The following is a 72,089-nucleotide window of genomic DNA, read 5'->3' on the forward strand; positions in this document are numbered from 1 at the left end:
GTAATAGGAGAGATATGTGTAACCATACTGAAGATGAAGAAGTGCTCTTAGCTCTGAAGATGTTCATTGTAGATCCCAAGTTTACTTGACGTTTTTGCTTAGAATTACAGCTCATGTCATGCCCATGGAGTTTGATCATTCCTCCTGCGCCACTCAGTATACTGATAAACCTATTGTAGGCCTACGATTTTTAATATAATGCAATTATTACCTCACTGAAAGTATTCATGTTTTTCTGTTTCAGTTTAATTGTTCATATAGCCTTTTTTGATTATCTTTCAAATGCATGCATTTTTCTGGCCCTTTTTAAATATTTGCATACCTTTTCTACGCCGTATGCATATAAATCACGAACTGATTATTTCAACGTGATGGAGAGCAGCATTGAGTCGTTTCCTTCCTAGGTTTATCAAGGCAAAACCAGATTTTGGCTAGGAACTAGTCTTTATAAAGATAAATAAACATGAAGTAAATAACATAAAAACTACAACTCGTGACTTAGCCTGTATCGCTTGTATTTTAGATTACCTACCAGTATTTCAGAGTTTTACTATGTGCACTAATATGTCAACCCTGTTATTTGGGCTCTGGTTCCCGTTCATTCAAGACTACTGTATGTTGCCTGTGTTGTCCCTTCTGTATGAATGACGTGAATTGTAACATTTATGATAAGCAGTTACAGCTTCTAAAAAACTTTAAATTATCATAGGAATAGTAGAAAATAAAATACAAAAACAATTATTGACGTTTCTGTCACAGTACTTCCACATTTAACAGTTAGCATTATAAGACAGAAAAAATGCTGGATTCACTCCTCGTGACCCCAAAAATATGTATAGATGTCAAGATACATGTGTATAGGTGTCAAGATACATACAGTCACAGATCAGCAACAAGAATACAAACGGTCGAATGACATGATGTAGGCGGAAATATGAATTGGTCATAATGAAAAATGAGATTAAAGCTCTGTTTGTGAAAGAACAAATAATCAGTGATAGTTTCTATGGGCTACATTTTAAACTGGCCAATTTACTTTTGCTTTTAAAGTGTTGTTAGAAACATAGTAGACAAAGTAGTGTATAATGTAAAGCAAAGACATCATAATAAGATTACATGGTTAGAAAATAAAGCAACAGTAAAACATTCTTATCAAACAAAGTCTGACTTCTTCCCATAAGTGTTAAATTTGACTAACATTGCTTTTCATCAAAGTGGAAAATTGTTAGTAATGGTACGAAGTATAATATAAATAGGAAAGAGAATCGCAGTGCTATAAAAGACAACATAGTCCATGCTACATATGCTACTGGTGCACTCAAAGTTTCAAAACTTGATCAGAATAAGATTTGTCTAGCGAGTAATAATGTTATTGGAAACAAAAAGAAACCTGCCCCCAGTTCTGTAAAGGAGAACAGGGTCATGGGAACTATTAATTTTAAGCTTCCTGAACGCGACGCTATCGTCCCAAGGGTGGACAAAAGGGGTAACTATTGTATTCTTTGCAAAAGATGACTTTACTGCTAAAACTTTAAAGTTCTTTGAAGAGAATAGTATTAAGAAAATCGGTAAGGATTTTAAGGTCTGAAGGTCAGAAGAAATTACTTTATCAGTTGAAAACCAGCAGTGAGATAATATCTCCAAGGGGGTACAAATGTTGACAGTTATGAATCTCCTATCACCCACACTTATGACACAAATAAAGGTACATAAAGATGGCTATTCAATATACTTGGTGGTGGATGGTAGGAGCAGTACTGTCCGTAGAATGGCGGCAAAATGCTTACATTTTCTTAAAAATCATCATTAGTTCTACATCCAAATTTCCGGTAAATGTAGATTTGAATTTGTCAATAAAATTATAAAAACACCAATAACAGCTGAAAATTTGTTTCTCTTTGTATCTTCAACTTATATTCAAACATACCAATTGACAAAACTGTGCAGGTTATTCTGGGTAATTTAACGGAACTAAATAAACTTTTAAGAGACAAACAGATGAATTTACTGGGCACTTAAAAAAATTTTGAAATTTAACTACTTTAAATTAAATTCAGGCACTTCTTCCCAACAAGACGATCTAAGTATGGGGAGCTCAATATTCATATAGGTCGCTGATACATCTATTAATTAACTAGTAAACAGATTCATTTCTTACAATCCATCATGGGTAGATAGAAATGTATAGAATTTAAGGTACATGGACAATATGCTGCTGTTAATACACTACTATAACAACCATTTTAATAACTTGCGTCAAATGATTAAATTAGATGGAATAATTTTGTAGATCTGTCACTTGAGAATGAAAACTGCAAGCACACATTTGATATCTTTCGCAAATAATCTTGTATCAACCGTGCTGTGGATTTTACATCATACAACCTAATTCAAAATACAAAGGCTTTTTTCAATTTTGCTAACAACATGGCTAATAAATACAAAAGTAAGATCGCTTCAAAAGAAAATTCCAAGTTTGCTAACTTGTTTTACTAGAGAAAAATGAGTGCAAGGATTGCAACAGTCTTTAGGAAGTATCATTCGACATTATCTTTTGGAATCACAAATAACTGATGATGTATTTTGCAACATACTGTAGATAGGAAGGATCTATTTCATGCTTCTGTAGCTTATAAAACTGACTGCCTGGGCTGTGGGACCTGTTACGTTGGCCAAATGGGATGGATGCTGTAACTTAGGTTTGGGAGCACACTGCGTTGGAATGAAAAGATACCACTGAGAAATCGTGTATGGCCGCTCATTCATTTACAACAAAACATTAATTGACGACTTTGACATATATTGTGAGGTTGCTGCACAAGATCGAAGTTACTCGACCTCATAGAAAATGTTTTGAGACTTATTGTCATGAAAAAAATATTGGCTGTTGGCTACAACCATGATAATGATCAGGTGACTATGCAAAATGCGCAATTTTGGGAATCATTTGAAAACTGCATGCTAGAACGCACTGTAGGATACAACCCAGGGAGTATGGAATATGTTCTGCCTTTCTGCCAATATGCAGCAGCCATTAATATAATACTCTACAAGTATGATGATCATAATATTGAACATACTGAATTTTTACCATTTTATATTGGTTTAGGTGCATGTATGTTGTTAATAAGAGCAATTCAGTTTATTATTTTTATGATACTTATGGTCAAAAGATCTCTTTGAAGTGGCACAGAGGTCAGTACTCTCTGCATACATTATGGAATGGGAGATCACACGAACTATCTGTCTTGCTGATATCTGACGTCATCAGTGAACCGTTCAGTAGGTAAGAGGAACCACATATCTCGCCCAGACGAGTAAAGAGAAAAATAGTACAAAAGAAAAAAATATTTAAATCAAACAAATCCTAATAGTAGCAGCATACATCATGTGCCTCCTAGTGTTTTCTGAATATTTTAGGAAAATTTTTTTTACTGTAACTTTACTTATGTGTTTTGAGGAATAACAAAGCCACTGACCCACGAGTAGTGAATCAGGCGTTTCTTAGATCTTCTAATAATAACTGTTAAATGTGGCAGTAAGTCAGACTGCAATAGCAATAACATTACTTATATTCTTTTATTCATATGCAAATTTTAAATATTATGGCAAACTGTAACTGCTTTACTATTAATTTTATGTAATACATAGTTCATATAGAGGGCGCCAACAGCCAACTGATACGTTCTCAGCAAAGCCTGGCCTCATTATATAGTAGTACTGAAGGTACTGTGATAGGATCCTGAACAACAAGGGTTGATACACTAAGGAATCTATTAAAACTCTGAAATATTGGTATGTAATCTAATCACAAATCATGTAGTTTATGCCACGAGTCATAATTTTCTAAACTGTCATCTGACTGTGTACTTGTATGTATGTATCATTAAAACTGATAATGGTTAGTTCCTGGCCGAAGTCTGGATTTGTCTTAATAAAGTTAGAAAGGAAACGATTGATTGCTGCTATCCATCATTTTGAAAGTCATATCACGGTTGTTGAGTGCATTCCACATTCCAAATGGAAGGTAATTTGGTGAACTCAATATTGGGTGTTAGAATTTTTGACATCATAAATGAACTCACTACTGCAATAATTTTCTGTTAAAAAGAAGCAGTCGACATAATAAATTTATTCTATCTTAAACTGTAACCGATTTCGTTTATTACAACCTTCTTCAGTCAATCCCACACAGTATCCTGGAGCCACTGTGTGATACATGTGGTTTCTGTTTCCAACTATGAAATTCACTTATAAGTACAAGTGTGCTTAAGCGCACTCTTGCAATGCCATAATTCTCATACATTGTTAGAAATATTCAGAGTGTTTCTGCATCTGTTAATCTGATATATAGGTTGTGAGTTAAGCTCTATGGAGCTGTAATGGAAATCTTTGGTTAGTACATTTCTGGTGTTTTGTGGAAGGAGTGTAGTCATGCATATATTGTGCGGCTAGGTTATCAATACTTTTGTTTAGTCTACATGCTAAACACCTAGTGAGTAGCACTGAACTGTAAGTAAATGACAAGATAAGTAGTGACAGCCCCAACCATGGAGAGCACTATCGTCAGATCGATTGTGAAGAAACCCCATGCTGTGAAGCACAGGCGCTGGTGCATCACCTGCTGCGAGAACAGCTGCAGCTGTTCACGCAGCTGTGCGTCGCTGGTGCCGACGTCTGTGATTGGCAGCAGTGCCTTGTGTACGAGTCGAGGAATTTGGCGAGTCTCGGCAGCTGCAGCGCTGGACACCCCTGTCACGGCCAACACACAAATGACGTGAAGCAGCGCCCAGCAGCTGCTTATCAGAATCAGGAGATCCGCATGGCCATGAGATATCACCTAAAGGGAAAAAATTAAGCGTCAGACATTGAAACTACTACGTTTATAAGCTGTACCACATGCCAAATATCCATTAGTATTATTTTACACATTTTGGGTATTATGTATGTTAATTATTATGTAAATATTTTGGCTTTATATTTGTTACTGCTTCACGTGGTGTCTGTGTAAGGAGGGTGTGAAAACGATATTCACAAGCGACTGGTTACAATGTGTGGAGAGTGTACACTGTCACGAAATGTGCTCTTGCAACACGAAAACACTCGTCCTCATATTAGTAGAAAATCACGGTTGCCGCCGCTGAAATACGGTTCCAGCTGCCCTCGCGCACTGTGGGCCCTTTTGATCACCAGGCTCCCATGTAACCTCCTCGCTGACCTTATTTCTCAGACTTCCAGGAACTGCAGCTAACAGTCAAGTGGTGGGTGCGACAGACACCAGAAAATTAGTTCGAGAAGAGCCTACAAAAATTACAGGGGCCGAGTGAGCAGAAAATGGTGGGTGTGGAAGTATCTGAAATCCTATTGCAGCGATGACAGTAGTAGTTTTCCGACGCGCATAGGGATAAATGGTTCAAATGGCTCTGAGCACTATGGGACTCAACTGCTGAGGTCATTAGTCCCCTAGAACTTAGAACTAGTTAAACCTAACTAACCTAAGGACATCACAAACATCCATGCCCGAGGCAGGATTCGAACCTGCGACCGTAGCGGTCTTGCGGTTCCGGACTGCAGCGCCTTTAACCGCACGGCCACTTCGGCCGGCGCATAGGGATAAGATTTGCTGTGTTTCAGGAGGTCTTTTGTGACGGTGCACGCGCTGAGCACCCGAAGAAGTATCACGTGTCAATATCTGGAGTGTTTATACCCTCCTTCTGGGGGAAACCATGCCGTCCAGCGCTGTCGTTGATGATCACACTTCATGTTGTTCGCTCATGCAATGTCAGCAGTAGCAAAAATGAGCTGTCCTATGTAGGGATTACACTTCTAGCGATTTACCTGCCACCTGCGGTTAAGCCTCAGTACTACACAGTTGCAGATGCTATGATAAGTCATATGGCGTACCGTGAATCATGGGAAAAAGCAATAGTGTAAATCAATATGGAATGCCCCTTGTAATTATCTTATTACTAATGAAATCTGTTTTACCACTCATCATTTACCCGTATTCCGTGTGTACCATTTCCCTCTCATGATGTCACCGAAGGGAAACTCAGAGGAAACGCAGGATGAGGAAGAAGAAGAATTAAACATCTATACGACATGAAAGATGGAAGGAGAATCAACAGACTGAAGGAAGAAGCTGAAGACAGGGAACAGTGGAATCAGAAATTCTCCGTACGAAGACATGGACCTGCCACTAGGCAGAATACTACATAATAATAATATAAAAATACCGTTTCCCTAACATAGAACCATACTTCCAAATGTCATACGTCTACGTAATGGAAGTGGTGTAAAACTAATGACTCTCCTATTTTCCTATGCTGTGGTGTGTATTCACATGTTACTCAGTGTATCTGAGTAGAATATTTATGTCACTCTTGGTAACTTACAATATTAAGTTTAAGTGATTTTGTAATTCCGAAGTAGGGGCTTGCATGTGTTTTCCACATCACCTTGGCCGTACCAATCCACCTAGCTTGCGCTCCTGCCTCACCGCACTACGATGGGAAGTACTCACTAATCTGCAGCTGGGTATTCTTGTTTCCATTTGTGCTACTACAGGCAACATTACCGAGGCCTTTCTTACATGTAACCTGCTTTACTCACCTTGCTATGCTACTTCATAATGGGTGGGCGCTCATACCTCTGTGATACTGAAATAACATTTGTGTACATCTTCTCTTGCCGGAATTTCACAGAACACAACGCAGGCGGTCGCTCCGGTAAATCCTCTCACAGGCTAAACTCTTGACAGATGGATACAGTATTACTGAGAAGTTAGATTTCAGTTGGGGAGAACCTCCCATCACTCAGACTAATTTCAATTGCACTACTATAGTCTCGCAATACGCATCAGCCAGACAAATCATGCAGATGTCAGACCTCTTCAGCATCACAATCAAAATTGTCTCGTAACGAACTTAAACATTAAACGAAACCTAAAAGCTGTCTCATGTGAACTATATACGATAGTCTTATAACAATCACTCAACAAACAAACCAAAGTTGATATCAAACCTCTTCAGCATCAGGAGCAAAACTGTGTTGCAATGAATCGCAGTGGTATTAGGTAACCAAGCTGATTCTTAAGATAGCTTTGGACGACTTTTATTGTTTTCATTTTTTCATAGATTGGTGTACATACTTATTTCTAATAGTTCTTCACATGGTCACTCCAGTCTTCCTCAGAGGATGGCTAATACTTGTGTAGGGATACCCTACACCAGCTTTAATTCCTTTTCAGAGCAATAATACACGCTGGACATTAAGTCCCAATCCCTCTCCAAGAAAAAATGGATGCATTTTTTTATCATCAGTTTTCTGACTGGTTTGTTGCGCCTCCCTAACCGCTTCATCTCAGAGTAGCACTTGCAATTATTTTCTGGTTGTATTCCGATCTCTGGCTTCCTCTACAGTTTTTGTCCTCTACAGCTCACTCTAGTATCAAGGAAGTCATTCACTCATATCTTGACTGATGTCCTATCATCCTGTCCCTTCTCTGTATCAGTGTTTTCCACGTATTCCTTTCCTCTCCAATTCTGCACAGAACCTCCTCATTCCTCACCTTATCAGTCCACCTAATTTTCAACATTCACCTGTAGCACCACATCTCAAATGCTTCGATTCTCTTCTGTTTTAGTTTTCCCACAGCCCATGTTTCACTGCCATACAATGCTGTACTCCAGACGTACATTCTCAGAATTTTCTTCCTCAAATTAAAGCTGATATTTGATATTAGTAGATTTCTCTTGGCCATGAATGCCTTTTTTGCCCTTGGTAGTCTGCTTTTGATGTCCTCCTTGTTCGGTCCGTGGTTGGTTATTTTACTGCCTACGTAGCAGAATTCCTTAACTTCATCTACTTCGTGATCATCGATACTGATGTTAAGTTTCTCGCTGTTTTCATTTCTAATACTTCTCATTACATTCGTCTTTCTTTGATTTAATCTCAATCCATCCTCTGTATCTATCTATCTACATCCATACTACACACGCCACCTGACGGTGTGTGGCGGAGGGTACCTTGAGTACCTCTATCGGTTCTCGCTTCTATTCCAGTCTCGTATTGTTCGTGGAAAGAAGGATTGTCGGTATTTCTCTGCGTGGGATCTAATCTCTCCGATTTTATCCTCATGGTCTCTTCGCGAGATATACATAGGTGGGAGCAACATACTGCTTGACTCCTCGGTGAAGAAATTTTCTCGAAACTTCAATAAAAGCCCGTACCGAGCTACTGAGCGGCTCTCCTGCATTCAACCGTACACATAAGACCTTTCCGTTCAGCAGATCATGTTCAAATGGTTCAAATGGCTCTGAGCACTATGGGACTTAACTTCTGAGGTCATCAGTCCCCTAGAACTTAGAACTACTTAAACCTAACTAAGCTAAGGACATCACACACACATGCCCTAGGCAGGATTAGAACCTGCGACCGTAGCGGTCTCGCGGTTCCAGACTGTAGCACCTAGATACGTTCGGTCACCTAGGCCGCCGCAGATCATGTAATTCTTTTTCACTTTCACTCAGAACAGCAATGTCATCCGCAAATCGTATCATTGAAATCTTTTCACCTTGAATTTTATTTCCTCTCTTGAACCTTTATTTTATTTCCATCATTGCTTCTTCGATGTACAGATTGAACAGCAGGGGCTAAAGGCTGCAGCCTTGTCTTACCCCTTTTTTAATACGAACACTTCGTTCTTGGTCGTCCGCGTTATTAATTTCTCTAGTCTGTTGTACATATTGTACATGACCTTTCGCTCCCTATACGTTACCCTAACTTATCTCAGAATTTTGAACATCTTGCACCATTTTACACCGTCGAACGCTTTTTCCAGGTCGACAAAACCTGTGAACTATCTTGTTTCCATTATTAACCACAGCGCCAGAATTGCCTCTCTCGTGCCTTTACCTTTTCTCAAGCCAAACTGATCGTCATCTATTGTGTCCTCAATCTTCTTTCCCTTTCTTCTGTATATTATTCTTGTCAGCAACTTGGATGCATGAGCTGTTAAGCTGTTTGCGCGGTAATTCTCAGCTCTTGCTGTCTTTGGAATTGGGTGCTTGATGCTTCTCCGAAAGTCAAATGGTATGTCGCCAGAGTCATACATTCTACACGCCAACGTTAATAGTCGTTTTGTTGCCACCTATCCCAATGATTTTAGAAATTCTGATGGGATGTTATCTATCCGTACTTCTTTATTTGATCTTAAGTCTCCCAAACCTCTGTTAAATTCTGATTCTAGTACTGGATCCCCTATCTCTTCTAAACCGTCTTCTATTTCTTCTGCCATCACATCTGACAAATGTATTCTTTGCACCTATCCGCTCTCTCCTCTGCGTTGAAGAGTGGAATTCCCTTTGCCTTCTTGTTACCACCCTTGCTTTTAATTCCACCGAATGTTGTTCTAACTTTCCTATGTACTGAGTCAGTCCTTCTGACAATCATCAATTTTTCTATTTCTTGACATTTTTCATGCAGCCGTTTCGTCTGACCTTCCCTGTACTTCCTAATTATTTCATTCCTCGACGTCTTGTATTTGTGTATTCCTGAATTTCGCGGAACGTTTTTGTACTTCCTCCTTTCATCGATCAGCTGAAGTTTTATTTCTGTTACCCACGATTTCTGCGCAGATACCGTCTCTGTACCTATGTGTGCTTTCCAACTTCTGTGATTGCCCTTTTTAGAAATGTCCATCGTTCTTCAACTGTACTGCCTACTGAGCTATTCGTTAGTGCTGTATCTATAGCCTTAGACAACTTCTACCACATCTCGTAATTCCTCAGTACTTCCGTATCTCACTTCTTTGTGCATTGATTCTTCCTGAATAATCTCTCAAACTTCAGCCTACTCTTCATAACTACTACATGGTGATCTATGTCGGCTCCTGGGTACACCTTAAGTCCAGTATCTGACTTCGGAATCTCTGTCTGCCCATGTTGTAATCTAACTGAAATATTCCCTTATCACCAAGCCGTTTCCAAGTATATCTCTTCCTCTTGTGATTTTTGAACAGAGTATTCGCTGTTACCAGCTGGAACTTGTTACAGAACTCAATTACACTTTCTCTTCTCTCATTCCTTTTCCCTAGCCCATATTCTTATTCCCTTGTAACCTTTTCTTCTACTCCTTCCCCTACAACCGCATTCCAGTCTCCCATGAATATTAGATTTTCATATCCCTTTACATACTGTAATACCCGTCCAATATCCTCATACACTTTCTCTATCTCTTCATCTTCAGCTTGCTACGTCGGTATGTATACTAGAACTCTCGTTGTCGGTGTTGCTTTGCTGTCGATTCTGATAAGAACAACCCTAAGGCTGAACTGTTCACAGTAACATACTCTCTGCCTTACCTTCCTATTCATAACGAATCCTATTCCCATTATATCATTTTCTGGTGCTGTTGATATTACCCTGTACTCATCTGACCAGACGTCCTTGTATTCTTTCCACTTCAGTGGACCCCTACAATATCTAGATAGAGCCTTTGCATTTCTCTTTTCAGATTTTATAGTTTCTGTACCACGTTGAAGCTTCTGACTTTCCACGTCCCGACTCGAAGAACTTTATCCTTCTGTTGATTTTTCAATCTTTTCTCGTGGTAAACTCCCCCTTGGCAGTCCCCTCCCGGATAAACGAAAGGGGGACTATTCCGGAATCTGTAGCCAATGGAGAGATCATCATGACACTTCTTCAATTACAGGCCACACGTCCTGTGGGTACACGTTAGGTGTATTTAATGCAGTGGTTTCCATTGCCGTCTGCCTCCTAATGCCGTTGATCATTGCTGATTCTTCCACCTTTAGGGGCAGTTTCCCACCCCAAGGACAAGAGAGTGCCCTGAACCTCTGTCCGCCCTTATGCCCTCTTTGACAAGGCCGTTTTCAGAATGGGGGGGGGGTGACTTCTTATGCCGGAAGTATTCGGCCGACAATGCTGATCATTAATCAAAATTTAAGCAGCGGTGGGATTCGAAACCGGGACCGAAGATATTTTGATTATGAATCAAAGACACTACCCCTAGATATATATAATTCATAGTTGTAATCCATTTCTGTGATGATGTGGATCTATTGTTTAAATTCGGATAATCAAGCTGAACACTTATCGATTTCAGAACATCTGGTAATTGTTGCACCTTTTATGTTAACTGGAGATGAGTTCATTCGAAAATTTCACGTACCAGCACGAAGAAAAGCAAAGGTCTGGTAGCTTAACAACAAGTTCCAAAGGACTTTAAGTTTTTCTGATAAATCACGCTCCGGCAGACCTTCCGTTCCACAATATTCTCTTGAGCAAACCGAAGAAACCGTGGAAAGAACTGAAGTATAATAAACGAGTTATAGGTGCCAAAATCAACGATTTGGAAGTGTTACACATTACGCTAGAGAGGAAACCATACCAAATTCAGGTGCTTCTCAAATTAGAGCATGCCGGCCGGTGTGGCCGTGCGGTTCTAGGCGCTTCAGTCTGGAACCGCGTGACCGCTACGGTCGCAGGTTAGAATCCTGCTTCGGGCATGGATGTGTGTGATGTTCTTAGGTTAGTTAGGTTTAATTAGTTCCAAGTTCTAGGCGACTGATGACCTCAGCAGTTAAGTCGCATAGTGCTCAGAGCCATTTGAACCATTTTTGAAATTAGAGCATGACTTTCACAAAGCTGAACAACTTGCGTGTTACAGCTCAATATGTTTTTGTAGGTCGTCTCTGCTACGGAACCCTTAACGCGCAATATTACCCAAAGTTGTTGGTTGATGGGCTTATTTTGGGAGGGGACCAAACAGCGAGGTCATCGGTCTCATCGGATTATGGAAGGATGGGGAAGAATGTCGGCCGTGGCTTTTCGAAGCAACCATCCCAGCACTTGTCTGAAGCGATTTAGGGAAATCACAGGAAAAGTAAATTAGGATGGGCGGACACGGCTTCGAACCGTCCTTCTTCCGAGAGAGGTTCCAGAGTGCTAATCACAACGCCACCTCGCTCGATCAAGTTGAGCGTATTGCGCATTAAAGTGTCGGCTGTTGCATTTTACTGCTTTAAAATGCCATTGTGGTGCACGGTCGTGAAAGGCATGACAGGAGAACATCATTACTCTCTTTAATACTGCCGAACTTTCAGCCTCCTTTCAGCAATTACCAGACAAAACCTGTTGACATACCCAGTATCTCCCCACACCATGATTCAGGAGTCGGAGCGCCACAGGTCTCAAGAATCGCCGATTACTGTTACGTTTCACCGTCTGCAGCCACAATGGTGACTATCTCATGGTCAAAAGTAGAAGTGAGACACATCTCTGAACACTACAGATATCCACTCAGTGTTCGAGATGATTTTCTCTACACTATGCAGTTCTCTGTTGTCTGTGTCATGGTGTTAGTAGTTAACGATCTAACCTGAGTTTCCATTAATATGTTCCCGAAAGTTCACGTGACAACCTGTCAGTTAAATCTGCGCCTGTTACGTGCCTTAATGACATAGTCTATCGAACCATCTTACACTCACATCGTGGTGTAATCTTCGTGGGAGAACCCATGCCTATAGTTTTTTTTTTTTTTCACTCTGTTGTCAAGAGTCCTCGTCGGTACTCGTTCCGTGGTAGTTGCCCTACAGACCTGCGTTATCTGTCGGCACTTTATTCCCACGCACCTGATGCCAGTGATTCGATCTTGATGGGCCCTGAGACCGAGCGGTTCTAGGCGCTTCAGTCCGGAACCGCGCTGTTGCTACGGTCACAGGTTCGAGTCCTGCCTCAGGCATGGATGTGTGTGATGTCCATAGGTTGGTTAGGTTTAAGTAGTTCTAAGTTCTATGGGGCTGATGACCTCAGACGTTAAGTCCTATAGTGCTTAGAGATATTTGATCCAATTTTTTGATTCGACCTTCTACAGCCCAAAAGGCGGCAATAAGCTGGTTTTGGACGCCCTATGGGCATGCTGGGTTTACGATCACAAACTAATAAGTTCTGTTAAAGATGGAAAAACCAAACAGCCATCATGCACTCGCGCTATTTTTCATCTGTAGGAATCGCTTTTACCTATGTTGAAACTACTGTCAATAATTTCACAGAAGGATGAAAAATCAATGAATATAACCCACAGATATGGAGACACTGAAGAATCAGTTTATTAGTGATCCGACAAGGAGTTTACGGTGCAGCTTTTTTCGTCACTGTATTTATTTGAATACCCTATCTTTATAGTTGTATCAATAATATCATTTACATTGTAACACTAAATAAAGGAATTGATCTTCGGTATTCACATTAAGGAACAAACGCTACCTTCCCTAATTTTCAGATAACTTTTACATATATTTTTCTAATTCATTATGATCTTCCGACATTATCTGCAAATCTCTTGTCTTTATGCAAATGGTGAAACAAATATTTGTTTATGAGTTTATGCTAACGTATCCTGTCTGTAAAAACTGCATAGATTGCAAACCTTCCTAGCACACTGTAGTCGAACGTCCTCGTACCTCATGTTACATACTGTAATTGCCCCAATGAAATCAGTATTTAATAACTGAGCCTGCTTGGTTAGGCTTTAGCGAAGAAGAATGTGACGAACAAGGAAAAGTCGCATTTTAGATACATCACCGCCTACGAAGACGGTAATCAGTGTCGAGCTTAGCGCAAATAGAACGAGACAACAATGAAAAAGTGTCTTTGACGTTCTCTTAAAAAAAAATAACTATTTGTAAAGGACAGAAAATCCTGCTAACCTGGTAATAGAACGAGACAGCAAAGAAAAAGTGTTATTTGACGTCCTCGTTAAAAAACCAAAAGCAGTATTTGTTAAGGACAGCAAAGCCTGCTTACTTGGTAACGCAGTTTGACGGCCAGCATGAGGTTCAGCGCCGAGATGAAGTGTACGAAGTTGGCGGCGAGGCTTCCTAGGAGGGGCAGCCCGTAAGCCTGGTCCACGAGGGCAGCGGCGTCCAGCAGCGCGTCGTGAGCTTCCCGCAGCGACCGCACCGCTCTCGCGTCGCCACTGTGCTGAACATACAGAGCTCTAGCTGCCACAGTAGCTGATAATACAGTTCTAAGGCCGCGCTTACAATCGTTCGTCACACTTGGATGTTTCTATCTATTGTCTCCTACTTTCTCTAAAATCAAACATCGTTTGTAATTACCGCGACACCGTCAGAACTAGAGTGACCTCTATATCAATGAACAAAACATTCAGAAATGGAAGTTACATTGACCAGATCGCTGTTAGTAAATATCCTGATTGCAGATTTCAACAGAGTTATATCGTCATCTTCAGACCATCGGATATGTAAATTATAAAGCCCCTACGTGCAGCGCATTGCCGTATGGTCCTTGGAAACCTGTGATTTTACCTCCATGTTGTCAGTGGTCACATTGCACTGGGATTTACAATGCACATACCTGATGATCTGAATATGGCAATGTAACTATGCTGAAACTAGTAATCAGGATATTTTCAGCTGCGATCTGGGCAATGTAACTTCTATTTCGGAAGCTTTTTTACATCAGACACCTATTGTGGTTGTGGTCTTCAGTCCAGAGACTGGTTTCATGCAGCTCTCCATGCTACTCTATCCTGTGCAAGCTTCTTCATCTCCCAGTACCTACTGCAGCCTACATCCTTCTGAATCTGCTTGGTGCATTCATCTCTTGGTCTCCCTTTACGATTTTTACCCTCCACGCTGCCCTCCAATGCTAAATTTGTGATCCCTTCATGCCTCAGAATTTGTCCTACCAACCGGTCCCATCTTCTTGTCAAGTTGTGCCACAAACTTCTCTTCTCCCCAACTCTATTCAATACCTCCTCATTAGTTAAGTGATCTACTCATCTAATCTACAGCATTCTTCTGTAGCACCACATTTCGAAAGCTTCTATTCTCTTCTTGTCCAAAATATTTATCGTCCATGTTTCACTTCCATACAAGGCTACACTCCATACAAATACTTTCAGAAACGACTTCCTGACACTTCAATATATACTCGATGTTAACAAATTTCTCTTCTTCAGAAACGCTTTCCTTCCCATTGCCAGTCTACATTTTATATCCTCTCTACTTCGACCATCATCTGTTAATTTGCTCCCCAAATAGCAAAACTCATTTACTACTTTAAGTGTCTCATTTACTAATGTAATTCCCTCAGCATCACCCGATTTAATTCGACTACACTCCATTATCTTCGTTTTACTTTGGCTGATATTCATCTTACATCCTCCTTTCAACACACTGTCCATTCCGTTCAGCTGCTCTTCCAGGTCCTTTGCTGTCTCTGGCAGAATTACAGTGTCATCGGCGAACCTCAATGTTTTTATTTCTTCTCCATGAATTTTAATTCCTAATCTGGTTTTTTCTTTTGTTTCCCTTACTATTTGCTCAATATACAGATTGAATAAGATCGGAGATAGTCTACAACCTATCTCACTCCCTTCCCAACCACTGCTTCCCTTTCATGCCCCTCGACTCTTATAACTGCCATCTGGTTTCTGTACAAATTGTAAATAGCCTTTCGTTCCCTGTATTTTACCCTTGCCAACTTCAAAATTTGAAAGAGACTATTCCAGTAAACATTGTCAAAAGGTTTCTATAAGTCTACAAATGCTAGAAACGTAGGTTTGCCTTTCCTTAAACTGTTTTCTAAGATAAGTCGTAGGGTCAGTATTTCCTCACGTGTTCCAACATTTTTACGGAGTCCTAACTGATCTTCTCCGAGGTCGGCTTCTACCAGTCATTCCATTCGTCTGTAAAGAATTCGTGTTAGTATTTTGAAGCTGTGGCTTATTAAACTGATAGTACGGTAATTTTCATATCTGTCAAGAGGATTGTCTTCGGGATTGGAATTATTATATTATTCTTGACGTCTGAGGGTATTTCGCCTGTCTCATACACCTTGCTCACCAGATGGTAGAGTTTTGTCAGGGATGGCTCTTCCAAGGCTATCAGTAGTTCTAATAAGATCTTGTCTACTCCTTGGGTCTGGTTTCGACTTAGGTCTTTTAGTGGCCTGTCAAATTCTCCACGCAGTATCATATCTCCCATTTCATCTTCATCTACATCCTCTTCCATTTCCATAATATTGTCCTCAAGGAGATCACCCTTGTATAGACCCTCTATATAATCCTTCCACATTTCTGCTTTCCCTTCTTTGCTTAGAACTGGGTTTCCATCTGAGCTCATGAGATTCATGCAAGTGGTTCTCTTTTCTCCAAAGCTCTATTTAGTTTTCCTGTAGGCGGTATCTATCTTACCCCTAGAGATATATGCCTCTATGTCCTTACGTTTGTGCTCTGGCCCCCCCTCCCCCCACCCCAGCTCAGCAATTTTGCACTTCCTGTCCACCTAATTTTTCAGACGTTTGTATTCCTTTTTGCCTTCTACATTTACTGCATTTTTATATTTTCTCCTTTCATTAATTAAATTCAGTATCTCTTCTGTTACCCAAGGATTTCTATTAGAACTCGTCTTTTTACCTACTTGATCCTACCGCTGCCTTCACTGTTTCATCTCTCGAAGCTACCCATTCTTCCTCTAATGTATTCCTTTCCACCATTCTTGTCAATCGTTCCCTAATGCTCTTCCTGAAACTCTCTACAACCTCTGGTTCTGTCAGTTTATCCAGGTCCCATCTCCTTAAATTTCCACCTTTATGTAGTTTCTTCAGTTTTAATCTACAGTTCATAACCAAAAGATTGTGGTCAGAGTCCACATCTGCCCCTGGAAATGTCTCACATTTTAAAACCTAGGTCCTAAATCTCTGTCTTACCATTATACAATCTATCTGAAACCTTTTAGTATCTCCAGGCTTCTTCCATGTATATAACCTTCTTTCATGATTCTTGAACCAAGTGTTAGCTATGACCAAGTTATGCTCTGGGCAAAATTCCTCCAGGCGGCTTCCTCTTTCATTCCTTGCCCCCATTCCAAATTCACCTGCTACGTTTCCTTCTCTACCTTTTCCTTCTATCGAATTCCAGCCACCCATGACTATTACATTTTCGTCTCCCTTCACTATCTGAATAATTTCTTTTATCTCATGATACATTTCATCAATCTCTTCGTCATCTGCGGAGCTAGTTGGCATATAAACTTGTACCACTGTGGTAGACGTGGGATTCGTATCTATCTTGGCCACAATAATGCGTTCACTATCCTGTTCGTAGTAGCTTACCCGCATTCCTATTCTTTTATTCATTAATAAACCTACTCCTTTATTACCCATACTTGATTTTGTTTTTATAACCCTGTATTCACCTCACCAGAAGTCTCGTTCCTCCTGCCACCGAACTTCACTAATTCCCACTGTATCTAACTTTAACCTATCTGTTTCCCTTTTTAAATTTCCTAACCTACCAGCCCCATTAAGGGATCTGACATTCCACACTCCGACCCGTAGAACGCCAGTTTTCTTTCTCCTGATAACAACGTTCTCCTGAGTAGTCTCCGCACGGAGATCCTAATGGGGGACTATTTTACCTCTGGTATATTTTACCCAAGAGGACGCCATCTTCGTTTAACTATACACTAAAGCTGCATACCCTCGGGGAAATATTACGGCTCTAGTCTCCCCTTGCTTTCAGCCGTTCGCAGTACCAACACAGCAACGTTGTTTTGGTTAGTGTTACAACACCAGATCAGTCAATCATCCAGACTGTTGCCCCTGCAACTACTGAAATGGATGCTGCCCCTCTTCTGGAACCACACGTTTGTCTTGCCTTTCAACAGATACCCCTCCGTTGTGGTTGCCCCTTTATTAGTAATTAACTAAAACGATCACATACTTGCAATCTCAGTGGCAGGTTGCTTATCTGATGCCTTCCAGGGGAAACAAAATTGTGGTTTTCAGTACTTCATATGACAATTAACCTAAATTAAGAATTATAAATTCAGTCATAAACTACTCATTAATAGATATTAGATTATGTTCAAGGTTTAACACCGTGCAACATGTATTAGAGTAATAAACTGTGTATCTTTTTTGGAGCAGCGTAAACGACAATGCACACATTACCCGGAACCAGATAATCAGATCAGTAAGCGACTTCCAACAACTTTAATGAAATAGTTCGAAACTTTTGGAAACGTTTTCTCGCTGATATCCCCAACTAAATAATAAAAGGGAAGAAGTTTACAGTTTATTACATTTCCGATATTCATACAGTAAAAATTCAGGATCAGGAATTACTTTATAATTTATAGCTTCCTCACTACTAATTGTATTCACAACACATTTTGCGGATACTATCCACAAATAAAAATCAAGGAACCTGCACAATTATATCAATGTATGAGGTATAGCTCACGAGATATGGTGTAAACACACATATGTGTGCAACATAAGCTTTTCTTAAAATGAGGCACTACTTATCCATAACATACTCATCCACTCTTTGATAATGAGTTCACTTAGCGATTTCCAGTTAATATTAAACATGATCTTTTATACGTTGGAATCCTACCCTGTTAAGAGTAGCGAGTGACGAGATACCGAATGTCGGTAGATAAGCAAAATGAAATTCAGGCTGCATAAAAAAGAATCACTCGGTTTGGCACATCTGCCAGTTTTAAAGTAGTAAACATATAGCCGCTTGGAGTAGCAGCGCGGTTAGAGGCGCAATGCAACTGACTGCGGTGCCCCTCCGGCAGGAGGTTAGAGTCCTCCCTCGGGCATGGCTGTGTGTGTTGTTCTTAGCATAGGTTAGTTTAAGTAGTGTGTAAGTCCAGGGACCGATGACCTCTGAAGTTTAATCCCTTAAGACGTAACACTGATTGTTGAATAAACATAAACAATTAATTTTTTTTATATATGCGAAGGCAGTAACTTGTTCTCGAATGAACAGTTATTGTTGATGACCGTGCAGCTTTTCCCTGGAATAAATGATGACTGACTGACAACCTCAGTTACTCGAATCCGGGATCTCCTGCTTACATGGCAGACGCATCTGAGCCACCGAGGACGCAGATGAATGGCGCGACTGCAGGGACTTACCCCAGCACGCTTCCCGTGAGACTCACTGGCTGGGTAGCGTTTAACAATATATACGAAGGCAGTAACTTGTTCTCGAAAGAATAGTTACTGTTGATGACCGTGCAGCTTTTCCCTGTAATAAATGATGACTGACTGAGAACCTCAGTTACCGACAGGTGTTGTTGATATACCTCGATGTGGAGAGCTGAAAATGTGTGCCCCGACCGGGACTCGAATCCGGGATCTCCTGCTTACATGGCAGACGCTCTATCCATCTGAGCCACCGAGGACACAGATGAACAGCGCGACTGCAGGGACTTATCCCTTGCACGCTTCCCGTGAGACTCACTGGCTGGGTAGCGTTTAACAATATATACGAAGGCAGTAACTTGTTCTCGAAAGAACAGTTACTGTTGATGACCGTGCAGCTTTTCCCTGGAATAAATGATGACTGACTGACAACCTCAGTTACCGACAGGTGTTGTTGATATACCTCGATGTGGACAGCTGAAAATGTGCGCTTCGACCGGGACTCGAATCCGTGATCTCCTGCTTACATGGCAGACGCTCTATCCATCTGAGTCACCGAGGACACAGATGAACAGCGCGACTGCGGGGACTTATCCCTTGCACGCTTCCCGTGAGACTCACCTTCCCAAATGTCCCCAATTCTACATATGTATTGTACCTTATAGACTTTTGCCTACCCACTCATTACTCGCGCACGCTTTGGCGATTCCCGTAAGAGTTTGGGCAACCTGTGCGCATTCGCACAGACGGAGGCAACTGGCTGGGTAGCCTTTAACTATATATACGAAGGCAGTAACTTGTTCTCGAAAGAACAGTTACTGTTGATGACCGTGCAGCTTTTCCCTGGAATAAATGATGACTGACTGACAACCTCAGTTACCGACAGGTGTTGTTGATATACCTCGATGTGGACAGCTGAAAATGTGCGCTTCGACCGGGACTCGAATCCGTGATCTCCTGCTTACATGGCAGACGCTCTATCCATCTGAGTCACCGAGGACACAGATGAACAGCGCGACTGCGGGGACTTATCCCTTGCACGCTTCCCGTGAGACTCACCTTCCCAAATGTCCCCAATTCTACATATGTATTGTAACTTATAGACTTTTGCCCACCCACTCATTACTCGCGCACGCTTTGGCGATTCCCGTAAGAGTTTGGGCAACCTGTGCGCATTCGCACAGACAGAGGTAACTGGCTGGGTAGCCTTTAACTATATATACGAAGGCAGTAACTTGTTCTCGAAAGAACAGTTACTGTTGATGACCGTGCAGCTTTTCCCTGGAATAAATGGTTGTAGAATTGGGGACAGTTGGGAATGTGAGTTTCACGGGAAGCGTGTAAGGGACACGTCCCTGCAGTCGCGCTATTCATCTGTGACCTCGGTGGCTCAGAGGTATAGAGCGTCCGCCGTGTAAGCAGGAGATCCCGGGTTCAAGTCCCGGTCGGGGCACACATTTTCAGCTGTCCACATTGAGGTATATCAACAACACCTGTCGGAAGCTGAGGTTGTCAGTCAGTCATAATTTAATTATTTTTTTTTATGTACGGGAAACTCAAAAAGTTTTTAGTACCTCTTCAAAGGTGTTTAATATGCCCCCCCCCCCCCCTTGAGATGCTCGGCATATATCAAATAATGATAGGGAAGAAGTGTTCAAACTGTTCTCACAATGCAGCGAGCATGTCATGAGTTCCAACTTTCACAGCTGCTATTATGTGATGTCTCAGTTCATGCATTGTTGAAGTTAATGGAGGACCACAAACAGTGTGTTTTATAAACCTCCACAAGAAATAATCATATTCAGTCATGTCCGGTGACCTTGGAGGCCAGTGATGTAAGGCTGAATCATATAGTCCAGTGAGAGTGATCTATCATTCAATAATCCTTTGATTTAAAGATTGCCGCACTTCCAGATTCCACTGTGGCGGTGACCTATCCTGTTGTTAAATGAGGTCATTCGTATCAGTCTCCAACTGTCGAAAAAGGAAGTTCTCGAGTATATCGAGATATGTGCTTCCTGCAACACTGTTGCCGACAGAGAAAAACTTTTTTCAGTGAAACTGCGCAAATCACATTAAATTTTGGAAAGTTCCTTTCATGTTGTACAATTTCACGTGGTTGTGTCGTAACCCTAATTTCCACTTTATGAAGGTTCACTTGTCCATATAAATGAAATGTTGCCTCGTCACTAAACACTAAGCGAGGAAGAAAACTGTAATCCTCCACCTTCCTGAGAACGAAATTACAGAACTCCGCAGGTTGTTGTTTATCACCCTCATGAAGAGCTTGCAGTAGAATAATTTTTTATGGTCCCATGTGTAAAAGTCGACGCAACACAGCTCCCTCTGGAACCACGAATGTTATTTCCTAATGCCCCCACACATGTGTTATCAACCTCCCCCTCATTCATGGCAGTGTTCTCCATATTTGCTTCTCGATGATTCTGCGGATAACTTTTCCGTACACCTCATTTTCAAACTCTTCTGTAGCACCAAATCTCACAATCTTCCATTATCTTTTGTTCCAGTTTTCCTAACGTTCATTACTCAATAGCATGCGCTGCTGTGCTCCAAACCTTCATCCACAGATATTTCTACTCAAATTAAGACTGATACATGATACCAGTAGACCCATTTGGGACGGGAGATACCACTTTGCCTGTGGTAGTTAGCTAGCTATTAATTTCTTGTTGCTTGGTCGTCGCTGTCTTATTTTACGTCCATTGTAGCAGATACCTTAATTCGACTACTTTGTGGTCACCAATATTGGTGTTACGTTTCCCGGTAATGTCGTTTCTGCCACTGCACGTTAATGTAAGGGAATATAGTTATACTGGGTGTTTGGAAATTCACGTTACAAACTTCTAGGTGTTGTCGAGGCGAGTAACCCCATAATGTTTGGACAGGAATCCATGTCCGGAAACGTCTTTCATCGACGGAGCAGGGCGTCAAAGGTATAGCTGCCGGCATCTGTAAATGTATGTGTATACAGGACGATTCCGTTATATTACTCTAAAAGGCTGACGGAGAAGGATAAATGTATCAATCTGAGGTGAGGATCTCACTACCGGAAACAAACGGGTCGAAACTTATTAGCGAAACCTGTTCTGACACCTCTGATTGTGGAATACATGTACTGGTACTGTTGTTACTATGATTGTAGAATAAGCAGCTTTCAGAGGTGGCAGAATATACCAAAACATGAAATAATGTCTAGTAAGCATGTGCTCTAAAATGCGTTCCTTAAGAACCATGACTACTTGTTAAATAGAGGAGATGTGTTTTGCACTTGCGAATATGAACAAGTGCCCATAGCTCCCAGGTTACGCACTTCAGATCCCAAGGTTACTAGACATTTTTCCTTCTTTTGGTCTATACTACCACTTATGAAAGTTGTACACACTAAATTCTTAGCTTTACCTGTAGCAGTACATATACTCCACTGTATATGTTTTAGCCTATATCTTTCGACTCGTTCCCTTCTAGCAGAGGGACACATACCTCATAGTGATACATTTAACCTTCTCCCTCATCGTACAAAGGTATTAACGTCATCACCGGATCACGCTGTATATACATACATTTACAGGTGCCGGTGCATGTAACTTTGACACCCTTTAGCGTCACTGGATGAGGTTTCCAGACACTGTTTCCTATTCAGAATATTATGCAGTCACTCCCCTCTACACGCCCTAAAACTTGTATCGGGAATTTCTGAATACCCTGTTGAAGAACTTCGAGCACAACAAAGACACCGTCCTGTCTGAAATCACAGACACAGCCCGTGCTCATTGGTCATTGAACTGCGTGATCAGCGGAGGGCCGGCCGTTGGTGGCCGAGCGGTTCTAGGCGCGACCGCTACGGTCGCAGGTTCGAATCCTGCCCCGGGCATGGATGTGTGTGATGTCCTTAGGTTAGTTAGGTTTAAGTAGTTCTAAGTTCTAGGGGACTGATGACCTGAGATGTTAAGTCCCATTGTGCTCAGAGCCATTTGAACCATCAGCGGAGGCATCCGCTGTATGCCAATGGCTACTGACGGTTACGGTATCCACCCATTCGTCGACCCCCTACCTGATCGTTCGGCGTGACATACAATCACGGACATTACCGCGGAGCAGCAAAGCACAGCAGCATTTGAACTGGTACGAACGGGCTCTTCATCGTTCGAAAAGCTTGGGCAACAAAAATACGCCAAAATTTCATCAGTGGCAGCCCTGGAGTCTTCGATGTAAGAACTTCTCTGTAGATATTGCGATAAGTAATAGCTCAGTAAGAAGTTCAGATAAAGAGGAATGGGCATCTCTAAAAACGGCAGTCATAGAAGATGGGAAGAAAACGGTCGGTACAAAGAACGTAACTGGAAGGAACCAATGGATAACACAAGAAATACTTCAGTTCATCGATGAAAGAAGGAAATACAAAAACGTTCAAGGACATTCAGGAATACAGAAATACAAGTCAAATAGGAAAGAAATAAATAGGATGTGCAGAGAACCCAAAGCGAAATGGGTGCTTGAAAAATGTGAAGAAATCAAAATCGAAATAATTGTCGGAAGGATTGACTCAGCATATAGGAAAAACAAAACAACCATCGCTGAAATTTAAGAAAAAGGAAAGGCATTTAACCATAAGACTGCAATGGGAATCCTACTGTTAAATGCAAAAGAGAGATCGGATTTAATGGAAGAATACATTGGTCTCTATGAAGGGGAGGACTTATCTAATGTAGAAAGATAAACAGGGGTCGATACAGGAGAGATAGGGGATCCATTAGTAAAATCTGAATTTAAAGGAGCTTTGGAAGACATAAGATCGAATAAGGCAGAAGGGATAGGCAACATACCACAAAAATTTCTAAAATCATAGGGAGAAATAGCTACAAAACGACTTTCAACGTTGTTGTGTAAAATGTATGAGTTGGGCGATATACCATCTTACTTTCGGAATAATATAATCGACATAATTTCGAATACTACAAGAGCCAACAGGAGCGAGAATTATCGCACAATCATCTTAACACGTCATTCATCCAAGTTGTTGGCAAGATTAATATAAGGAAGAATGAGAACGAAAATTCAGGACGTTTTAGATGATGAGCAGTTTCACTTTAGGGAAGGTAAAGGTTCCAGAGAGGCAGTTTTGATATTGCGGTTGATAATGGAACAAAGGCTGAAGAAAAATCAAGACTCTTTCATAAGTTTTTGCCGACCTGGAAAAAGCGTTGGACAGCGTAAAATGGTCAACATGTTCGAAGGTCTCAGGAGAACAGATCAAAGCTATAGGGAAGGGTAACATACACTATGTACTAAGAGGGAACAACAAGCGTGGGAGACGAAGAACGAAGTCCTCGGATTTAAAAGGGTGTAAGGCAGGAATATAGTCTGTCGCCCCTAACGTTCAATCTGTACACAAAAAAAAAATACAGAAATAAAAGAATGGTTCAGGAGTGGAATTAATACTCAAGGTGAACGGATATCAATGATAAGATTCGCTGATGACATTGCTGTCCTCAGCAGAAGTGAACAACAGTTACAGGATCTGTTGAGTGGAATGAACAGTCTAATGAGTACAGAATATGGTCCGAGAGCAAATCGAAGAAAGAGGAAACTGATGAGAAGTAGTAGAAATGAGAACAGCGAGAAACGTAACGTGAGGATAGGTTATCACAAAGTAGATGGCGTTAAGGGATTCTGCTAAAAATAATGTTCACATGTGTGTGAATTCCTAAGCTACCAAACTGCTGCGTCATCGGTCCCTAGACTTACATACTACTGAAACTAAATTGTGGTAAGAACAACACACACACATCCATGGCCGAGGGAGGGCTCGAACCTCCGGCGGGAGGGGCCGCGCAGTTCGTGAGATGGCACCTGAAACCGCGTCGCCACTCAGCGCGGCGAATTCTGCTACCTAGGCGGCAAAATATGCCATGACGGTAAGAGCAAGGAGATCATCAGAAGCAGGCCAGCACTGGTAAAAAGGCCACTCCTGTCCAAGAGAAGTCATCTAGTTTCAAAAAAAGGCCTTAATTTGAGGAAAAATTACTGAGAACGTACGTTTGGAGAACAGAATTGTACGCTGGTGAAACATGGATTGCGGGAAAACCAGAAAAGAAGAGAATCGAAGCATTTGGGATGTAATGTTACAGAAGAATGTTGAAAATTAGTTGCACTGATGAGGTAAGGAATGTGGAGATTCTCCGGAGTATCAGCAAGGAAACGGATACATGGAAAACAGTATTAAGAAGAAGTGGCAGGCTGGTAGGACATCTCTTAAGATATCAGGAAATAACTTTCATGGTGCTGGAGAGGGCTGTACAAACTATAGAGGAAAACAGAGATTGGAATACGCCGAGCAAGTTATTGAGAACGTTGTTGGCAATTGTTACCTTGAGAAGAAGAGGATGGTACAGGAAAGAACTTCATGGCGGGCTGCATCAAACCATTCAGAAGACAAAAAACACAACATAATATTACGTGGTTTTATGGTATTACTGCCGTAAAGTACAGGGCATTATTTGAGTATATGTGGGATGAAACTCAGCTTGATATAGGAAAATGTTTCTAGTCTCTTCTTGTTGGTTACTACACGTATTTGTTGTATATGATAAGAGAATAAGAGAGATACGAATCACAGCATGTAATAGGAGACCTTCTTGGTCCTCGTTCCTTCACCATGATGTGATGTTGGGTGGGAGTGAAGGTGAGATGAAGCGAAGAGTGTGAAAATGATAAAATAGAGAGACATTGGGTAGCCAGGAGCTAGTGTGGTTAAAAAATAAACGTTAATACATTTAAAGGATCAAATGCGACCATGAGTGAAGTCTGAGGGTAAATTGTAAAGAGTTGTAGGTAAATTCGTGCCTATTTTACAGAAAAAGTTTCTACGGGAATTCGAGGGATGAGTTTCTCTTAGAAGAGAGGAGTTTTTAGGGAATACAACTGTAGCAGAATTTCAACAGAAGCCGTCACTGGGCATAGAATTGCATGATCAACGCACGCTAAAGCCTCCATGTCGTCAGACGGACACCTGTTGAAATCTGAATCAGTCTTACTACAGTCCCACCTACCGCTGGTTAACGTTAGACCAGATGGACAACGAAACTTAGTCCGGTGTGCAATAGCGACAGCCTTGGATTCTTCTCCGTATCTGTCCTGTTGCCTTGACTACTCTCACAGTACCATGAACAGGGGACCATTGCTCGACTACCCAGACCATTGGACGGAACACTCCACTGCCATCTCGGATCTGCCCGCCTCTTGAATCTGGCCAGTGGTTCAGGGTTAGATCCCTGACAACACCTTAGTTTGCCATAATGCCTGTCGACACCAGTATTGACCTCACGCTGCAGAGAACCATGCGCTGGTTTGTGGTGATACTTTGCCTATAATCTCTGACCTAAATTTAGATGTAGTCATCCATAAACCATTAACCTGTCAGTTGACTAAAAAATATGCTGAGCAATCAACAAACGTTGTTGCCCGAGAGTCAGGCAAAAAATTAATATTAAATAGGGAAGTAATTAGAATTAGGGTCTCTAGACAGGAAATACGTTAATTGTACCATTTATATTCACAGATAAGATACCTTTAGAATATTGAAGCACATATGATATACTACAGACAAAGTGATCAGCCAGAACATGTCGACCACCAACCAACTATCGACATAAACCCGCCCAGGTGATATCAGCTCACCTGACGACGAGTGGTTGCTAGTTAGACCCAAGCACGGTGCATGTAGCATCAGCGTGCTTGCCGTCCGTATGTAGAATGTGGAAGGCCAAGATCGACCTGAGTCTGGCCGAGGGCACATTGTGACATCCTGGAGGCTAAGTGCGAGCTTATCGGAAAGTGCACGATTTGCCAGGTTGTCAACAGATCTGTGGTGATAGTCTTCAACATGTGACGAAACCAAGGTGAAACTACGTCCAAACGTGGCGCGGTTGGGTGGCCGCCCCTCATTACAGATGTCAGACGTCTTAGGCTGGGTAGATTATTAATACAGGCTAGTCGGCTAACTGTGGCGAAATTAACATCACACTTTAATGCTGGGCCGCGCGGGATTAGCCGAGCGGTCTTAGGCGTTGCAGTCATGGACTGTGCGGCTGGTCCCGGCGGAGGTTCGAGTTCTCCCTAGGGCATGGGTGTGTGTGTGTGTGTGTGTTTGTCCTTAGAATGATTTAGGTTAAGTAGTGTGTAAGCTTAGGGACGGATGACCTCAGCAGTTAAGTCCCATAAGATTTCACACACATCTGAACATTTTTTAATGCTGGACAGAGTACAGGTGTGTCTGAACATTTGGTGCAACGAACACTCCTAACGATGGGCCTCCGCAGCCGACGACCCATGCATGTGCCAATGTTAACATCACAACATCGGCCACTACGACTGGAACGGGCATTTGACCGTCGGCACTGACTGTTGGCGCAGTGACAGAGAACTGGATGGTCTGATGAATCGCAGTATCTTCTTCATCATGCCTATGGGAGGGCGCGAATGTTTCGTCCTGCACGGGAACACCTCTAATGATGGCTGGTTCGATTGTGCTCTTGGAAACATTTACGTGGGCTCCCATGGATCCAGTGGAGCTCTTGCAAGGCAACGTAATGACCAAGAAGTCTAATACACTGGCGGTAGACCACGTACACCCCTTCATGATGGTCGTATTTCCCGACAGTAGTGGAATTTTTCAGCAAGATACTGCCAGGAGCATGAGGGAGTGGTTCGAGAAACACAGTGTCGCGTACCAATTGCTCTGATGGCCCCTAACTCGCCAGATCAGAAACCTGCCGAACACATCTACGATGTAATTGAATGGGGCGTGAGAGCTCATCGCTCACCCTCCCGGAATTTACGGGAATTAGGTGACTAGCGTGTGCAGATGTGGGGCCATCTCCGTCCAGCAAACTACCATGGCCTCATTGCTTCCAAGCGACAATGAATCGCCACTGTTATGCGTGCAAAAGATGGACATACCGCCTATTACGTAGATGGTGATAATGTACTGGCTGACCAGTTTATATTTGTCTGCATGATTCACAATTTACGTGTTTCATGTTTCACGCCGGCCGCGGTGGTCTCGCGGTTCTAGGCGCGCAGTCCGGAACCGTGCGACCGCTACGGTCGCAGGTTCGAATCCTGCCTCGGGCATGGATGTGTGTGATGTCCTTAGGTTAGTTAGGTTTAAGTAGTTCTAAGTTCTAGGGGACTTATGACCACAGCAGTTGAGTCCCATAGTGCTCAGAGCCATTTGAACCATGTTTCACGTTTCTTAAATGACCACAAATTTTCAGCAGCTCCTAGGCATCATTTGATTGATTGGAGCTGCAAAATGCAAGCAACAACAGTACCAAATTGATTTATTTGAGCATAGGTTTAGCTCAATGGGAAATTGGTGTAATTTAGGAACTGTAACTATGTGTTAACACAATCAGCTATAACAGGAATCTTTATACCGTTACTTATGAAGAAGCAAAATAAAATCTTTCTCGAACAAAGAGCCTTAACGGCAGCCGTGCATTCTTGATTTCTTTTAATTAATAATTTACATCTCCACCTTAGGGTGAAATGTTGCGTTGTGGGGGATATATATCAGCAGCCGCGATGACCCTTCTCATAGTTTTATCGAGATTATTTGAAAATGCCATTAAAAAGCTCTGAAATGAAAGTTGTTGAATTAATTTCATAGTATCACGACACATCGGGACTAGAATCTATAAGTATTATGTTGTTGTGGGCTCGTGGTCGCATTACAGAAATCTGCATTTCCCGAGATATTAGACATGAAGTGATATGAGGAATAATTGTTTACAAGAAGGGTCAAGAGAAAGAACGTCGGTTGTGGAAATTTGGTATGGAATCAATTAGGGTGGACAAAGTTTGGATTATGCTGTCATTAGGAAGAAACCGAAGGTAGACATGGTTACCACTCACTGGGTATTTTAATGGTCTGGGATGGTGAGATGGTTGAACCTGCCCTGGAAAAGAACTCACTCCCCTTTGGAAAAATCACTTATTTTAATGGACTTCTCCTTCTGTAGCCCACATCACTGCTAGAATAATTCGTCATACTATCCTAACTGTGTCACGTGCTTCATTTTTAATGGCCACTAATATAGTGCACTGTGATTGGCTGTTTTGTTTTCATGACTGGTGTAATGCCACTGTGACATCAGGGGTTCCACCATTTTGATCCGTGACATCATGCAGTCAAAGTCAGCGACATGCAAGATCACATCACAGTAAAGGGGGTGTGACTCATGACCTTGGGGGTACGGTACTGGCATGTAAATGTGCCATCACAATTCGAATTGTTTTGCTTCTGGGAACAATTCTTGTCTTACTGTCATCCGTAAGTCTCAAATAGATTTGCTTATTGCAAGAGTCACATCAGTGATGATGTTTAGGGAAATTTGTTACAATTTGTTTGATGCTTGGGAATGTATTTGAGAACCTAGCTGCCCCTGGCTGTCATTTCATGGCATGTACATTGTCAGCTTCTGGTGTTAGAATTGTATTTGTCATGAAGTTTCCAACTGGCGATGTGTTATAATTATGCTATGATCTGTCGATATCCTGGGCAGTCTGTTACAATTTTGATATAACAGGGGCTATTTATTACAATGTTTGTTGTAAGAACGATGATGCGACAATCTGCTACAATTTTGATGTAAAACAGTGACGCACGTAACAAATCGTTATATTTTGATGATATATGGGACAAATATTAGAATTACGCCATCGAGCGAGATGGTGTAGTGGTTAGTACACTGGATTCGCATTCGGGAGGACAACGGTTCAAACCACGTCCGGCCATTCTGATTTAGGTTTCCTGTGATTTTCCTAAATAGCTTCAGGTAAATGCCGGGATGGTTCCTTTGAAATGGCGCGGCCAACTACCTTCCCCATCCTTCGCTAGTCCGATGGGCCGATGACCTCGCTGTTTTGTCTCATGTGCCGAATCAACCAACCAATCAACAATTATGCCATAACATGTCGAAGAATGGGTCGATTTCTTAAAATTTTTCTATAACAGTAGGTAATTTTTTTTCAGTTCCCGTAACTTGTTACCATTTAGGGAAATCTGTTGCAATTTTGTTTGATGCTTATCTGTAACTAAATAATGAATGAAGGAGAACTAGTAGTTCACACTCACTCTCGTTGTATGGCACATATACACATTGTCAGATTGAGGTATTATATTGCTATCTGAGACCCATTAGACGGCACTTACATTCCTGCTCTGGCACATGCACTGTCAACCTTCTAGTGTCACAATGCTACCAGGGCATGGTACACAGGCTATCGCCATGTACATGTGTAATTATAGTTACTATACCAAGTGACTAACATTACCCCACCTAGTAATACTGAAGCTCAGGGTAGTCACCCAGCCAAGTGACAATAATTTAACTGCCACGATTGTATTAGTTGGGGGAAGGGTAATAGCAGCTATCTTGCTACCTGACTGACTTTTTCCAGTTCTGTTCAGGGTAACTGTAGTCACGATGTGTCAAGTGATTTTACTATCTCAATTTCATTAATTTCATTTGGTGCACAAACATTCACATTGTCCGCTGAACATAATTTCCGCAACTGCATTGGGGGTAATGTTAGTCACAGTATGCGAAATTGCCCTGCAAAGTGAACATCTCCGCTCTACTAGATAGTATCACCATATCAAGTGGTAATCATTGTGCAAATATTATCAAGGATAGCTGTAGTCAGTCTGTTAACCTGACAAAACTGCATCACAGCAATAAGGGGGGCGGGGGATCTGAACTAATGGTAGTCACCTCATCAACAGACTCAATAGTATCCACCATGTATTAACAACGTACAGGGCAGTTTGTTACAATTTTATGCAATTCTAGTGATGTGTAGAGCAATTTCTTTTCCTTTGAAACATAGCGATGTGTGGAGCAATGTTGGGTCAGTTTGCTACAATTTTGCAGTAAAATATTGATGAGTGGGGCTATTTGTTACAATGTTTCTGCAAAATGGCGATCTATGGTCGAAGTCTCACGTAGTTTCCTCTGTGTGACTGTATAATCATTACCAGCAGAAGTGACATGTTTTCTACGGCTACATAAAGTTAATACTCTAATATGTAAATGCTGCAGTGTTTAGGTGACTCTGACAAGTAGCTGAAAGTGCATAGTTGAAAGCAAAGCAATCCTCGTTCATTACCCATGTGAATGTAGATTGTTACTATTCAGCATGGTATTTCATTGCTATGTTATGTACCCTCCACAGTTTGAAAGTGTTAGCTGTCAGGCATTGTCAGCAAAATGTGACAAATACCTCGTACTGCAAAATAAAATTACTATCCTACGTTGGAGGTCACTACAACGTTTCGGTTTTATCCGATCGACAACGAGTTTTTCGCGAATAATACATGCAATTTAGATGTTGGAAAGTCATTGTTTACTTTGGTGCTATGACCAGACTGTTCTCGTCAACAACTGCACATTAACATGTAGGTTCGCGCGGTCTAACGCACTGCTTTCCGGGCGGGAAGGTGTGCCGGTCCCCGGCACGAATTCCCCCGTTGGATCAGTGTCGAGGTCCGGTGTGCCAGCCGGTCTGTGGATGGTTTTTAAGGCGGTTTTCCGTCTGCCTCGGCGAATGCGGGCTGGTTCCCCTTATTCCACCTCAGTTACACTATGTCGACTATTGCTACGCAACATTGTCTACACGTACGCGTACACCATAATTACTCTACCACGCTAACATTGGGTTTACACACGTCTTCTGTGAGACATTCCCCAGGGTCCATTGGGCCCGAACCGCACAATAACCCTGGGTTCGGTGTGGGGAGGTGGTGGGGTGAGTGGACTGCTGCAACCTGTTGTGGGGTTGTGAACCACCGAGGGCTACGACGGTGACGAAGCCTCTCCGTCGTTTCTAGGTCCCCACTTCAATACAATACAATACAATACAACCTATAAGCTAAATCAGCACTACTGCCATGTTTTTTATGATGCATAACATTTTTTTAGGTTTCGTTAAACAGCACAAGCAATTTTGGTTTCTTTAATGCTTGACACAAAATTCGACCAAAGCTCACTGCTGAGCACTATTTAACCTGCGAGTTTGATCAGTACTACTCTTATGCCGGTCATCTGTACTTTTGTTTAAATGTTACAGTGAGGCTCCACTACAACATTACTAGTATTTGTGTTGTGTACCCGAAATCTTCCTTATTTTGATAAATAATATTTCAGTACAAAGATCGAATTTTTATTCATGATCAGAGATCTGTAACTCTACTTCCTTATTGTGATACGCAATATTCTTGAATATTTATGTATTTCGAAAAATAATTGTATTGTGGTTCAAGGAATGTATCTTTGAACTACTGAACTTTTATCTCTGCGTGGAAGCTTGCTCCATCAGTGTCTTTGGCGTGTTTTGCATTCGTAGTTTGTGCGTTAGGAAGCTTTACCTACGTATTTCGGAAATTTGTATTTAGTTCATATAGCGCAGTCAGCATCTCGTCAAAACATATCACATTTAGTGCAATTTTTGTGTTAAAGCGTCAGAAAATGTGCAGTAGTTGGATAACCATGGCACTTCATGTACGGTAGAAGTGGAATGTAACGGAAAAGAAATTACCTAGCCATCGACATCGATTAAAATTTTATGTGATGTAATGCGATGCATAAACTTCTTCCCTATATTCAACCTCTGAAACTGTGCCTGGTGAGGCGGAGCATCACTGAAAAGATTGTAAAAACAACAATACGATCTTTGTACCACGAATAATGTAGCTACAGTTATGGCTAAGATGGAAATGCCAATATCTTCACTTACTTTGACAATTGTTTTAGATGTATAAATACCATTCTAACGCTTTATTTAAGCATTGTGTGTGTAGCTGTTATTTTTTGACATACCTTTTCGACATGGAAACAATGGAAGTTAAAAACTTTATCTATTTTGATGGACATTGAAAGTGAAAATGTGTGTGTGTGTGTGTGTGTGTGTGTGTGTGTGTGTGTGTGTGTGTGTGTGTGTGTGTGTGTGTGTGTGTGTATGTGTGTGTGTGTGGGTGGGTATGTGTGTGCGCGCATGTGTGTGTTGTTACTTTCTTCCACCCTAAAATGGGCCTCTCATGTTTTTACTTTTTTTACATAATCACATTTAGGCGTTGGATAATACGTAACCTACCTGTACAGCAAATTATTTTAGCATAGACACATGTGTGTTGTACAGATATGGATTTTCTAATATATTTATCGTCTTCTTCCCCCATAAAATGGTTTTTGTGAGCTGAAGTATTACTAAAACTCTTCGAAAAAGTCAGGTGATTATAATGCGATATTTGTACCATGAGCAACTTAGCTTTATTTATGGCCAATGTTAGAACGCAAATACCTTTACCTGTTTTGACAAATGTTACAGTCAATTTAGACGTGGAAATATCATTTTCAAACCTGCAACCATGTTTTAGAGGTCAAGGATAAGTTAAAAATTATTGGTATTCTTGCACTAGCTGGCAGTTATAGAACAGTAATTCAGACTACCTGTTCGCTAGTGTGTTTGGCTGTTTCCATAGTATTTTAGCTAACGTGTTTTGCGCAGTTAAATTTTTAGTCATGTTTGGTTTGATACAGAGCCATATTTATGCCTAAAATTAAGTGTCAAGTGCCTGCTTAGGAGTTTTCTTTTAGTCACAAATGATTTGTACTACTATGTAAAGTAACAATTACAGACATAGACGAAATTTGCTGATAAGGCAGTACAGTATTTGACATAAACATTTTTAGGGAAGTACTAAACAGAGAGATGAAATTAACTGATGAGGCAGAATTTTAGATACATAAGTGCAGTTTATTGTGCTAAACTGTCGTAAAATATAACATTGGTGAAAAAGCGTGTTAGCACAGCTACATATGAGGTCAAATGCAATGAAAAGCTGTATGAAACAGTCAGTAATACTGATAATATTTTTCTAAAGTAGAACACGGATCATTATCTTCTTGCTCACTACATTAGTACTTAATGAGTTGAAGCACTGGTTGAAGTATTACTGAAAATATTCTGAAAAGTCAGGCAATCATAGTTCCATTTTTGTGCCATGAGCAGCAAAGCTTACAGTAAAACGACACCCATTATGTAACTTTTATCCTGTGTGGGCATATCTGAGATATAAATTACTGACGAGACAGTACAGTATTTCATTAGAAAGAGTTATGGAAATACAAAACATACAAAACAGAGAGAGAGATAAATTCAGTAATGAGGCAGTACACACACACACACACACACACACATATATATATATATATATATATATATATATATATATATATATATATATGTGTGTGTGTGTGTGTGTGTGTGTGTGTGTGTGTGTGTGTGTGTGTGTGTGTGTATTTATTTGACAGTTCATTGTGCCTTACAGCAAGACTGAAAATTAACTGAACTGACCCCTTTAAGGAGTGTACTTAACGTACAAGTTAATTCAATAGGATCAAATTACAGAAGTATTATCAGCAATAATTTTTAGAAGTAAACAAATACTTTTGAACCTGGTAAAAATTACTACTGTTCGAATAATTTTGAACAAGGTCAAGCTTGCAGGTCTGGCCCTAGAAGTTGATTAGCTGTTTCGCTTTAATCGCTAATATAAGTCATAGAAATAGGTGGAATGGCTTGCGATGGCAGAGAAAAGATGTGGCGTGGGTTGTGATGTCATGATGACAACGTGGTAGATAAGGGGGGACGTGGTCTATAACGTACAGGACATGGCACTGTCATACACGAAGTCACATATTTTGGAAGAAGTATGTCAGGTCTCCCATAAACCATCTACTTATATGCATATTACATTCGAGTTTAAGATACGAGGATGACCGTTTTAGAGGGTCGAAACCGCTAAACTAATAACATAAATCTGATTGTACTGTTCAAGATATAGTAATTGCATGAAAGATTCTCGAGCATATCGTTGGAAGGAGGTGTCAAAACCACACAATGTTTCTGTGAGGTAGCTGCTCATCTTCAGCAGATGCTACTGTTACAAGCTGTTGTCGTTCGCCAATTAATAAGTAGTTTCACTAGAAAAGTACAGCCATAAGGCTGTAACTCCTTAGGAGCCATGTTGGCATCCAAAGACCAATTCGGAGAACTGAGCCACTTACTATGAAAGCACAGTGGAGGAAAGCCCAGTCATAAGCTACAGACACTAGTACATGCAATTAGGAAGGTTTTCATGTCTGGGTTAGTTGCCCAGGCTTCGATTCCCCATCGATTTGATCTCATGGATTCCGTTTACCTGTGTCTAATGATGCCTTAATTCCATGGCGCTAGTTTCCATACTTTGCTGAGCTGAAATCTACTCCATCGTTTAGTCAATAAAGAAACAGTTAAAATACATATAGGTAACATAACGGTGAGAGAATGGAGGAAGAGAGCACATTAGTGATGGTAGCCACTTTCCATAATAGGCTAGTGCGACACTGCGGTATGGTTCCTGCTTACCACCACAGCCCACCTGTCATTTGGCGAGCAGCTTGTTACCTAAATCAGCGACACATCTAGCGTGCATGATGTTTGTGGCAGCCAAATCACAAGACAACCGCTTTTTTTCGTTTATAAATACTGGTTGCCCTGCCCGGCTGGCCGTGGAGTAGGAAAGTTATCCACCGTAGTGCTGGCTCGTGTCGTGCGGCTCTACTATGGCACCGTCATCCTCAGAAGACTGCCTGCCAGGAGTCAAGGGTCGCAGTATTAGGAGAGCTACATCATCGGTCCAATTAAGCTTTTCACTTGTAAAATGTAAAATACTTAAAAATTGGGAATTTAATACAGCAATCTCTTACATAAAACAATGCCGTGTATGATCTCCCAAAACTCTGCAAACATGTCAGATTATGCAGAAGTAAAAAGAGTTGGTTTTTCAGTAAGTCTAAAAATTTTCTTACAGTACGGGCCAGTGACTCTATAGGAAGATTTCAGGCTTTATTGATAAACTACATTACACAAATTAAGAAAACTACACTACTGGCCATTAAAATAGCTACAGCAAGAAGATATGCAGATGATAAACGGGTATTCATTGGACGAATATATTGTACTAGAACTGACTAGTGATCAATTTGGGGGCATAGATCCTGAGAAATCAGTACTCAGAACAACCACGTCTGGCCGTAATAACGGCCTTGATACGCCTAGGCATTGAGTCAGACAGAGCTTGGATAGCATGTACAGGTACAGCTGCCCATGCAGCTTCAACACAATACCACAGTTCATCAAGAGCTGTGACTGGCGTATGGTGATGAGCCAGTTGCTCGGCCACCATTGACCAGACGTTTTCAATTGGTGAGAGATCTGGAAAATGTGCTGGGTAGGGCAGCAGTCGAACATTTTCTGTATACTGAAGCGACCATCATGATGCTGTAAACAGAACCTGGATTCATCCGGAAAAGGACGTTTTTCCATTCGTGCATCCAGGTTCGTCGTTGAGTACACCATCGCAGGCGCTCCTGCTGTGATGCAGCGTCAAGGGTAACCGCAGCCATGTCCTCCGAGCTGATAGTCCGTGCTGCTGCATACGTCGTCGAACTGTTCGTGCAGATGGTTGTTGTCTTGCAAACGTCCCCATCTGTTGACTCTGGGATCGAGACGTGGCTACACGATCCTTTACAAAAAAAAAAAAAAAAAAAAAAATTGGTTCAAATGGTTCTGAGCACTATGGGACTTAACATCTATGGTCATCAGTCCCCTAGAACTTAGAACTACTTAAACCTAACTAACCTAAGGACGTCACACAACACCCAGTCATCACGAGGCAGAGAAAATCCTTGACCCCGCCGGGAATCGAAACCGAGAACCCAGGCGTAGGAAGCGAGAACGCTACCGCACGACCAGTTCCTTTACAACCATGCGGATAAGATGGCTACCATCCCGACTGCTAGTGCTACGAGGCCGTTGGGATCCAGCACGGCGTTCCGTATTACCTTCCTGAACCCACCGATTCCATATTCTGCTAACAGTTATAGGATCTCGAACAACGCGAGCAGCAATGTCACGATACGATAAACCGCAGTCGCGATAGGCTACAACCCGACCTTTATCAAGGTCGGAAACGTGATGGTACGCATTTCTCCTCCTTACACGAGGCATCACAACAACGTTTCATCAGGCAACGCCGATCAACTGCTGTTTGTGTCTGCGAAATCCGTTGGAAACTTTGCTCATGTCAGCACGTTGTAGGTGTCGCCACCGGCGCCAGCCTTGCTGTGAATGCTCTGAAAAGCTAATCATTTGCATATCAGAGCATCTTCTTCCAGTCGGTTAAATTTCGCGTCTGTGGCACGTCATCTTCGTGGTGTAGCAATTTTAATGGTCAATAGTGTATTAAACACAATATTATAAGAACGAAATTCATTAATTTGAAAAACTATTCTTGGGTTATCACAATGATCACAAAAAGTAGTCTACACATCCAACATGTGCCCACTCCTTACATTTATGTGCATTGTACGCATTGCTCTTTAAACGATTCCGTTGTTAGTGCGTCCCCATAAATTTCCAGCATCTTTTGACGCTTCCTGTTGTTGCATCACTAACGGAACTCCTTACTCGTTTGCTTCTGATTTTTCTTTTTGAGGGCCTGAGCTGTCTTCAAATCTCTTTGTGACTTCCTTTTCTCTGCTTTTTGTCTTTTATTGGATCACCTATAGTAGTACTTGAAACACGAAAAGACTCATCTGCCAGACCTGCTGTCGTTTTTAGATATTACTTCATTGATTGCCAGCCTCGTATTCTTTCCAGTACATCTTCGTTTCATTGTCCCCTAATTTCAACCATTTCACTTTGAAAAAACAAGCGAAACAGTTATTACGAGGGCAGTTCAATAAGTAATGCAACACATTTTTTTTTGTCGGCCAATTTTGGTTGAAAAAACCGGAAATTTCTTGTGGAATATTTTCAAACATTCCCGCTTCGTCTCGTATAGTTTCATTGACTTCCGACAGGTGGCAGCGCTGAACGGAGCTGTTAAAATGGCGTCTGTAACGGATGTGCATTGCACACAACGGGCAGTGATCGAGTTTCTTTTGGCGGAAAACCAGGGCATCTCAGATATTCATAGGCGCTTGCAGAATGTCTACGGTGATCTGGCAGTGGGCAAAAGCACGGTGAGTCGTTGGGCAAAGCGTGTGTCATCATCGCCGCAAGGTCAAGCAAGACTGTCTGATCTCCCGCGTGCGGGCCGGCCGTGCACAGCTGTGACTCCTGCAATGGCGGAGCGTGCGAACACACTCGTTCGAGATGATCGACGGATCACCATCAAATAACTCAGTGCTCAACTTGGCATCTCTGTTGGTAGTGCTGTCACAATTTTTCACCAGTTGGGATATTCAAAGGTTTGTTCCCGCTGGGTCCCTCGTTGTCTAACCGAACACCATAAAGAGCAAAGGAGATCTGTGCGGAATTGCTTGCTCGTCATGTGGCTGAGGGTGACAATTACTTGTCAAAGATTGTTACAGGCGACGAAACATGGGTTCATCACTTCGAACCTGAAACAAAACGGCAATCAATGGAGTGGCGCCACACCCACTCCCTTACCAAGAAAAAGTTTAAAGCCATACCCTCAGCCGGTAAAGTCATGGTTACAGTCTTCTGGGACGCTGAAGGGGTTATTCTGTTCGATGTCCTTCCCCATGGTCAAACGATCAACTATGAAGTGTATTGTGCTACTCTTCAGAAATTGAAGAAACGACTTCAGCGTGTCCGTAGGCACAAAAATCAGAACGAATTTCTCTTTCTTCATGACAACGCAAGACCTCACACAAGTCTTCGCACCCAAGAGGAGCTCAAAAAACTTCAGTGGACTGTTCTTCCTCATGCACCCTACAGCCCCGATCTCGCACCGTCGGATTTCCATATGTTTGGCCCAATGTAGGACGCAATCCGTGGGACGCACTACGCGGATGATGAAGAAGTTGTTGATGCAGTACGACGTTGGCTCCGACATCGACCAGTGGAATGGTACCGTGCAGGCATATAGGCCCTCATTTCAAGGTGGCGTAAGGCCGTAGCATTGAATTGAGATTACGTTGAAAAATAGTGTTGTGTAGCTAAAAGATTGGGTAATAACCTGGTGTATTTCAATGCTGAATAAAACAACCCCTGTTTCAGAAAAAAAATGTGTTGCATTACTTATTGAACTGCCCTCGTATTATTTTTCCGCTAACATTCTGCCTGGTCGGTACTGGAAGACAAGTGGCTAATCGGTACAGAACGACAATAATGCAATAAAAGCGATACCGATTCCGTATTGTTTAACATCCGATCTCTTGATAGTTTTACGGCTACAGTTAAAATGAAGTAAAAATAAATTCAGTTACTCACCTCGTAAACTTGTACCACAGTTTTGAAAATAACTTCTTGTGCGGTCCTCTCACACAGACAAGATTGAACACTGACAACGCACAAGCAACTGAAAGCTGGACAAAATTCCTGACGTATCGTCAGTGGGATCATGGCTTCCTTCAGCTCACCTGTTGTGTGGTGGCACCAAGTACCAGAAAAGAGAACTAGTAATGGCCGGTACTGTTAGACGGTCACCGTTGTAAGATTCTCCACTAATAGGCTGAAAATCAAACTGAGGCCCTCCCTGCCACCGAAGAACTGGGCATCTCCCAGTACCAGACTCTGCAAGACTGCCGCATGTCCAGGGTTACCCAAATATCTCTTCTGCCTCAGATCTGAAAAACTGCCACCCAGCCAGCTTCACCCACGACTAAGCCAGCCAGGCCACTTCGTACCACAATCGGACCAGCACCGCCGGCAGCCCAAGTGTGCAGACGGTATGACGTCCTTGCACTGGCGTGCTGACTAATAACTAGCAACAACCAACTGTGTTACCACTACTTTTCGCGCACGACGGCCGCCACCTCTGGGTACAAGCCATCAGCAGTCACTCTTGGGGGAAATCGGTAATGGCTGACAACGAGCTACTTTTGACTCAGTCCTAGTCAGCAACCATCACCAGGAAACGCCCATACCTGTTAAGCGGCCCAGGATTTCAGCTCAGCAAGTAATGAGAATCAGCACTGGTGGCATTAATCATACGTCAGATTCAGGAAGAACCGAAACTAGGGCATCTATGCCCGACTCGAAATCAAGCTAAAAAAACGTACCAATTGGTGAGTCACAACAGCCAGCCTGTCACACAAAATCGTAATGTTAGTCATAAGAAAATTTTAAAAAATCGACGATACCTAGGCTGTAGGACCAAACTGAAGGTTTACTAGGCACCATGCGCTGGGATACACAAACCTGGTTATGATCTCGTGGCCAGCTAGGTTGGAGAGCTTTAGGCGTACCTGAAGTTGACCTTCAACTATCCTGTACAAGTATTGTACAGCACCATCTGATGGAACAGTCGAGAACCTTTAAAGCATAACAATGATTTTCTCTCGCAGTTCAAATAAGTTTATCAAATTAATTGCATTAAAACACTGTGCCATTGTTCCGTCTCGATGGCCACTTAATTACTTCGTATTCACCCTGTTAACTGTAAAACGACTGGTCAAATTCAGCACCATAGGCTCTGTATTGCAAAGTGTTATTAGTATCAGAAACACTTGAGAATGACTTGTAAGACAGAAACTGACCAACACTACGAAACGTAATGAAGTAAATACTTGTTAATTAAGCAACAGCCGACGTGTAACCCTAAAATTATCCTTTATCGAATTCACGATTGTGGTGTGCTACATGAAAAAAAAGATCATTTCTGGATTAAATTGAAGATACTACGGCCTACATACCTTCCCATTCTGCAGCACTGTGTCGAGGAGATGTCCCTTGGGGTGAAACACCGCCTGCAACCGAGGCAGTGGTCGCTCAGTTCCAGCTGAATCCATTCGCCGCCTGAGTGCCCTCAGACGCTCATTGATCACTCGAAAACGCCTCTTTAGCAAAAGTACTAAGTTGAAGAACTGTGTGTCGGAAACCCCGTTAACTACATAAAACGGATAAGGTGCAGCGAAATAGAACATGTCAAAGTGCTTCAAAGACTTCTTCCAGGACCAAGCGTCGAAAGTGAATATTAACAAGTAAATCGAGACCAGAAGTGATACTTCAATAAGTGAAAATATAAAAATTCTCTCGCATTCTTCCTTCGGATCAGTCATTAATATGACGTCGACTTCGATCATCTTTTTGAAGATGTGCTTCACGATGCTGTGATTGCAGAGGAACCACTTTCCCAAAATCAATAAACCGGACGAAGTTAGAAACAGGACCTCAATCAAATCGTTCATCACCACGGTGGGAATGAAATGTGTCGACTGTTGTCGTTCCGTGACCGCCAGGACGCCGAGGGTGAGCGCAGCTGCTACCAGCACGAGCGAGTAAGTCCTTTCCAAGAAGCAAGTGGTGAACGTCGTCGAGGTGGGATCGAGGGAAAACGGAGCGAGACCGAACGGCTTGCTCACATAATAAAGAGGTCTTATAGCCGCGAACCACTTGGATGAGTCCATTTCGAATCGTTTGTATTGGGGAAATTTTGGATCGATCTTCATTTAATTACGGTCGAACTATCTGCAGTTATGCGAAACATGATGAAGCAGGATAATATGACAAATATTAATAGAAAAGTTTTAAAAAATTTCGGTCATTCTGGGGGACTACCAAGGTGAAACGACTGCAGCGGTCCGAAGTGCGAGGGCCAGCAAGTGGAACTACGTGTCGAGACACGTACCTTCGGAATCTACATGCGGTGAAAAACGTTTCAAATAGATTGTAGTAACTCATCCAATATCGCTGATGTTCCTAAACATCATGCGGGGTGTAGAATTTGCTGTGAGAGAAAATATGTCAGTTCCAACCGTCTTTTTGACTGACTGTCGATCGATAACATTTGCAGACATAACAGGCTTTGCAGAGAAAGAAGGCTCATCCTAGCTCTCCAGCAAAATATCAACAAAAGAGATATTTTTGTATAGTAATGCCATATATACTAGATGACATGCGTTACCACTGAACGTCTCAAACTTTTTAATTACGGTAAAATGTCATAAAAATAGGTCACGGAGTAAATATGATTTTCACCCGTCACTTAACAAGGCTATGTCTCTCTGTGTTATTTACATTTTAATGGGTACTTAAATACTATTATCGTCAATAACAGACGAAATACTCGTTATTTCAACCTTGCGGGATACAAATCATGCTGATTAGATACAAATTTTACTCATCCTGTGACGATAATGTTAATTTTAGTAGTTGCACCTTCGTCCCGGGAACGTAAATGTTGTCTTTCCCATGCACATTTCAGATTAGTAAACGAGAACTGGAATGTCAAACGCTCTCCTCTGAAATAGGAGCATAGTGTCATGGTCATGAGTCATCACTTTCGGATTACCATCATGTTTATCCCCGCTTTTGCACTATGCTTTCGAGTAATGATCTTTCTCAAAGTGATTTTTTCAAGGCAATGATACCATACGCTAAATTTTCTACTTCCATTGTATGCTTCCGGTTATTGTTTCATTGTCTTCAATGAAGCGTAGTGAGCACGTTTTCTGATTATTTATACGCTTGTCGTAAATTTCTATTAAAGCGATATTGTTCGCTTGATACGAAAACATACCTTTACTTCAGCAAATGAACTACGCGTTGTCATAAATAGAATTTCCAATTTTCTCGCAAAATTACGAAAAATTGTATCCCAGGACAATGATACCATGCGTTGTTAACTTCACCGTCATGTCAGACCGGTTGAAGTCCTGTCATCTCTAGCTGCAGGCGGCATTGACTAATACTGTAGTGCACTGCTCATGTGACGAAGTAACAATTCTGTTAATTTCATTTGTAGACAACGGCCTTTCTGCAGCGGTAACACTGGTTCCCGACAGATCACCGAAGTTAAGCACAGTGGGGTTGGGCTAGCACTTGGGTGACCATCCTGTCTGAAGAGCGCTGTTCAAATGGCTCTGAGCACTATGCGACTTAACTTCTGGGGTCAACTTAGAACCAATTAAAACTAACTAACCTAAGGACATCACACACATCCATGCCCGAGGCAGGATTCGAACCAGCGACCGTAGCGGTCACGCGGGTCCAGACAAGCGCCTAGAAGCGCACGGCCACACCGACCGGCCTGACGATCTCTGTTGGCAAGCGGAGTGCACTCATCGCTTGTGAGGCAAACTGAGGAGCTAATTGACTGAGAAGTAGCGGCTCCCGTCTCGGAAACTGACAGACGGCCGGGAGAGCGGTGTGCTGACTACATACCCCTCCATATCCGCATCCAATGACGCCTATGGCCTGAGGATGACATAGCGGCCGGTCGGTAAAGTTGGGCCTTCATGGCCTGTTCGGGAAAAGTTTAGTTTAGATTAGTTTTTAGTTTCATTTGTAGGAACATTATAATTCCCAATTAGAATATTATAATTTTGAAATTTGTTTAAATAGGTTTCAACCGACTTGTAATCCAAGAGATGTTAAGTTTTAACAACGTTTTAGCGGAATATATTATAGCAGTTGACCACACAATATATTGCACGTATTATCATTAAATCAATTAGTAATTTACTGTTACCAAATTTATTCATTGTTGCTCAGATACTACTTTGTGATATATTCCTTCTGTCAAATCTCTCAGCATGTCCAGTCGTTTCTCTCTCTGCTTTTTTTGCCTTCTGTTTTTGTTTCAGTGGCAGACATTACAAACGGTTTTTTTCTTTAGACTGTGCCCACACGTTACGATTTTTTTATTTATAATATACTAATGATGAGTTACTGTTTCTCTTTTTTCCTTTTTGGTCATTCGTTGGATCTCATCCTGTTGGCCTTCAGATAGGTGACTCGTTCGAGCCAGCTCTTCGCTATAGTCTGTCCTGTGCATGTGTCTTAATTTCTACATTTATAATTGCATCCTACATCTATTTGAAACAGCACATAATATAATACAGGCGTTGATACCTCCATAACTTCTACCCGACACTTCCCACCAGTACCAAACTGTCCCTTGCCGCCAGACTACATGGGATGGAAAAAAATAGAAACATCAAAAACACAACACATTACTATACCTAAGACGATGTGGGGAAAAAGCAGGTATTCAAAAAGATTTCCAGTCGTCTACGAGGTGCGACAATAAAGTAATGAGACTGATGTGAAAAAAATTTTGCTTGCCATCTTAGTCCAGTTTAGTGTTGTCTCCTTCAAAGTAGTTCCCTTCTGATTGCACACACTTTTTCCAGCGCTTCTGCCGTTGACGGTAACATTTCTGGAACTCAACTTCTGTAATATCCTTCAAGACTCTCGTCACAGATTTTTGGACAGATTGTGTTGTTTGAAAATGGTGTACCTTGACCGCTGTTTTGACTCTTGGAAATAGAAAAAGGTCGCCCAGAGCGATATCTGGTGAATAAGGTTGCTGTGGTAGTACTGAAATTTGTTTTGAGGTTAAAAATTGCTGTACTGACAGAGCAGTATGGGATGGTGCATTATTGTGATGCAGTATCCAGTTATTATGAGACGAACTGTTTCTCGATTGATGTTCACTTCTTCTGCAACAATTTTCACGGATAATCTTCGATCAGATCGTACGAGTTGACGCAGCCTGGCCAAGTTGACATCCGTCCGTGAGGTAGGTGGTCGTCCACCGTGGTCTTAATCTTTAACATTCGCTCTGCCTTCACTACACATTTTATGCCAACGAAAAACTTGATCTCTTAACGTAATCTCCTCTCCAAAAGCCTTCTGAAGCTTAATGTAAGTGGTCATCGCGTTTTCACCCAATTTAACGCAAAAAGAAATGGCATTTCGTTGCGCAATGTTATGCGGTTCCATTTCCGTGACGAGAGACACAAACATGTGTTAACGTATTACAGCACAACTCACGACTGTGCAGTTGCTTCGATGCGCCGCTTGGACTAGAAGCAGCTTATAGACCAAGGTCAAAGATATTATATCTACGCAAGCCTGCAGGGTTGCCGCATCTTGCAAAGAAAATCAGTCTCACTACTTTATTGTCGCACCTCGTATAAATGGGTAAAAACATGTTCTGTGTGGTTGTCAAGGGAGTTCTATAGCATTCTTGGAAAAACAGAGACAAGGTTAGGAAGCAATGATGAGTAGTCGGAGCAGCCGAAGTGCAATGACGCTCCTCAAACAGGACCTGTTGGGGCAACAGGCACTTCAGCTAAGAGAAGATGGTGATGCACTTTGTTGGACACACGGAAACTGCAAGCTAACCACCAATTTTCAGTAAACATTGGAACACTAAAAGCCTGTCCTGTTTCACAGAATCAAGTTAGAGGAATTTCAGTGAACAGCGGGAGTAGGCTACTGATCGTTACTTGTGTCTTGTACTGTACGACACGTGGCGCGTGATTGATAGTGAATTACTTCAATGTTGATGATTTATGATTTATACCTAGTGGTCAGTAGTCAGCAGATAGAGTGGCAATTAAGGCACTTGTCTCTGTTAAAGGTCCTTCATAGTGATTTTAGGAAGTATGTGGTATTCCGTTGCTGGGTCTTGGTTTAATACCTCAATAAACAAATTTGTTGGCCAGCAGATCAATCGTGCCAACTCCACAAGAATTACTTATCTGTTGTAACATCCATTCCAGCAAACGAGAGCTCCCCCTTCTCATCTTCTCTATAAAGTTTGACAAAGAGGACAACTAAACCTATTGTGTAATTGACGTCCAGTTTGCACCAGGCAGGTAACACAGAAAACGAAACAAGAAATCAATTGGTGAAGGGAAACTGTTCCGGGATGAAATAGGAGGACGTACGAGTGTGCCTAAATAGCTCGTCCACGTCACTTACAAAGTAATGGGAAATTATGTCCAAAGCGTCTTTCATAGGCACATTCGTAAACAGCGCCACTGCATCAAAATTGACCATAATGTCATCCTCACTAAGGCGTAGACAGTTGATTCTGTTGATAAATTCTGCCGTCTGCGCCTTAGTAAGGATGATATTATGGTCAGTTTTGATGTAATGGCGCTGTTTACGAATGTACCTGTCAAAGACGCTTTGGACCTAATTTCCCAGTACATGGTAAGTGACGTGGTCGAACTATTTAGGCACACTCTTACGTCCTCCTATTTCGTGTACAACGACCAGTATTACGATCAGACAGAAGGCGTAGCAATGGTAGTCCGTTGGTTCCCGCTGTTGCAAACCTCTTCATGGAGAATTTTGAGGATATTGCCATAGATACTGCGCCACTGAAGCCGAAGTGTTTCTTCCGATACATAGACGACACGTTCGTCATTTGGCCACACGGACGCTAGAAACATCTCAATGGTATCAACAGTAACATCCAATTCACCATGAAGGTGGAAAAAGATAATGCATTGCACTTCCTCGACGTCCTAGTCCACGGTAAACTAAATGGGTGCCTTGCCCACAGCATCTACAGAAAGCCCACCCACACAGACCTGTACCTGCACACCACCAGCCATCATCATGTAGCACAGAAGAGCACAGTATTACAAACACTGGTGCATTGTACAAGAGTAATATCAGACGACGATAACCTGCCCCGTGAACTGAGCCACCTACGCAAGGTTTTCAGGAATAACGGCTACAGCGCCCATCAAGTGACAGAAGTGATTTCTGGGAAATATCAGAATAAGACCACCGACGAAGAGCAGGAAAAAAAAAAAAAAAAAAAAACTTGCTTTGCTGCCGGTCTTTGGCTCTGTGTCGGGCGAGATAAGGCGCCTGTTGAAAAGACACAAGATCAAATCAATCTTCAGGCCTCCAGCGAAAATCCGTCAATTACTGAGACCAGTTAGAGACGCAGTAGGTCTCAGAACACCTTGAGTCTACGAAATACCTTGTGAGTGTGGCCCGAACTACATCGGACAAACAGTGCTCACTGTTGAACAACACAGGAAAGAACATGAGAGGTATTATCACCTACACTATCCAGAGAAATCTGCGTTCTACATCTACATCTACATCTACATCCATACTCCGCTAGCCACCTGACGGTGTGTGGCGGAGGGTACCCCGAATACCTCTATCGGTTCTCCCTTTTATTCCAGTTTCGTTCGTGGAAAGAAGGATTGTCTGTATGCTTCTGTTTGGGCTCTAATCTCTCTGATTTTATCCTCATGGTCTCTTCGCGAGATATACGTAGGAGGGAGCAATATACTGCTTGACTCTTCGGTGAAGGTATGTTCTCGAAACTTTAACAAAAGCCCGTGCCGAGCTACTGAGCGTCTCTCCTGCAGAGTCTTCCACTGGAGTTTATCTATCATCTCCGTAACGCTTTCGCGATTGCTAAATGAGCCTGTAACAAAGCACGCTGCTCTCCGTTGGATCCTCTCTATCTCTTCTATCAACCCTATCTGGTACGGATCCCACACTGCTGAGCAGTATTCAAGCAGTGGACGAACAAGCGTACTGTAACCTACTTCCTTTGTTTTCGGATTGCATTTCCTTAGGATTCTTCCAATGAATCTCAGTCTGGCATCTGCTTTACCTACGATCAACTATATGATCATTCCATTTTAAATCACTCCTAATGCTTACTCCCACATAATTTATGGAATTAACTGCTTCCAGTTGCTGACCTGCTATTTTGTAGCTAAATGATAAGGGATCTATCTTTCTATGTATTCGCAGCACATTACACTTTTCTACATTGAGATTGAATTGCCACTCCCTGCACCATGCGTCAATTCGCTGCAGATCCTCCTGCATTTCAGTACAATTTTCCATTGTTACAACTTGGGGAACTGTATCGAACGCCTTGCGGAAGTCAAGAAACACGGCATCTACCTTTGAACCCGTGTCTATGGCACTCTGAGTCTCGTGGACGAATAGCGCGAGCTGGGTTTCACACGACCATCTTTTTCGAAACCCATGCTGATTCCTACAGAGTAGATTTCTAGTCTCCAGAAAAGTCATTATACGCGAACATAATACGTGTTCCAAAATTCTACAACTGATCGACGTTACAGATACAGGTCTATAGTTCTGTACATCTGTTCGACGTCCCTTCTTGAAAACGGGGATGACCTGTGCCCTTTTCCAATCCTTTGGAACTCTACTCTGTGTAAAATCGAACTGGTATCCCATCAGGTCCTGCGGCCTTTCCTCTTTTGAGTGATTTTAATTGTTTCTCTATCCCTCTGTCATCTATTTCGATATCTACCATTTTGTCATCTGTGCGACAATCTAGAGAAGGAACTACAGTGCTGTCTTAATCTGTGAAACAGCTTTGGAAAAAGACATTTAGTATTTCGGCCTTTAGTCTGTCATCCTCTGTTTCAGTACCATCTTGGTCACAGAGTGTCTGGACATTATGTTTTGATCCACCTACGGCTTTGACATAAGACCAAAATTTCTTAGGATTTTCTGCCAAGTCAGTACATAGAACTTTACTTTCGAATTCATTGAACGCCTCTCGCATAGCCCTCCTCACACTACATTTCACTTCGCGTAATTTTTGTTTGTCTGCAAGGCTTTGGCTTTGTTTATGTTTGCTGTGAAGTTCCCTTTGCTTCCGCAGTAGTTTTCTAACTCGGTTGTTGTACCACGGTGGCTCTTTTCCATCTCTTACGATCTTGCTTGGCACATACTCATATAACGCATATTGTACGATGGTTTTGAACTTTGTCCACTGGTCCGCAACACTATCTGTACTTGGGAGCCGGCCGCGGTGGTCTCGCGGTTCTAGGCGCTCATTCCGGAACCGCGCGACTGCTACGGTCTCAGGTTCGAATCCTGCCTCGGGTATGGATGTGTGTGATGTCCTTAGGTTAGTTAGGTTTAAGTAGTTCTAAGTTCTAGGGGACTGATGACCACAGATGTTAAGTCCCATAGTGCTCAGAGCCATTTTTTTGTACTTGGGACAAAACTTTTGTGTTGAGCCGTCAGGTACTCTGAAATCTGCTTTTTGTCACTTTTGCTAATCAGAAAAATCTTCCTACCTTTTTTAATATTTCTATTTACGGCTGAAATCATCGATGCAGTAACCGGTTTGTGATAGCTGATTCCCTGTTCTGCGTTAACTGTTTCAAATAGTTCGGGGCTGTTTGTCACCAGAAGGTCTAATATGTTATCGCCACGAGTCGGTTCTCTGTTAAACTGCTCAAGGTAGTTTTCAGATAAAGCACTTAAAAAATTTCACTCGATTCTTTGTCCCTGCCACCCGTTATGAACGTTTGAGTCTCCCAGTCTATATCCGGCAAATTAAAATCTCCACCGAGAACTATAACGTGGTGGGGAAATCTACTCGAAATATTTTCCAAATTATCCTTCAGGTGTTCAGCCACAACAGCTGCTGAGCCAGTGGGCCTATAGAGACATCCAATTACAATGTCTGAGCCTGCTTTAACAGTGACCTTCACCCAATTTATTTCACATTTCGTATCTCCGTCAATATCCTTCGATACTATTGCACTTCTTATCGCTATGAACACGCCTCCTCCTTCACTGTCCAGCCTGTCTCTGCGTTAGCTGAGCATGCGTTAGAAAACGGTCACCACATAAAATTTGACGATACCTGTCGTGACTCGCACTAACGGCTTCTGGGACTTTAATAATGGAAGCTATTTAAACAAAAATTACAGCAAACACCCTGAATAGAGACGGTGGCTTGTAGTTCAGTGCTGCGTGGGATCCAGTGATCGCGCGGTTGAAGAGGGCACACCGAACGCCGACTCAAAACATGCCCATATATGGCAATGTCACGGGCACCAGTGACGTCACAGCCGCCAGCTAGCGTATATAAGTGCTCACCAACAGCCCAATGGCAGCCATATCACTTGACAATGGCCAAGGAGTGCTTGGCCGAAAGCTCGTGTAGCTTTAAGCAATTGAAGCGGTTGGAAACCCGAGAACATTTAATGTAATCCGTATAAAGTTCCACAATTTGAGAAATTTCCAGACTGCAAATGAAAAGTTCTAAGACCTCCTGTTCTGGAACATCCACTCTGTGACCAGTGCTGCCTCCATCCATTAGCGAAATTGTCAGCGGTACATGGAGCACCGCGCGTATTACAACTGTATGAGAGGAGCAATCTACTGCGAGCATGAAACGCAGAGGAACTCTCCGTCACGTCGTTATCCGTGGCTCTCGCTTAGTAGGTCACCCAGACAGACAGGGCAGGGCGTGCGCTGCGAGACGTCTTTAACTTCGCAGGGCCCTGCCCGGATCTGCGCTGTGATGGATGCCGCCCGCACCGCAGACGCACCGGGGGCGACGGTGAGGGGGATGGATGGGGGCCGTTTCTCATGCAAATCCTCGCCCGCCTTACCAGCCGTCAGCTGCTCGGCTATCACGACTTCCCAGTCCGATATGCAAGACATTTTCTGCTGCGATTTCTGAAGCCGGAGGCTGTCTTTTTAAGAATAAATACCCGGAAGATCTCGAAGGCGACCCACAGACAGCGACAGCCGTGCTGCGTGATGTAAGAGGAGCTGCTTTATAATGCCACTGTGTGATACGTCTTCAAGTAGTATATTCACGGTAACATCCAGAGCATGAAGAAGCTTAAAATATTAACTTAACGACAGTTTCACGTTATTTATTGCTTTACCGTATCGACTGAAAGTAATCCATAGGAAGCGGAAAGTACTGAGTAGCAGCAAAATGAAATATCGACAAGCTCTGCATCAAAGAGGGGAGCCACATCCATGGGTATTATAAAAATAAATTTGATAATGTATGTACGCCTGTGTTTGTTTATAAGTATGTTCCACATTTCCTCCTAAACAAATGACTCGATTTCAGCCAACCTTGGTACACATATCACTTACCTCCTGAAAAGAATCAGGTATCTCTAAAACGGGTGCGAATGTGGGTGGAGAAGAGTGTGTGCCCACGACGCGCCAATAGCCAGATTTTATTCATCCTGTACTTCAGAATCAGAGCAGTTAGTGACTTGTAACAGATATTACACATTATTTAAAAGCCTTACGAAACTTTTGCCAGCTGACAATCCACACAAAGTGATTAAAGGAAGAAAGCTCATCGCTTACTACATTTTTTCCCGCACGTGCAGTAAAACTGCAGCATCAGGCACGACCTTTTAATATATTTTTTCGTCGCTAGTAGCTGTAAACGCGACACATTTCGCTGACAGTATTCACATATATCACTCAATGCACATGCAACATTATATCACCGCACGACACATATATAATAAGACTTTAATTTTTTTTAATCCATCAGTCTTGTGAGTGGTTTGATGCGGCCGCCATGAATTTCTGGCCTGTGCCGGCTTCTTCATCGCAGAGTACCAATTGCAACGTACGTTCTCATACATTGGCTGAGTATATTCTAATCTCTCTTTTCCTCTACAGTTTTAACCTTCTTCCAGTACCGTGGAAGTTATTCCCTCGCATCTTAACACATATCCTATCAGTCTGGCCCTTGATCTTGTTAATGTTTTCCATATATTCTTTTCCTCTCCTATTTTCCTCATTCCTTATATTCCTAGCCCACCTAATTTTCGACATTCTTCAGTAAAGCACATCTTAAATGTTTCGATTCGTTTCTTTCGTCGTTTCTACACAGTCCATGTTTCACTACCATACGGTGCTGTGCTCCAAACGTAATTTCTCAGAAATTTCTTCCTCAAATTAAGACCTCTATTTGGTACTAGCTGAATTCCCTCGATCAGGAATGCCGTTTTTGCCTGATTTTTATTTGCTCCCCGCTCCATCCGTCACGGGTTATTTTACCGCCTAGGTAGCAGAATTCCTTAACTTCATCTACATCAATCCTAATATTAAGTTTCACGCATTTCTCATTTCTGTTACTTCTCATTACTTTCGTATTTCTTCGATTTACTCTCAATCCATAGTCTGTATTTGTTAGACTGTTCATTTCATTAAGGCGATCCTGTAATTTATCTTTACATTCACTGAGGATAGCCATGTCTTGAGCAAATCCTATCACTGATATCCTTTAACCTTGAATTTTAATTCCTATCTTGTAGCTTTCCTTTATATTCGTAATTGCTTCTTCGCTGAATCAGTAGGGCCGAAAGGCTACGCCCCGTCAAACTCTTTTTAATCCGAGCTCTTCGTTCTTCGCCTCCCATCTTTTCCAATATATCACCCCTGTTTTTCTCTGAATTTACAACTTACTGCACCTTTTTTCATTGTCGAACGTTTTTTCCAGGTTGGTGAGCCCTACGAACGTATCATGATTTTACTTGAGTTTTCTTCCATTCACAAGCTGCGACATGGCCGCAATAACCCGAATATACAATAAATTTCCTTTACTTCACTTGTATGGTCACAAATTTTGCGTCACCAGACTACCGGTTTCGGTCTATAATGACCATCTTCCAATCTGTTTTATAAAAACATTACCAAGTGCAACGTCAAAATCGACTCTCCGGAGTCTTTTCTAAAGCCAAACTAACGAGATACGGAAGTGGGGGAAGGAGATGAAAAGAGAGGAGGGCAGAGGACATGGACATAGAGGGGGAAGGAGGAATGGACTTAGAGGGGATGCGGAGGAGCAAGAGGAAGAGATAGGCTGGAGGGAGGAGGTGGAAAGAGGGGAAAGGGGCAGATGGACCGAGGGGGAGGAAAATATTAGCTAAGAGAACGGAAGGAGTAGACAGAGAGGGTAAAGGAGAGAGGGGGACGGTGGAAACTGTCTTAGAAAGATTATGGACAAGATGGAGAGGAAGCAAGATATTGACATAAGGAGAGGGAGAAGCAGGTGGACGGGAAAAAGCAGATATAAGGGGTAAGAGCAGATGGACGGATAGAACGTGGAGGAGTAGACGGATAGAGAGAGGAAAGGAGAAGATGGACTAAGACATGACTACACATTGTATGTTGACCACCCTACAGCGAGTCCTTCAGAGGAGCTGGCTGGTCCAGACTGCTGTGCACACCGCTACCTATAATACCCAGTAGCACATACTGTTACACTAATGCATGCCTGTATTCGTCGTGGCATACTATCCACAAGTTCATTAAGGCACTGTTGGTCGAGATTGTCCCACTCCTCAACGGCGGTTGGGCGTAGATCCCTCAGAGTGGTTGGTGGGTCACGTCGTCCATAAACAGCCCTTTTCAATCTATCCGCGGCATGTTCGTTGGGGTTCATATCTGGAGAACACGCTGGCCACTCTGGTCGAGCGATGTCGTTACCCTAAAGGAAGTCGTTCAAAAGATGTGCACGATGGGGGTGGGAATTGTCGTCCGTGAAGACGAATGTCTCGCCAGTATGCTGCCGATACGGTTGCACGGAGGATGGTTGCTCGGAGGATGGCATTCACGTATCGTACGCCTTTACGGAACCTTCCATGACCAGCAGCGGCGTACCTCTGCCCCACATAATGCCACCCCAAAACAGCAGGAAAACTCCACCTTGCTGCACTCGCTGGACGGTGTGTCTAAATCATTCAGCCTGACCGAGTTGCCTCCAAACACGTCTCCGACCATTGTCTGGTTGAAGGCATATGCCACACTCATGGGTAAAGAGAACGTGATGCCAATCCTGAGCGATCCATTCGGCATGTTGTTGGGCGCATCTGTACCGCGCTGCATGGTGTAGTGGTTGCAAAGATGGACCTCGCCATCAACGTCTGGAGTGAAGTTGCGCATGATGCAGCCTACTGCACACAGTTTGAGAGGTAACACGACGTCCTGTGGCTGCACGAAAAGCATTATTCAACATGGTGGTGTTGCTGTCAGGGTTACCCCGAGACATAATCCGTAGGTAGCGGTAATCCATCGCAGTAGTAGCCCTTGGGCGGCCTGAGCGAGGCATTCCATCGAGAGTTCCTGTCTCTCTGTATCTCCTGCATGTCAGAACAACATCGCTTTGGTTCACTCCGAGATGCCTGGACACATACCCTGTTGAGAGCCCTTCCTGGCACAAAGTAACACTGCGGACACGATCGAAACGCAGTATTGACCGTCTAGGTATGTTTGAACTACAAACAACACGAGCCGCGTACCTCCTTCCTGTAGGAATAACTGGAACTGATCGGCTGTCGGCCCCCTGCGTCTAATAGGTGCTCCTCATACATAGTTGTTTAGATCTTTGGGCGGGTTTAGTGACATATGTGAACAGTCAAAGGGACTGCGTCTGTATACAGTATCAACAGTTAACATCTATCTTCAGAAGTTCTGGGAACCGGGGTAATGAAAAACAATTTTTTAAGTGCATATATAGCTGGGCAACACAAGGTACGCAGTTAGTCATAGATAAAGGGGAAGAGTTCTACTACCTTGAACTTAGAACAACTCATGACAGCGTATGTTGATTAGTACAAGCAAGGAGAGCATTCCTAACTAAAATAAGTCTACTAGTACTAAATATATACCGAAATGTGAGAAAAATATTTTTCACAATGTATGTCTTTTTCACAGAATCACATGGAAGTATTGCTCGGAATAGGGAGAAACTGAAAAGATGTGATTTGGTGGATTAAGACGCCCTGTGGAATAGAAGGAACTTATAATCAAATGGGGCAGATAATATCGGTAAGTAGGGAAATGGGGGGTGGGGGGGGGGAGGGGGGAAAGTCCAACTAGATGAAGCGATAGTATTATAGGACACATACGTTAAGACAAGAGTAACGAAACTTGTGGGAGCCGTAGAGGGAACACAAATAATTGCCTATGGTTGTTGACAGAAGAGGAAATCATGGCGGCTACTTCAGGTCTGTAAGTGGGCTGCTTCTGTGCTGGCAGCGCTGTGTAGCGCCTTGCATTGGCTCTCTGACTCCGCTTTCTTTGTAAGAGACTCTGTGGCTGGTTGGACTCGTTGTTGGAAGTTAGTCGCCAGCAGTGATGGAAGTACTGTTGGGCAGATGGAGGTGAACAGCCAACTGTGATGGATGTTAGATGTGAGAAGTTAGGAGTGATGGAGGGTAGAGATCTGAAGTGTTAGCGTAGGCTAACGATCGGTACATGTTCGACTTGGAGACTGAATATTATTCATGATTATATACCTTTGTACTAGATGTCAATGACGATTTATGTTCGTGTTTGAACTGGATGTCACATTATTAAGGTAAAAAAATACGTTATTTGGTTTGCAACAAAATCTTTCCTTTCATAACCACATGCCTATTACTAGTTAGTGGCTTTAGTAGTTACAATCTTTTATTTAGCTGTCAGTATTAACGCTCGCTGTATTGCAGTAGTTCGCGTAATGAAGATTTTTGTGAGGTAGGTGCTTAATGAAATCTATAGGTTACTATTAAGATTTCTCTTTAATCAGAGCCATTCTTTTGAATTAATTGTTGGAAGTCTGGTTGTATTTCTTTTCAGCAGTCAGATTGCGTTGCTCTAGAATATTGTGGGTCAGTGTTGACATTATAATAAAAAGTAAAGAGAAAGTAGTCTCAGTACGTTCAGTTTTATTCAGCTGTTTCAGAATCATATAACGTAGAAGTTTCACCTTGTCAGTCATTCTGCAATTTTAGTACAGACTCACACATTTAAATAAAGAGGTTTCAAGATGACTCAACAAAAATCGTTGAAAGTAAAACGTAACTGAGAAGAGAGGAAAACTGAAAGTAAAAGTTTTAGTGATATGTCAAAACAACCTTCTTCAGAAGGAGATTTTCTTTCTGCAGCGGAGTGTGCGCTGATATGAAACATCCTGGCAGATTAAAACTGTGTGCTGGACCAAGACTCGAACTCGGGACCTTTGCCTTTCGCGGGCAAGTGCTCTGCCAACTGAGCTACCCAAGCACGACTGACACAGCGTCCTCACAGCTTCATGATTTTGCTACAACGTAAGATTGTTATCCTTAGGGTGGGGTGTCCCACTTAGAAAACAGTTGAATGGAAGGAGTCAAGAAGTATTATTCCTGTGCTTTGAAGGCAGTAACAAAACAAAGAGAAGGTTGACTCTAGGCCAGTACAAGTTGCATAATGTCTTACAAAGGACTTATATCTCCTCTTAACTGCATGGTGAATGCCAATCTTTCGCACCTTTGTCTATAAGTATTATGGATCCCTTAAGAATCCTGCCTCGGGCATAGATGTGTGTGATGTCCTTAGGTTAGTTAGGTTTAATTAGTTCTAAGTCCAGGCGACAGATGACCTCAGAAGTTAAGTCGCATAGTGTTCAGAGCCATTTGAACCATTTTGATCCCTTAAGAGTTCAGCTGTTTCAGAGGTAAAAAAAATTGATCTCAAACTTATGTCTGTATATCTACACAAACCTGTGCACCGTGGGATATAAAACTCGGCTATACCATGAACAGAACGGTGAAAGTACTCTTCACAAATTAACTGCGTTTCAGTTTGCAGAATGATAGTGGGAGGACTAAATGGTCTTGCAGTCAGTGATACATTACAAAGTATTTTATTTCAGACTATTAATACGTACACTATTTAATAATAAGAACTCTACTATCACGCCCTGAAGAAAATGCGTTGTTGATAGGTCACACTGTCATTTTCCTTCCAAGGCGACTTTTTCGATGCGATATAGAGGGGCGTACGGTCAGCACACTATCTCTAACACACGAAGTTCCTCAGTTCATGAGGTTGAGTTCAGCCCGTCCATTGTTCTCGCAGAAGAAAAGTGCTGAAGACTACAGGGTATTGGAGTACGGCCTTTTTCCTGGTAAACGCACTGAAACATTTTATAGTCGCAATTTTTAGCTAATAATAGTTTTAAAGTATAAGTCACAAACTCACTGTCTTGTGCAACTTACATTTAATTGCTGTTATAGATACTTCTGTGGTAGATGCTTAGTTCATTAATCCTTAATACTGTACGTGGATAGACAAATAACAGGAACTGCATTGTGATATTAAACATTAGTCAAAATACCGCATCTGGTTTGGAAAAGTGTAGGGAGCAGTTTATCCTTTCTAAATGACATTCTAAAAATTATAATTGTTTTAGTGAATCACGGTTTATTTCTGCATGGCAAAGTGTTGGGCAATGTTGTGCTGCATTAGCCAAGGGGGACTGTGTTGTCTGTAGGATGACCGAATAAGATTTGTCAGAGAGTCCGCTGATTGCTGGAGGTTCAAAAAAATGGTTCAAATGGCTCTGAGTACTATGGGACATAACAGCTGAGGTCATCAGTCCCCTAGAACTTAGAACTACTTAAACCTAACTAACCTAAGGACATCACACACATCCATGCCCGAGGCAGGATTCGGACCTGCGACCGCAGCAGTCACGCGGTTCCGGACTGAAGCGCCTAGAACCGATCGGCTACCGCGGCCGGCCATTGCTGGAGGCAACAGGGAGAACTGTTCGAGTATTTAAAGACAAATGTCTTACATAATACACTGTCCAGTCACATTAGTGTGACCACCTGTCAGAATACTAACTAAACAACTTTTGCAATGTAGGGTGAAAGTCAGTGAGCTTCTGGAAGGTACGGACAGGGATGTGGAACCATGCTGTCTCCATGCAGTGGTCATCTGCGCCTAGTTTCTCGGCTTAGAATCCATAATACCAAAAGTCCGATTAAGGTGATCCCACAGATTCTTGACTGGGTTCAAATCCAGATACTTTGGTGGTCATGGGAGTACGATAGACTCATCCTGGTGCTGTATGATCCACGAACTTTCACTACGAACTCTGATACACGTTGTTTTGTCCTGCAGGTAGACACCATCATGCTGAGGAAAAACGAATTGCATTTAGGGGTGGACATGGTCTGTAAGCATAAAAGCATTCTTGTTTTGATCCATTGATCCTTCCCTAATGACAAGACCATCCAAGGAATGCCACGAGAACATTCACCAGAACCTAGGGCTCATTCGTCCGGCCGGAACCATTCCGACCATTGTTATAGTGTGCTTGCTTTCAGACGTTTCACGCCGTACACACAAACAATTATCTGTGCGATGGAGGGTGAAACATACTTCATCTGAAGGTAACCTGTCGGCACTTAGTGGACGTCCAACTTCGTTATTGGAATGCAGAGTCCAGGCTTCGTCACCGATGACCAGGTGTCAGAATGGGTGCTGTTTCTTTCCTTTCCTTCTGTTACCGTCATCACCTCTTACATTTGTCCACTAGCGTTCTTGTCTTACCTAGTCGGTTCTCTGGTATTATGAAGGTTATTTTTAAAGCCTTAGTAACTGGAGGACTTTCTTTATGATGTCCATTCGATAGTGATTCATTACATGTGTCGCTCTGTGGAATAGTTTCTTTCTTTTGTATATATTCTGTTAATCTTAGAGAGTGTCTTTACCTTTATCCCGGATACATGTTTCCTACGTAAATAATTTTTTTCTTGTTCTGGTTTCCTACACATTCTTAATGCAATATACTTGGACAGATGCTGTTCAAATCAAGTAATCATTCCATTGAATGAATTTAATATCCTTAAAATGTCACCTTTAGAAAACAGATTTGTGAGCAAGGGGTGGCTTTAATTCTCGCGACTAATAACCAAAATATGAGGGACAGATGTCAACGTGTGCGGGAAATATTTGATATACACCATCCACACGCCTTGCTCTAATAAACTACCATACATGATACTGTGAAGTGATCGCTCGACCAAAATCTTATAATTGTTCTGCAATATCACAGTTAGTTGTGATACTGTAGGACAATCGTAAAATTTTCGATGAGCGGCCACTTCACAGTATAGTGTACGGGAAGTAGGTTTAAGTCTTTGGAAGTCTTCTCTGAAAGTGTTTGTTTGGACTGTAATCATGTACGGAAGTGAAATATGGACAGTAAACAATTTACACATAAAGAGAAGAGAATCTTTTGAAATGTCGTGCTGCAGGAAGACGTTGAAGATTAGACGGACAGATCATGTAAGTACTGAGAAGGTGCTGAGTGTAGTTAGGGAGACAAGAAATTGGTGGCACAGCTTGACCAAAACAAGTGATCGGTTGACAGGACACATTCTGAGACATCAAGGGATTAGTAATTTAGTAATAGAGGGAAGTGTGGGTGAAGGGGGAAAGGGGGCGGGATATCGTAGAGGGAGACAAAGAGCTGCATACAGTAATCAGATTCAGAAGTATGTAGGCTGCAGTAGCTATTCGGTATTGAAGAGGCTCACACGGGATAGAGTAGCATGGAGAGCTGCATCATCTTCGGACCGAAGACCACAACAACAATATCACAAAAGTAAACGGATTGCATTCCGCTTTGTGAAGGTGTGACTTAATATTGTTGATATTTGATTTACCTAATTTGCTAAGATCAAGTATATTGTTTATATGTTTACAATTTCCGTTATATTTTTTATTAGCGCATTAATATGTCCTAAATATATCCACCCACCAGCACGCACGAATCACCGTTCCCCAATAAGAAACGGGGAAAGCAAGAACATCACACCTGTAGATCCAACTCTTTTCATACACTGTCATACAAAATTTTCTGGTATACTAGTTTTTATTAACTTTACTTGTACCTTTAGACTTACAAAAGAAAACTATATATAGTAACTGTGTGTATATAAATGGCATGTTTTAAATGTATTTAAATTTTAAATTCAATAGTTTAACATTGCGGAGAACAAATAAATGGATAAAAGGAAAAAATGGCATGAATGAGAAAATGACCCAAACAGAGCAGTTCCTAGCCAGTGCGCTTGACCACTCTACCATCACACCGTTGTATGAAGTTTTGCTGAAAAGACCCTCAAAGTCTGCTTGTAAATCTTCAGAAGGCGTTTTACCTTCTCTTCTGGCCCACCCAGGCGAAGAGTTGTACGAACGTGAAAGGCCAACAACTTGCTTCTAACCAAGCTATTCGTGCCAAATCGTAAAGCCTCATCCCACACTTTCCCCTTGTTAGGTTTAATTTTGGAGTGGGTCTGTCCTGACTCCTTAACTCTCAGCTTTCTCCTCCAGAGACCTACTGGAAAGGTCAACTACCACAGGTGTGTCGAACGGCTATTTCGGAGTGTCAGTTACGGTTACTGTTTAGTACCAGTTACTTTTAACAGCTATAAATAACAGTTAGTTATTGTTATTATTACGAATTCCTCAGACGGGGCTACAGCGAAGTCTATATGCCCTCAAAACAAGAGTCCCAGTTTTGCCCCAGTTCACGTACGTGCTAACTCGTGCTTGACCAATTTCTCTCGAATGTACGCACATCTTATGGGGGCGGAGGCTCCAAAGGTTAATCTCTAAACAGTGTCTTAAGTTAGCCAAACAGCAATGCCTTGTTGCGCGTGTCCAGTTGTGTGACTCCACAGCCCACTGCGAAACACATCTGTTAATGAAGATTTTTTAATTTTTTTATTGTGGTTTTGTAGTTTGTGAAAAGTGTATTGATATATTTAACTTCTTTTATTCGATTTGCCACTTGTCCAAGCTGATTCTCTTGTGCGATGCCAGGCTAACAGCTACTGCATATAGGATAACCGCAGTTGCATATGCGGTTGCATGTGGATCGTGTTAAGGGCAATAACAGTCCAGTTAGTTGTGAGCTCTGTGGAAGCACTTGACGGTGTCTGATTATTTCTGCAGGAGTACGAAAATACTTGTTTCAGTTGAGTATCTATCCTTTATGGAAATATCCTCAACTACTACGATCTACTGGATTCCGGGACACAGTTACTGTCATTATCTGTAGTGGTAGCCCCATCTACATATCTGCATAATTCTCCATGTTGCTTACACAGCATTTTACAAGTACTTTTCACAGAAAATTACTGACCTGACACTGTGAGCAACGTACCACCCCTAGTGCCGGCAGGTTTGACGTCACCTCACAGCATGTACAGTGGACTACAGACAGCTGCGTCCGTTCTTTGAGTTTACCGCAGCATGCCTGACCATCATCTCAGCACTCGACACTGATATCTAGTTATCGCGAAGAGAGTTCTACTGAACATGTTCTCGTCAATTTTATTTGCCTACCAGCACACTTTCGAAGAGAAATGGCATAAGTTTTTTGCGATATTTACAGTGTGCTGTAGCACCTTAGTAAAAGATCACCTGCCGCGACTGGTACGATGAAGAGCGTCTACTGCGATGGATTCTCGCTAGTCAGTATGTTGGCGTAAAACAGTCTCGTACAAGGTTCATCACTTCGTCTGGCCTACAGGCATAGGGACGCTGTACCATACATAAACAGCGAAAGCCATTCGGCTAGGGCAATCATTTTTAAAATTTTACTGCATAATTTCACACGTTTCTGTCGTAATTTTATCATTTAAAAAACAAAATTAAATTACTTCACGTTACATCAGTGTTTAAATCGTGACAGAAGTTAAACTTGCATCAATTTGTGTACTCTAAAAAGGCTGTCGCCAACTGGTGAAGAAAGAGCCAAAATAAAGACTATACACACACAAAAGTAAAAACCGTCTCAAAAACAGTTCAAAATGGAAAAAAATGGAAATTTGTGTTAAGGTCTTATGGGACCAAACTGCTGAGGTCATAGGTCCCTAAGCTTACACACTACTTAATCTAACTTGACGTGCGGAGGCACGCGAACCATGACAAGGCAACTTCAACCACACGGCTATTCCTAAGATTGCAAGAGCTCACTAGTGCGAGAATTATCCCACAATCTGCTTACCAGCTCATGCTTCCAGGTTCCTGACACAGAAGAATGGACAAGGAAATTGGGGATGAGTTAGATGACGATCAGTTCGGCTTTACCAAATGGAAAGGCATCAGTGAGGAACAATTCTGACGTTTCAGTTGATAATGGAAGCGAGACTAAACAAAAATCAAGACACATTTATAGGATTTGTCGACCTGGAAAAAGTCTTCGACGAAGTCAAATGGTACAAGGTGATCGAAATTCTGAGAAAAATAGGGGTACGCTATTGGGAAAGACGGGTAATATACAATATGTACAAGAACCTAGACGATACAATAAGAGTGGTAGGCGAAGAACGAAGTGATCGGATTAAAAAGGGTGTAAGACAGAAATGAAGTCTTCCGTCGCTATTCTTCAGTCTATTGTTCGACGAAGCAATGACGGAACTAACTGAAAGTTTCGAGAGTGGAATTAAAATTTAAGGTAAAAGGATGTAAATGATAAGATTCGCTGATGGCGTTGCTATCCTCAGTGGAAGTGCAGACGTATTACAGGATATGGTTAATGGAACGAACAGTCTACCGATTAAAAAACATGGAAAGAGAGTAAATCGAGGCATACGAAAGTAGAGAAGTCTGCTAGAATCGAACACAGACCATCATTTGAGGAAGAAATGTGTGAGAATGTACATTCAGAGCTTGGCAAAATCGGAACAGAAGAGTATCGAAACATTCGAGATTTTCTGCTACAGAATAATGTTGAAAGTTTAGTGGACGGATGAGGTAAGGAGAATCGGCGAAAAATCGAATATAATACGGAAAACACTGAAAGCAAAAGGCATGATAAGACATCATTTAAGGTATCTTGAAGTAACTTCCATGTTACTAGTGGAAGCCGTTGTGAGTAAGAACAGTAGGTGAAAACAGAGATTGGAATACATTCAGAATTCAGGACGTAGGTTGCAAGTGCTCCTCTCAGAGAAAGAGTTTGGCACAGGAGAGGAATTCGTGGAAGGCCGCATCAAACCAGTCTGGAGACTGATGACTAAAAAGACTCCTCACAACCAGTAGCGATTTAGGTGTGAGTGAGAAAGCGTGGCGTGAAAGTACTCGAAACTACTTGTGTTTATTTCCTGTATTTAGTTGACTTGAAATATTTTTAAGGATATCAAGTGCAATTCGAATGATGTTTGTGCTGTCCAGTTTGTCGCTCAGGTCTCAAGAACGAACAGTGCAAACGGGCCAATAACATCTTCAACGTATTTCTGGACTTATGATCAAACCACATGGATGAATACTACATATTAATTAAACGTCTTCTCTGGCTCCATATGGTGTAAAACGTATGTTCAACATATCCACCTAATCCCTGGATCGATACTCATGTCACCAAATATCTAGCAAGAAATACCCGCTTGCCATTAGGTTCCTGTTGGGGGTGATAACGGGGTGATTGACGGACCAGGGTGGGCTGAGGGGGAAAGAGAAAGATAGAGGCGTGGGAGAGCAGGAGATGAACAGAGCGAGGGAGGGGAGGACGAAAAGGATAGATGCAGGGGGAGGAAGAGCAGATAGAGAAGAAGGGTTGGACTAATTTATTTTCTATTTATTCTGTATTTTTCGACTCATCCTTCTTCTGATTGGTTTGAGCTCCACCCCATGATTTCCCTTCCTGTGCGATCTTTTCATCTTAGAGTAGCAACTGCGACAGGCGCCCTCAATTATTTGCTGGGTGCGTCCCAATATCTGTCTTCATCTAGTGTTGTTACCCTCTAAAGTTCTCTCTTGTATCATGGAAGTTATTCCGTGCTGTCTTAACATTTATCTTATCATTCAGTTCCTTCTCATTGTCAGCGTTGTCCATATACTGCTTTAATTTTCAACAGTTTTCTGTAGCACCAAACATCAGAATTTTCGGTTCCCACAGTCCATGTATCAGTACCACATAACGCTATGCTCCAAACGTACAATCTCCGAATTTTTTTTTTCAAATAGAGGCCTATGTTTGAAATAGAGGACTCCTCTTGGCCAGAAGTAGCCTTTTTGGAAGTGTCTTCCCTTCCCTTTCCATCAGGGGTTATACCTAACAAGGAGAATTCCTCAACTCCATCTACCTCATCATCACCAATCCCGATCTTAAGATTCTCGCTACTGTAATTTTCGTTACTTCTCATTAATTTCTCCTTTCTTCGATTTACTCTCAGTCCATAGTCCGTCCACATTAGAGTATTCATTCCATTGAACAGATCCTGTATTTTTTCTTCTCTCAGGATAGCAGTGTCAAAAGGGAACATTACTGATGTTCTTTCACCTCCAAATTTCATCCCACGTCTGAAACTTTCTTTTATTTACTTCACTGCTTCTTCGATGTACAGACTGAATACCAGGGCCGCAAGGCTACATCATGGTGTTTACCCTTTTTTATCCGAGCACTTTATTCTTTTTATTCCAGTCTCATCTTTCCCACTTGCTTCTTGTAGATACTGTATATTACCCTATAGCTTACCCCTATTTTCCTTATAGCTTCGAACATCTTGCACCATTTGATACAGTCGAAAACTTTTTCCCGGTGGACAAATCTTACGAATGTTTACGGACTTTTCTTCACTCTTGCTGTAACTTCTGAAGTGACTCTCTCTTGCTTTTATCTTTCCTGCAGGCAAACAGATCGTCATACAACAGATCCTTAATTTTCTTTTCTGTTCTTCTGTATATTACTCTTGGTAGCAACTTAGATGTATGATTTATTACGCTGATTGTGCGATAATTCTCGCATTTCTCTTCCCTTTCTACTTCGAAAATGTGTAGACGACGTTACGTTCCCCGTAAAGTCTGATGGTATATCACCAGTCTCATACATTCGATACATCAACGTGAATAGTACTTTGCTTGCTACTTCCCCAATTATGGACTAATTAGTAGAAGAAGGAATAAATAAACACTCAAGCAATTTCGGGAAAGTTATCAAGACAATTGATAATAATGGTGACAACTTATAGTGAACTATAGGAGCCTAAAATATTATACCCTTGTCTCTTAATGCAGCTGGTTTTGCTCTATGAGAAAGTTAAATCAGACATACATTGAAATTTTGTAGTACGTTATATCTCTCCAAACTGTGGAAATAGACTGTAGTAAAATACTTTCTGTAACAGGTTCATATTCTTGCATATAAATAAAATGCCGCTGCCTTGTAATGAAAGAAAGAATAGAAATAAATACGTTTACCTATCATATGCAGCATTCTTCAACGTAAAATGTGAAGACATCAGGTGGTGTGTGGCGATGACAGAGCCGAGAAGGCCCATGGGCAAATATTATCGAGAATTTCAAAGAGCTTTATTGATCTTGTTGCAATGCACAGTGAGGGAGGCGCACTCTTTGTCGTTGGCCCTGACTTTTGTCAGTGAATGGACAGCGACTTCCATTTGGCTGCTGAGCTGTTTCCTTGCTTTTCCGAGTCCAGCAGCCAGTACACCCCAGGCCAGAGGCGCTGACTCCGGCAGCGCGTCGAGATGTGCTGCGACGGCGTCACGTCAGAGGCGGTCCTTCGGCTCCAAGTGCGACCGCGCTGGTGGCGTATGCGCTGCTTCCCTCGGCATAGTGCAGGCTCGGCGCACCCTCCCACCAATTCCGTCACTCCTATGAAGCACCAGGGCAGCTGTGCACAGAGTACGAACCGTTGCAGCCCTCGGACACCAGTCCGCCTAGGGCTAATGCTGTGCCGTTGAGTCTCGATGGGAACTCAGCGTTGGAGTTGGCAGATGCTGACGGCAGGGCTGTGACATCAAGCACTATGAAAGACTTGGTGCAGAAAGCAGACGCAGCCCGGTCTCGAAGTCATGGCAGCAGCTGGTGGAGTCCTTTCGTCTCACTGCCCGACGGTGCACTGGCATCATAGTTGTACTGCTGCCTTCCATCGATGATGTGATCCCTGCTTAAAATGCAGACTTACTGATGTGCTTCCAGTGCCCATTTGTTTCGTTAAAACCTGGTTTCTAGTTATATTGCCAAAACAAGAGACTTGCCCTGGTGTGTGGACGCCGCCCCACTTGCTACACTGCCAAGGCTGTGCAGCGCCATTAACCACCGCTGCTGCTGTCCTCAATGCCAAATTCCATGTGTCTGTCAGTGTAACACAGAGTTCATTAATCTTGTGACTACTGGCGCATGGTGTAAACGAAACGATGCAAGGTGCTTCCATGGTACTTTTCCGTACTTTTGTTAAAGACTTTTTTCCGGCCAAAGACTGGGCCACGACACTACAGATGGATACAAATCTCGATCTGCGCAGATAAATGAAAATAATATTCGACTAATTTACATTGTTTACAGAAACCACATTAGAGTGCCAGAAATGAAAGTGAAGAAAGCCAAATCCATGATGGACAGAGTATAGTCCCAAGTATCGTCTAAGTTGTGTAACTCAGAGAAGTTATGATAAGGTGCAGACATTTGTATATCAGAATAAAGGTGGAAGGAAATATTTATCAAAGCCGATCCACTGACGGAGAAAACATCGAAACTTGAATTGAGAAATTTACAAAACCAAGAAATATCCTTTCTAGATGGAAAATTTTGGTGGTTAAAATTAAGAGAAAGCACGTGGGCATGCTGAAACGTAAGCATCTCCAAATTTTTTTACATGAAAATAAAACACCCTTTAATAACCTTCCACTCCTTTACTCATCGTGTCTACCTACCTATTTCCCAACATAGTCACCCTGGCAACCCACACATTTATCTCAGCGAGAGACCAGTTTGTTGATACCATTGCTATAGAATGCTTGAAATTGTTGACAGAACCACAACGTCACCTCTGCCAGCACCACTTCATCAGTATCAAAGTGAAGTTCTTTAAGATTTGGAAACAGTTGAAAATCGGACAGGTCGTTTTAGGGACTGTATGGAGGATGACCTGTGACAGTGAACACAATGCGTCGGATTGTTACACATGTCGCAGCGCTTGTGTGTGGTCTGTCATTGTTATGATGAAGGAGATGCTGCCCCATGTATGGATGAATTCTTCGAAATCGAAACTCGAGTACAGCACGCTGTTTCTCACGCACCGAAATAGTTGCGTGACACGCAGCCATGTTACACGCTAGAATTCGGAGCTTCTGAAAGTGAGAACAGAATAAAAAATTCGAAGGAATAACTTTTCAGCACGCCCTTATAAGTTGGCAGCTCATGCGGAAAAGGAACACTTCACCATAAGAGCCGGTAGCCAATATTTTTCCTGAACTTTGCCGGCCGGTGTGGCCGAGCGGTTTTAGGCGCTTCAGTCTGGAACCGCGCTGCTGCTACGGTCGCAGGTTGGAATCCTGCCTCGGGCATGGATGTGTGTGATGTCTTAAGGTTGGTTAGGTTTCAGTAGTTCTAAGTTCTAGGGCACTGATGACCTCAGCTGTTAAGTCCCATAGTGCTCAGAGCCATTTGAACCATTTATTCCTCAACTTTGGAAGGAAATTAAAAACAAAAAATAATTTGGAGGAGAGAACTGCGTGGAGGGAAACTACTACCAAATGTGAGTTAGAAGAAACAACACGAAATTTTTTTGAGGTTTTATGTTGCAGAACAACATTAAAATTACGTAGGTACACCTAATGTGAATAAAATGGTAAGGTATCAGAAAAAATAGCCAAGGCTCGAATGGGATGTATGGTAAGAGAGCCACTAATAGTTAATTTAAGGTCAAGGAAAACAGATTATTGTCTTGATAAGATTAGGACGTGACGAAAAAATAACGGACGTCTGCTGAAAACAAGGAAAAGCCAACGAAGATTCAAAAAAGTGAATAATCTCCCAAACAGGTTGTAGGTTTTCCACTTTTCATAAGGCTTGTGCCTCGCACGGTGTATGGTTTCTGACATAGACATATTTGTTAATCCATAATGTTTACATTATTCTTAACCCTTTGTAGATTTTGGGAACTAATACCAGCATTAAAAATGGTTCAAATGGCTCCAAGCACTATGGGACTTAACATCTGGGTTCATCAGTCTTCTAGACATAGAACTATGTAAACCTAAGGACATCACACACATTCATGCCCGAATTAGGATTCGAGCCTGCGACCGTAGCGCCGGCCGAAATGGCCGTGCGGTTAAAGGCGCTGCAGTCGGGAACCGCAAGACCGCTACGGTCGCAGGTTCGAATCCTGCCTCGGGCATGGATGTTTGTGATGTCCTTAGGTTAGTTAGGTTTAACTAGTTCTAAGTTCTAGGGGACTAATGACCTCAGCAGTTGAGTCCCATAGTGCTCAGAGCCATTTGAGCCATTTGCGACCGTAGCAGCCGCGTGGTTCCGTACTGAAGCGCCTAGAAGCGCTCGACCACAGCGGCCGGCAATAACATCAATAATGGATTACTATGAACATGCAGTTCACACAGATAAACACCATATTTCATGCTAGTCTGTAAAAAATACATAGTCAAATTCTACTTTACATGCAGTCAGTCTACGCAAACCTAGAGTGCTGCTATTAAGAAGGGTTTAAACTCATCGTTTAGTATTAGCTAAATAATTACTGGTTTTACGTCGATGTTTCCGTCTTGTTGGTCCATGTTTCCTCAGTTGCTAATAATAATAATGTTTTGAGGGTACCTATGTGTTTATGTAAGTGAGTGAATATGATTTTCGTCTTACCACACATATTACACCTTAATTTACTCAGACATCATCAGCAACCGGGGCAGTGTACCGCCTCTGAGATCGACGACCTAGACTTACGATGAACTGGACTTTTTATCTTCTGTAGCTTGTCTCCTTCGTTTCGTTTGCAGATTATTTCCATAATAGATTAAATAAAGATTAGTACGCGGGTGAGGAATATTGAGAGTGAATTTCTTTGCCAGACGTTAGTAATTCGAACAAACATCTGGGGAGACGCCCGGGAACGGACATCTTTCCTCTCTTTTCTTTTCAGCTTTTTCCAGGTCACAACGCAGTGGCTTCGGCGATTGTCCGAGGCCAACCGCCCCCTTCTATGAATGTGGCGGAACGCTGTGGTCTGCGCCCCAACGATTTACCGCACGAATCGCCGTCATGGGGGTGGAGTCCAGGGGCTTACATTCTCCTCAACAAAAACGGCTATCGCCATCGGAATTTCGTGCTATTCTTTTTCTCCTGTTCCCTCTACCGGGTTGAAAGTTCTCCGTCGCGAAGCAGCTTATTTCGTTTTGGGGTGCAATTTCACAGACACATCGGCAAAAGGCGCCGTTTATGTGTTACACAGGCAGCAATGGCCACAGCTGGACATTAATACTCTCGGACTCGAAAGCACTAGGATACTATCAGGGCCTATTCTTCTGAGATGTAATGAACGACACTTCTTTTGTAGACAAATTCAGATAGCCGTCGTTCCATTATGACAAATTTGTTGTACCTGCGCCAGCTAAACACAGTATTCCTTTCAACTGCAGTAGAAGTGAAACTTGTAGTGGGGCGGAAAACAAGATCCTACGTATGCTGTTTTAACAACTAAATAAGCACAAAGTATAGTATTTCCTACGCCTTTTGTTGCACCTATCACAATATCTTGTTATGAAAGGTTTGGTTGCATTTCGAAATGTATTTTTTGGCATCCCCCCCCCCACCCCTCCCAACCACCAACTAAAAATTTCGGCAGGTTTCCAACCTGGGGTGTTCGTTAGGAGAAGCTAATAAATCAATCGCACCGCCATTAGCGCCGGCAAAGAAATAATTGAACTTCCTGAAACTTGAATATACTGAGGGAATAATTTATCTTCCCACTAGGCCGCATCTCGAGTAGCTGATATTATAATGCAATTTGTTAAATGCTGACTAGTAGTAACTACACTGCTTAAGAAGTATCGTTCTCACATTATTCATTACCAGTTTTGATCAGAATCCCCAATATTCAGAGTATTAATTTGAACATTCTATTGCTAGCTGATAGGAAGCGTCAGTAAAAATTGAGCATTTGCGGTCATTCTTCTCACGAAGTTAGAAAGCTGAAACAGAACTAAATTTAACACGTGTCTGCTTTGGTTAAATGAGACTCACTGACATCATCCACTTCTCGGTGACTTACAAAGAACAGATGTGCAGGGTGTTTCAAACATTTAGCATGAAATTATTTTTCTAGATGCTATGCCAATGACCGGAAATAAATATTTCAAACGATATGTGGTCTTTAACGAGCAATATATGTGAGCTTACTCATTTGCAAACTGCTTCCGTTACAAATAAAAAATTGTCGACCATGGTGACGTCAGCAGCGCTGCTGTGACAAAAAGCAGACAATCATCTGAGAGGAATCAATGGTGGGACTAGTATACAACTGATTACTGTTCGTCTATGGTGAAGTACTCCTCTTAGAAGAGTCTGCTGACATGAAGTTAATATGTGGTATAGCAAGATTTGATATCCCGTAAAAGAAAGTTTCAGGACAGGCCCCGTCGTAAGGAGAGGAAATTTATTGTAGTGAACTGAAACCCAAGAGTAACTTGGCTTTACAAGCCGCAGAACGCTGGCCAAATGTCTCGATGAAGTGTTCGCACTGTAGAATTGGAAGAGTTGATGCTGGAATGAGTGAGGGAATATTCGTTAATTTGCTCCTAACTGGCACATGAAGAGGACAATTAGAATAATAATAACATTATTGAAGCAGCAATAGCACGTTCACAAAAATATCTACTAGCTTGGGCAAATCAGTTTGCTGTCAATTGTTTAGTTATTACCAGTAAACACTGTAATGCATGCAGTCTGACAAAATTGTCATCGAACCTCTACTATAAGATTATGTTGTAGCTGTGTAGTGTAGTTTACATCAATAGTAGCTACGTTTCTATTTCCAGTCATTAGTTCTTTGCGTCACAGTACTCACATTACCATTCTTTGCATAATTTAATCGATTTACAATACTTGTAGTTGTAGAGGTATAAGGAGCCAAGTAACCACTAAGGAAGGTGGACAGTGTACCATGAGTGCTCGTACGATACTTGTTAAAGTTGTAGGAAGTATTGATTCACTCTATATTTGAAAAACTAACTTCTGCCATGGAGATGGTACATTACATAAAAGTGTATTCCTGAAATAATGAAATACAAATGGAGAATACAGTTTCTAAATTTGCAACAACTGTGAAAATTTGGAAATTGTAATAATAGTCAAATGAAACATAATTAATACACGAAGTAAATAAAGGGGCAGAATACTGACATCAAAATTTGAACCTGCTGCAACTTCACTTTTGCTATTAAGAAGGTGAGAAATAACATATTGGTCTCTACAGGTCTAGTGAGGATATTCTGGACAGAGAAAATATCAATGAATACGAAGGTGTTTTTAAACAGTTGAATAGGGAAAAAAACACAAAGCGAACATTTGTTAAAAGGAAAATGAAATATTTTGATATTTTGGTCAGACACAGAATATTTTCATTTCTGCAAAATGGATAAAATTATGGTCATTGCCTAATTTAGCTGCCAGTGAAAGGAAATTGCTCATTCCTGTGTTTTATTTGTGGTTGTCACTAACAGATTAATTTCTAAGAAAAGAGGAGTTTTTCGAGGTAAATATACCCAAACTACTACAGAGAATTTACAGAGAGATTTATTTAGAATCTTTTTAGAGGCTATTGTAACGGTATAACCCTGCAAGAACTATTCTGACATATGCTTGATATAATAAAGCACTGGATGAAGCCATATGGCGTAATTTTGTATTTAATTTTAATTTCACGTATAATTGCTGAAAATTACCATTTTTCCTATTTCTTCTGATAGCTTAGTGACAGTGCGAACCACGAAAACTCCAGTTTCCGCTTACCTGCTCGATTCAACATTTTCCCAGAACCGCCGTGTGGATGCACTCAGAAATGCTACACCGTGCCCCTGCCTACGTAGCCGATAAATTGCCTACCTCTACATGGTCACGGGTTACAAATACCCTGTTGATGATGCGGCATGGCTTATGGAAAAAAAAAAAAACAGGATTAAGAGTGAGGCGCTCTGTAATCTAACCTTGAATCACAAACTGTGAATCTTTACCCCAGCGTGAGTGTTACGCCCACACTCCCAGGTTGTAATAAATTCGGCGTATGCGGGATACTTTTCAAGACATTGTTAGGCATGATAACCAGATTAAAATAACATTCCAGATTGGCAGAGTTGATCCTATCAAGAAGCCTCGCACATCTGTCTCTACACGTTATTTCATTCTAACTCCTTTGCAACGAAGAGAGCATATAAGGCATCTGCTGTATCACATATGGATACCACCCTACAGGCATCAAAATTGACAATGGCGTTGCAAGTTTTCATCACACACCGACAGCAGTCATGTGTGATCGGCGGACCTACGTCTCCAGCAGCTTGGTACCACGAGCGCTCTCTGTCACCGCAATACAGGATGGACGATGACGTCCAGCCAACCCACTCGCACTTGGAGCCTCTTCGCTACGCGCTGCTACGCAGGTCCGGAGTAGTTGCAGCTCCGACACTATTGTTCATGCTTTAGTTCAGAGAGCCTCATCCTTGTCGACATTGAAATCTGGACAACATTTCTTGCTGAATTATTTCTAATGACTTCATAAACTTGTAGAAATAGAAGTTAAGTAAATCTTATGTTTACTGTCTTAACTTGCACGCCAATCATTTCGGCTCCTCTGCCGTTTTCCTACGGCAACAGTTGCACACC

At 42.1% G+C, this 72,089-nt stretch overlaps 1 protein-coding gene across 1 annotated transcript; it reads right to left on the reverse strand.

Annotated features, from left to right (window-relative positions):
* Positions 1 to 4,492: 4,492 nt before the first annotated feature.
* LOC126260336 (putative gustatory receptor 28b) lies at positions 4,493 to 50,306 on the reverse strand. The gene is made up of 3 exons (XM_049957661.1): positions 50,100 to 50,306; positions 13,830 to 14,006; positions 4,493 to 4,840 (listed from the first exon to the last, which is right to left on the reverse strand). Exons 1-3 carry the CDS (start codon positions 50,304 to 50,306, stop codon positions 4,493 to 4,495), a joined length of 732 nt encoding a protein of 243 aa, XP_049813618.1.
* Positions 50,307 to 72,089: the final 21,783 nt, after the last annotated feature.

The sequence above is a fragment of the Schistocerca nitens genome, chromosome 5 (genome assembly GCF_023898315.1).
Source record: "Schistocerca nitens isolate TAMUIC-IGC-003100 chromosome 5, iqSchNite1.1, whole genome shotgun sequence".
NCBI lineage: Eukaryota > Metazoa > Arthropoda > Insecta > Orthoptera > Acrididae > Schistocerca > Schistocerca nitens.

Coding starts and splice junctions, on each gene's coding strand:
- LOC126260336 (XM_049957661.1), bottom strand. CDS start 50,306: ATGTCTTGCATATCGGACTGGGAAGTCGTGATAGCCGAGCAGCTGACG. Junction 14,007..50,099: donor CGCAGCGCACGCCCTGCCCT/GTCTGTCTGGGT, acceptor CTGTATGTTCAG/CACAGTGGCGACGCGAGAGC. Junction 4,841..13,829: donor CCGTCAAACTGCGTTACCAA/GTAAGCAGGCTT, acceptor TTTTCCCTTTAG/GTGATATCTCATGGCCATGC.